A 63,502-nucleotide genomic window follows, 5' to 3' on the forward strand; every position below is an offset into this window, starting at 1 on the left:
CAATGCTCACCTCACAGTAGCCAGGAAGCAGAGAACAGCACTAGGACAAATGGCACACCCACAGTGACCTGCTTCCTCCAGTTAGGTCCGGCCCCCTCGGTTCCCACCACCTCCCAGTAGCCCATCAAGTTACGAATCCACAATGGACTAATCCATTATGCGGTAAGAACCATCATGATGACGTCCCCTTGAAAAGCCACACCTCTGAACACTACTGCACTGAGGACCAACCTTCAACACATGCGCTTTTGGGGGTCACTTCAGATCCAACCATAACGGTATCCTTATAGAAGAAATCCCAGAGAGCTGCCTTGCCCTCCCCGTCACATGAAGACACAGCTATCTGGTGCCATCTATGAACCAGAAAGTGAGCCCTCACCAGACACAGAACCTGCCAGCACCTTAGTCATGGACCTATGGGCCTCCGGGACTGTGGTTAATAAGTTGATCATTCTATGTTATTTTGTTTTAGCAGCCCAATGGGCTAAGACACATACACATGAATGATTCTTCCCTGGGCTCCAGACCCAAACACCCAAATATCCAACCACATACAGGTCCTCTCCACTTGCATTTCTCAGGGGTATTTAAGTCCCACGTATCCCACTGGGCTTATCACCTGTGCCACTCTCTAATTCTTGACCTCCTGCTGCTCCCCTCCCGTAAATGCCACAAATGACTCCAGCCACACAAAGCAGAACCTGGCATTCTCTCCTGATATCTGCTTCTCCTTCAGCCGTGCATCTGTCCTCTCCAGTTAGCTCCCCTGCCACCACCTGCTAACTGCAGACCGACTGTGTGCATGCTGCCCGCCCCGTCCAGTCCTCTCTGTACTGAAGTCAGCCTGATCGTCATAAAATGCAAACCTGGATCTATAGTCTCTTGCTAAAAATGCTTCAGTGAGTTCCCAGCGGTCTTTGGGAAAGACACCCAAAGTCCTTATAATAGTGGAGTAACAGGAATCCTATTTTGGAACACACACACAACCCACACACTTTTCTCTTTTGCCTTCCCCCAAAAGTAAATTTCTCCCTAGATGGCCAGAGGCAGCCATCTGCTCTGAGAACGATTCAGATTGTAAAGGGGAAAAAAAAGGCAAAGTGGGAGGAAGTGCTCAGATTCTTGACTTTTGCAGGGGAATTTTGCAGCATGCCACTAGATCTGCAAGAGAAGATTTTCTGAACTTCTTTATCCTCTCTTGAGGCTTAGCCCAGAATCAAATCTGGCTGCCTGGATCATGGGCTCCCCACTGCACCAAGGAGGCCCTTCTGTGCGCTACGTTCTAGGGCAGAAGACAGAACTGTCAGTTCACATCTCACAGCTTCTTGGGTTCCGTGTCCAGTAAGACCCAACTGAGTGCCATGAGCCCACAGGACACACAGGGACAGGAATCAGGATGCCAGGACACAGCAAGAGCCATAGCGGGTCCTCCAGGGCTCCACCGACCAGAGCGGAGCGGGGAAAGAACCTGGCTGTAGGCGCTCAAGCATCAGCCACAGCCCAATACCAGCAGTGCCCTTGCTGACCAGGAAGACAAGGGACACTCTGCCGGGACCAACGGCGCCAAGGGCAGTGTAGGTCACTGCAGAGGTTCATGTGTGTGTGCGTGTGGCACTGGGAATTGAATCCAAGGACATTCTACCACTGAGCTGCACCCCAACTCTACTTTGGGTTTTCTTTTTTTTTTTTTTTTTTTTTTTTGGTGGTACTGGGGTTCCTGGAAACCCTTTTACCTCCGGGCTACACTTCCAGACCTATTTTATATTTTATTTGGAAACAGGGTGTCTTAAGCCAGCAAGGCTGGCTTCAAACTTGTGTGATCCTCCTGTCTCCGCCTCCCAAGCACGGGTATTACAAGCATTATTTTATTTTGAAACAGAATCTCACTAAGTTGCTGAAGCTGGTCTCAAACCTGCAATCCTGACTCAGCCTCCCAAGTACTGGGATTCCAGGCGTGCAGCACCACACCCAGCTCACACTGAGCCAAGACGCTGAAAATTTTGCTCCTCCACAGACAGGGTCTCTGCAAAAGACGAGGGGGGTGGGAGGAGAAGGGGCAGGAGGAGAAAGGACATGTGGTGTGGGACACAGATTAAGGCACCAACTTATACCTACATAATATTTTTAAGTCAGAATCTTTGGCGACACCAGTGCTAGATAAATGATATGCGGGGAAGACCCTCTTGCCAGACATAACCACACCCAACCCACTGCATAGCATTGTGTCTGAAAGGCTAATTCATGATGTATTTCCCCTTGGGTCTTGAAATAATTTGTTTCTGGAAGGCCTTTATTAACATTAAAGTGGCTTAGGAAGGAAAATGGCTTAAGCTTCTATCATTTTGCATCATAGGACTATGATGGATAATTAAGGGCCTGGAAAATCAGACCCCAGATTATGGGTGGGAAAAGGCAGGGCAGGAGGAGGCTGAAACCCAGAGAGGCAGGCAGAGGCGAGCTCTGTCACCTGTAGCCTCATTCCCGTTGTTTTCCCTGGGGAGGCCGAAGAGGGAAGCTGCCTCTGCTCCAGGGAAGGGGCTTCGGTGACCTCAAGGGGGTATGAGCTCGGGCACAGCCTGCCTGACGTTCTCCTGATCAAGGACAACAAGTGGCACCTCAGGGGCTCTGTGGCATCGGGCACTTGTGGCAGTCTGGCCATTTCTGGATGCTAGTGATGGGGAGCGGCAGCAGACCAGGTCACGGGGGTCTGCAGCCCCCAGAGAGCACAGGACCCAGGCAGGTGGCGCCCAGCACTGAAGAGGCCTGGAGACGCGGGTAGAGAGAGATCAGTGAAGGAGAGAAGGAGGGAAGGAATGAAGAAAGAGAAAGGAGAGGGAGAGGGAGATAAAGAGAGACAGGGAGGGAGAGGAGAAAGGGAGGGAGAGAGGGAGAGGGAGAGGGAGAGGGAGAGGGAGAGAGAAGGAGAGGAGAGAGGAAGGAAGGGAGGGAGGGAGGGAGAGAGAGGGAGAGGAGAGAGGGAGGGAGAGGAGAGAGGAAGAGGGAGAGAGGGGGAGGGAGGAGCGTGTTAAGCATCTGGAAAATTACTGCAGTCTCATGTCTTTGACTGCTTTAAAGCCAAGATGACTCATCAGCTGGTTGCCAAGGCAACGGCTATTTTCCTCCCTCAGCTGATCAATCTCATCTGCACAAATGTCCCATGAAACTGTGAGCCATGAAGATAATAAACCCGAGTCACAGAACCTGCCAAGCGAGGTTTGCGTTTCCAGTGTGCCTGAGCCAGACCTTGGGCATATCTAGCCACCCCATTCAGCCAGCCCCCACCTGAGGCACACACACACACACACACACACACACACACACACACACACACAAGGGGGGGGGGCAGGCAGGGATGCAGGCTGCAGGCAATGGATTATGACCTGTGCCTTGTCCCTGTTACGACCCAGGGGCCATGGCCGCCCCACACCACTGTCTGCAGGGGGAGTGAGTCGTATGTAGTCATCCCTCAGTTCATTTCTCAGAACAGAAATGGATGCCCAGATGAGGGAACCGCCCAGGACAGCCAGACAAGGCCCTCTGAGCTGCGCCCTGCTCCTGGGGTCGGAGCTGAGCAGAGCTGGCCCCACCCTGCATCCCCCAAGGGCCACTCTGTGCCCTTGGCCTGCTTTAATTTCTCTTCTGGCCTTTGTCACTACATTTGATATACAAAATGTAAAATGTTTTCTGCACTAAAGCACATGCATCCTCAGGGGAGAAATTTTAGCTTTCAACTAACCCTGTGCCCTTGTCTCCTGACCTCCCTCATCATCCCACTCAGAAGTGCTCAGTCAAAGCCGGGCGTGATGGTGCACGCTTGTAATCCCAGTATTTGGGAGGCTGACACAGGAGGATCGTGGTTCACGGACAGCCTCAGCTACTTAGGCCCTTCGCAACTCAGTGAGACCCTGTTCAAAATAAAGAAATAAAAACTGGGCAGGGGGTGTAGCTCGGAGGTCAAATACCTCTGGGTTCCACCCCCAGACCCGCAAAAAAATAAAAATAAAAATAAAAAAGTCTGTTGAATGAGCCAGGCATGGTGGCGCACGCTTGTATCCCCGCGCTTGGGAGGCAGAGACAGGAGGACCACTCAGTTTCCAAGCCAACCTTGCTGGCTTAAGAGACCCTGTTTCCAAATAAAAAGTATAAAATAGGTCTGGGAGTGTAGCCTAGAGGTAGAAGGGCTTCCAGGAACCCCAGTACCACCAAAAATAAAAAGTTTGTTGAATGATGAATGTATGAATGGATGGATGATGGCAATGTTCTTTGATCACCTCTAAGGCCACCCTAAGAAAAGCTCAATCCAAGCCAGGCACAGTGGTACACGCCTATAATCCCAGTACTTGGGAGGCTGAGAGAAGGGTTCACAGGTTCAAGACCAGCCTCAGCAACCTAGTGAGACCTTGTTTCAAAAGACAAAATAAAAAGAGATGAGAGTATAGCTCGAAGGTAGAATGTCCCTGGGCTCAATTCCCAGCACCAAAAACAAAAACAAAACAACTCCACCAATGTGACCAGACCCTTCCTGAGGCCACTTCTACACGGTAGACATGGCGGTGCGTACAGTACGATGAATCCAAACATTGTCGAGATCTCTGTGTTCATTCTAGCTCCTCCACTGAGGGCTACAAGAACTTGGGAGGGGTCTTCTACCAAGAAGCATTGACATCTCACAGCCACGCACAAAGGGGGAAGAGCAGCCATGCCCACTTAGATGTCGCCACGACAGACAAAGGGTTTTGCCTGGGACAAGCCCCTCATCGTCAGGTTACAGACATCTTCTCACTTCATCCTCTTACCAGCCCAGGTGGAAATATTTTATCATTCCCGCTTTCCAGATGCTGACTGAGGAGGCTATGTAGCGGGCCATGTTGCACACACACAGTACGGCTGTCCGAGGTCTCCACTCCGGGGCTGGGGTCTTCTCCACCATCGCCAGCATCCACAGGTCCCTGTCTCCTTGTCGGTGGCATTTCTAACCCTTCCTTCTCTCCTTCAAGCAGCCCCGCGTGGCCACAGTAGCCTGAAGTGGCTTGGAGTCGCACTGCGCTCACCTGTCCTGTCGGTATTCCTGTATACTTTCTCTCACTTGGGATAACCCTTGGAGCTGTAAAGCAGCCCTGTCTGATATGGAGGCCAAACAGCATCATCTACATGTGTTGGATGTAGAATATGAGAAACCAAAAGGCTAGGTGCCCCCTGACACCACTCAGCTCATCAGACATGGGACTGGTACTTAGCACCGAGAAGCCCCACCATGCCAGCCTGGGCGTTCTCACAGTGCCACTGCCCCCAAGCCCTGAGCACACCCTAGCTGGGCTCTGGGTGCCCACCACTGTCCAGAGCCATCCCGGGAGCTGAAAGCTGGCCGGGCATGGATGGCCCATGTTAGATCACTGTACGAAGAGCCGGCCGGAGGGACCTGGGAGCTGTCCCCAGGATCAGCAGTAACAGGATAGCAACCTAAGATTCTGGAGGAAATCTGAATATCTGAGAAAGAATCCAAGTGCCATCGCTTACTTTAGAAGGCGGTGCCAGGTATGGAGTAAGACGAGAAGCCGTGCTGTCAGCAGGGAAAGAGGCTCGGGAAGGAGGCTCCTCCGCGGTCACAGGAATGGAGAACTTCAGAAGAAGCCGGTGCACAGTCAAGACTGCAGAGATGAGTGGGCATGGTGGTGCGCCGTGGAGTCCCAGGACTTGGAGGCCGAGGCGGGAGAGTCAGGTCTGCAGCTGGCCTCAGCGTGATGTGTGTGCGCATGCCTCTACCATCTTGTACCCATTGAGATGTCTGACTACGGTGCACATATAAAAATAAATAAGTAAACCACAACGAGATAACAAAAATAAATAAATAAAATAGGCTGGGGTGTAGCTCAGCAGTAGAATGCCCTGGGTTTCATTCCCAGCACCCCCCACTCATCTCATCCACTATTCCAGTTTTCCAGATGAGCAAAGCAAGGCCCCCACCGGGGACACAAGGTCCCCAGGTCATGTGGCTGGTGGCAAAGCCAGGCCCCCTCACTTCCGGCGCCCCCTCAACACAGTTTTAGGGATCCCAGGGCACCCTCGCTGTGCTTGGAGGAGGCGGCCCTGGAGACCAGCAAACCGTTCCGAGCCTGGGCATGCACCCAGGGTTGCAGTCCCTGAAGGGCAGGCCGGATGCCTCTTCTACCTGTATCTTCTCTGCTACCTCCCAGTTAGAACTTGGGACTCAGTTCTTAAATGGCCCGGAAGAGCTGGGTATGCCAGCACTAATAAACACTGCAGTTCAGTCGCAAGTGATTCTCCTCGGTGCCACAGTAAGTGCCTGTAACCTGTTTATCACTGTAAACAGGGAGAACGGAGCGCTTTCGGGGGCCCGAGGTGAGGGGACTCCTAGGCAGACAGGTACACAGGCGCAGCTGCCAAAGACCAGGGCCGAGCCCCTCTTGCTGCTAACTAACCCCCCCCTCCCAAGCTTGCTGGTCCCACCTGCAGGCACGGGACGCCCCCACCAGAGCACAGCGCAGCACAAAACTGCCTGAGGCTCCGGGGAGGTGGCATGAGTCAGCGTCCAAGCCGCCTTCTCCTCCTCTCCTGCAGCCTGAGCTGTGTGCTCGCTCCCCAGTGAATACCAAGCAGCTGATATTTAATAAGTGCTTATTATGCACTGAGCAATATATATATTCAGAATTTGGGGGCATGTAATGTCTCATTAAAACCTCAAAATAACCCCATGAGGCAGAAATTATTTTTTGCACTTCACAGATTAAAGGATGCTCAGAGAAATGAACTGACCAGAACTATTGTCCCCTTCCCCTCCCAACCTCCTCACGCCACCTGCTCACCAACCCCATCTACGCTGACCTCCAGCCAATCAGCATCTGCCAAGAGCCTCCGCCTCCCGCCCACCACCATCCACTCAAGAGCTCCTTGCCAACACGAAATCCTACCTTGCCCTCACATTCTGGATGTCCTCCAAGCACTCCCTATTGGGTCTGAATAAAGTTGAGGTTCCCCAAACAGGCACCTGGACATGTCCTGCCCACTGTGCGTCCCATCCCAGAGCTGCCGGGCAACATACAGGCTCCCTACACACACCCCCATCTTCCACCATGCCAGCCTGCTCTGCAGAATGCTGTCGCCTGGGCTCCACTCCTGGAAAACCCCTGTCCCCACTGGAAGACCCAGCTCAAATGCCAGCTGCTCTGTGAAGTCCTCCGCCTCCCCTCTCTGTCCTGCTGGTCCCAGCCTAACCTGGTTTGCGACCAGCCTGCGGCCACGTCAAACTGTGTGCAGTTAGCTGGGGACAGCCACCCCGGTCAGGCTGGGACTGTGACCCTCCCCCTGCGAGCCCCACACCTAGCTCAGGGACCACAATATGGTAGTTTATTGAACACACATTGCAAATGCAATGGACAGGGGGACCACTCACTCCTTGCTCCCATTAACTAGGCATCAACTGCTGTACCAACCACTGTGAGCCCCATGAGGAGGCAGAGTGAATGGGAGACAGAGCTCCCCATGGAGCCTTGTTCTGGGCAGAAGGCTTAGAGAATAAGGGCTTTTGTTGCTTTTTTTCTTGACTCCCTTCCCCAAAAACAAACTGAACTCCAAAGCCTGCAAAATACCACCTAATTCACCCCATCCAATCCAGACACAACTGCAATCTATTTAACCACCACACTGCTTACAAAAAAAAAAAAAAAAAACTCAATTATCAGGTCAAAAATCTCAGCTTACGCAAATAACCACAGTTAGATAAGCCTGCGACTTCTACTGGGATCCTAAGTCCATCGTGACTCTGCCTCATTAAGTTCTATGAATCCGATGCATTTCCCTGATTAATCCTGGATTAATTAACCAAACCAAGCAGGCAAGGAAGGATCCAGGCTCCGGGCTGGTGTTTTTCTGGAGCCGCACGCTCATAGAAGTTGACTGTTAGATCCAAATTGAAATCTTTGCTCCCTGCCTGCCCCAAGTCGTCTCAGTGTTGAAGAATATGTTGCTCAGTCCTCTAATGATTTTCTAAATACACAGGTCTTATTTCACCTATGACAATGACATTGGAAACATGTACTTCTACTGGGATCCTAAGTCCATCGTGACTCTGCCTCATTAAGTTCTATGAATCCGATGCATTTCCCTGATTAATCCTGGATTAATTAACCAAACCAAGCAGGCAAGGAAGGATCCAGGCTCCGGGCTGGTGTTTTTCTGGAGCCGCACGCTCATAGAAGTTGACTGTTAGATCCAAATTGAAATCTTTGCTCCCTGCCTGCCCCAAGTCGTCTCAGTGTTGAAGAATATGTTGCTCAGTCCTCTAATGATTTTCTAAATACACAGGTCTTATTTCACCTATGACAATGACATTGGAAACATGTTCTAGGCGAGGACTCCGGCTCTCAGGCCCCCACCAAACCCACCATCAGAATGCTTCCCTGAACAGAACAGTAACCCCAGAATTAGAGAGAAGAGCCGGGAGACAACCTGGAGGCCGTCTCCTCCGATACCCTCAAGATGCAGAGGGAGGAGAAGAGGCCCAGAGGGCATGCCTTGCCCATGGCCTTGAGGCTGAGTCAGGATTTCCAAAACGCTAGTAATGCTCGCAGCGACATATTAGCTACTATTTGTTTATTACCTTACATATCTGCTGGTTTGAGGCCAAATGCCAGTAAGTGCCAAGACTAGAGAGACGTACGTACGTTTGAGCTCAGGCTACAAAGCAGCCCAGGTGGAGGGAGCGGGTCGTAAGAGGAAGCCAGCTGACTCTGGCTGCTGCGCCCTCCAGGCAGCTGCCGGTCAGCACGCAGGAACCAGGGCAGGAGGCTGGTGCAGAGACAGACTTCAGACGTCCCACGCGTTTGTGGAAAAGTGTGGCGTTCAGGACTCGCCAAGAAGAAACTCCAGCAAACACAAGACTTTCGTGGGACCCCCTCACCTTAGTTTCTGTTCTGGCCTGGATTTGGAACATCCCCTGAAGCTCAAGTACTGAAAGAATAATCCTCAGGGGGGCACGGCTCAGAGGTCGGGCTTCAGAACAACGACTGGCTCATGGGGGCTCTGACCTTATCTTGGATCAATCCACTTGATGAACTTATCCACTGATGGCTGAATAAGCTAGTGAGAGCTGGAAACTAGTTGGAGAAAGGAGGTCTCTAGGGGTGTGCCCTAGAGAGGTTCATCTTTCCCCCGGCCCCCTTTCTCTCTCCCTCTCTGCTTCCCGCCTGTCACGAGCTGAGCAGCTCAGCTCTCCTCCTCCATGCCTGGCCGCCATGATGTTTCTGCCTCGCAGCCAACCATGGACTGAACCTCTGAAACCACGAGTCAACATAAAACCTTCCTCCTCTAGGTTGAGTGGGGGGCGTTTAGGCCACTGCAGGAAAAGCTAACCAAGTTCCAGATAGCCACAGGTTTAATGGATAAAACAATATGAATTTAGTGTCACGCCGTGCTATATGTTGGAGGTCTGACAAGGGTCGCCGTGAGCTCAGACCAAAGTGACAGCGGGCTGTCTGTTTTCACACAGCTCCAAGGAAAATCTGTTTCCTGGCCTTTTCCAGGTTGTGGAAGCTGTTGGCTTTCCCTGGCCCGGGCCTTGTGCTCCATCTTCAAAGCCAGCAGCTGGAGGCTGAGTCTTTTGGGATCCCCTGACCTCCTTCCTGCCTCCCTTTTTGTGATTACACTGGGACCACTCAGAAAACCCAAGATAATGCCCCCATTAGAGGTCACGACTTTGACTCCATCTGCAACATTAGCGCCCCTTTGCCACACGACCTTGTGTACATGACCTAACACGGTCACAGGTTCTGGATTTCAGGATGAGGGTGTCTGGGGGGCATTATTCAGCTAGTGTACCCTAAAGGGCCACCCCAAGAAGTACAGGTAAGAAATGATGGCTTCTCACTAAGCTCAAAGCCAGCTCTGCAGGGAACAGTGGCAAGCCCTTGCACAGTGCCTGCCAGAGCAGACGTGAATTCTCTCTGGAGGGAGTTAAGGTCATCCGCCCCCGGCAGGTCAGAGCCAGGCCCGCCTCATGCTGCCATGGCTCTGCCAGCCTCCACAGCTGCCGCCAGCTGGAGGAGGGACACTCGTGTCAGCTCAGATACCAGTTAAGGCACCTTCTTCTGACTGAGGCAAAGGCTTAGAGCGCGTTAATGTCTGCCCTGGACCAGGAGCGTCTTGAAGACTATTCTAAATAGTAGAAATGTAGATTTCTGGGAAATTTAGATTTCTGCCCTCTCTGGGCCTCTTTTCCTCCCTCTTCATCTTGAGGGTGTCAGAGGAGACGGCCTCCAGGTTGTCTCCCGGCTCTCACCCTCTCTAATTCTGGGGCCACCGTTCTGCTGAGGGAAGCACTGTGCTGGTGGGTTTGGTGGGGCCTGAGAGGCGGAGCCTCGCCTAGAACATGTTTCATCCGTTTGGACTGCCATCACCGGCAGTGTACTAAGCACTGTGCACGCAGGATGTCATTTCTTCCTTGAAGCCCCATGGAGCAGACACTGCTATTGTTTTATGAAGATGCCGAAGGTCGGGGTGGTCATCAAGATCACACAGCCAGGCGGCGGCCGAGCCTCTGGGGCAAGGTGGGACACCTTGGGGTCTGGCCGCTGCACGGTGACCCCATCCTCCTGCTCAGTGCTTACAACCTGCTTCTCAGATAAATTCTAAATGTGTGCCTTTAAACTTCTCGGCAGCTCCCGAAGAGCAAGGGAAGGAAGAAGGCAGGCACTGAAAGTGGATGGGTGGGGAGTTTCAGGCTTGGGAGGGGGCTCGCTCCCTTCTCCAGCATGCCAGCATTTACCGGTGCCCAGCTCTGCAGTATTTCCAGAACCCTAAAGCAGGACTGTGATTAATGAGCCACATGATTCAAAGAGGCTTTTCTTGCAGAACAGGGGCAAGGAAAGAGCCTGCTAGGAGGTAGACCAGCAGTCTCCTGTTTTCTAGAACACACAGGGTTTGTGCTAAAGGGAAGAATTCTTGTTCCCTGCTGGTCCTTTGTGTCATTCCAACCTCATCCTCCCCCTTGCCTACAGGTCCTGGGCGCTGGATAGTAGCCTCTCCTGATTAAGCTTTTTGGGGGGATGGCGAGATTCATTTTTAGCTCTTTTGTCATTAAAACAGAGAGCCCTGGAATCAGCACGTGTGCCCACAGCTTTCGGATCAGGTGACGTTGCCAGGGAAACGGCTGCTCTGGCTCTGACGTCACCGAGGGAGGATCCCTCCGCAGAAGCTCTCCACCCTGGCTCTGCCCCCCACCTGCACTGCACGCTGCTCTGTGCAGCATGGCTTTCTCAGGTTTATTGATTTCCTGACTTCTCTAGACGCTAAGAATCCACCCTCGTCAAACCCAAGAAGGGAGGAGGCTGCCTTTGTTAAAAAGTCCTTCTCTCCCTAGGAACCTTCCGTCAAAATCATCTAGAAGGAAGCAGGGAGGGAGGCCGGAATGGTCCCCCAAATTCCAGGTACAAAAATAGGGATGGGAGAGGGAAACTTGGGGAGGGGTCTGTGTCCTGTTCTAAAGCAGAAAGAGGCAAATCTGGCTGGTCATAATGATGCACACCCGTTATCCCGTACTTGGGAGCCTGAGACAGGAGAATCACAGGTTCAAGGTCAGCATCAGATACTTAGCAAGAGCCTCAAGAACCTAGGGAGACTTTGTTTCAAAATAAAAAAAAAGAGGGCTGGGACTCTAGCTCAAAGATAGAAGGACCCGGGGTTCAATCCCCAGCAGTAAAGAAAAGAAAAAGAAAAATAGGTAAATTGGATCAAAGAATCTCCCCGCCTGTCTGTCCCCACACGGAGCCTCAGTTAACAGGATCTCTGAGGGGCACCTACTGTGTGGCCCTGGGCCACATAAGGATGCTTTGACTAGAAAGGACCAGAAATGCAGCAGATGGTCACATATGGCTACATCACTTTCTGACACTGTAGCCCCTCAGCTAGGTCTGTTCTATGATGTTCCCTCAACCACAAAGTTGCCTAAGGAAGGATCTCTCTGAAGTGGCACATGACTATGCAAATTTCTCCCCTCAGAACAGAGCAGCCAGGGGCGGGGCTAACAATGCATTCTCCACCGGCTCCTGGGGTGGAGGCAGCTGACTGTGCAAAAATATTTAGCACCTGCCTTCCATGTTGGAAATCTAGTCCGCTGAAGCAGCCCACCAGCCAAGGACTACATTTCCCAGCAACCCTGTGCATCAGTCAGCTTTCTGTCACTGTAACAAAATATCTGAAACAATTAATGTTTTAAAGAGAAAAGGTTCGTTTAGCTCACAGTCTGGGAGGTACAAGTCCAAGAACGGGAAGTCCTACTGGTTGGGACCTTGGTAAGAGTACAGTGGCAGGAGTGAGTGTTGGAGCATGTGCTCTTACCTCAAGCCAAATATGGAAGAAACCGGCAGAGTTCAACAGTCTCCTTTATGGGTCCATCCCCTCTCTCATGACCTAAGGCCCTCTCACAGGCCACAGGACCTCCCAAGAGAACAACCTGGGGACCAAGCCTTTAAGACATGGACCTCTGGGGACCGTGTCCATATTTAAACCATAACACACTGTATTCAAGCCCACCTGGCCAGTTCCTACAATAAAGGGCTCGCTCGCTGTCCACTTCGCGTGGCTGAGCAAGAAGACGGAAGGAGTCTGGGTTCCTACATCACTGTTTTAGAGACAGGTCCTAGGTGCTGTTTGAGTCAGAAATAAGCTTCTCTTGGGCTAGAATTTTAGCGTGTGCCTGTTACAGCAGGCAATATTAACCTATATGGCCCTATCACCAGCAAGGTTAGGCCAATGAGACTGAGCCTGGCACTAAGGTTTTAGTTCTGAGGAGCCGGGACGGCTGGATCTAAAAGCAGAGGCCACCCACCAAATCTGAACACAAAACTTGCTCTCCTTGGAGCAAGATAGATACAGTCAAATCCCACAACGCTGCTGTGTTTGACCCAGGACACAGGGGAGGTGGAGGGGGAGTGGGCAGAGGGGGAGTTTGAAGAAAGAGGCTTGGCTGAGGCTGAGGCTGAGGCTGAGGCTGAGGCTGAGGGAGGCTGAGGCTGGTCACTGCTCAGCCGCAGGCTGTGTTTGTGTGCCCTGAGCTTACTACAAACCAGTAACATGGAGGCATTCTGAGGGAGAAGGGTGCTGGGAATTGAGCCCCCGGCCCTATTTTATATTTTATTTTAAAACCGGTTCTCACTGAGTTGTAGAGGACCTCGCTAAGTGATTGAGGCTAGCCACAAACCTGCAATCCTCCTGTCTCAGCCTCCCAAGTACTGGGATTATAAGCATGTGCCACCCTGCCCAGCTAAAATGTACTAATCTTGTGTTCCCAATCATTTCCTGCTACAATGAAGCTGATAATAGGTCATTTTCAGAGACAGAGCTTCCCTATGCCCCCACCTCTTTTCCCTCACCATCCTATCAGTTCCCATTCTACCACTAACCTACAGCTAATAAACAGAGACGCTCCAGGCCACCTAACCACGCGCAGGGAGGTGCGGGACACCGGCCCCTTTTATTAGCACTTATCTTCCTGCTCCATCGTGCTGTGCTATAAAAAGTGAACTGATCAAATGCAGGATTCGCTGTCGAGATGCAGGCGGAAAAAATCCTATACTTATAAAAAGACATCTGGGCACAGGGAGACAGAAAGAGAGCCAACCCAGGGAGCAAGAGCGCCGCTGAGAAGCTGCAGTTTAATCTTCTACTCGTGAGTAGAGTCATACAATAGAGCGCATTCGGAATAAATAAATACAGCCGGCTGTGGGGCACAGGCCTGTCACCCAAATGCTTGGGAGGCTGAGACAGCAGGACGGAAGGTTCAAGGACAGCCTCCACACACAGCAAGACTTCAGTGACCTAGAGAAACCCTGTCTCAAAAACCAAAACTAAAGGGTTGGAGCTAGAGCTTAGAGATAGAATGTCTCTGGGTTCAATCCCTAGTACCACAAAATAAATTTAATTAAAATAATTATACACCCCTATACATCTCCCTCCCCTGTGTCAGGCCTGTCAGCCATCTTCCTCAAAACACTTTATTGATATCTTCCAGTATCTAATTATGTTAAACTTGAAGCTGATTAAGCCACGCCAGAAATGTGCAGGCTCCATAATCAGAAAACCTTTCTCCAAGTCCCAGCTGGGTGCCGGGCCACACCCATGTGACCTCTTTCTGAAATCTCTCTGTAAATCACAAAGCCTTTGCCCGTAGTTTGGGGCTCTGTTTTATAGTCGACTGAAGTAACATTCATCTTAGCCCCTCCTCATTCTCCTGACCTTTAGCAAACAGAAATGTGGGTCAGGACACAGCCACCCTGAGGTTTAGGAAGGGCAGGCCCCCAGAAAGACACGGTCACCAGGAAGACCTTTACGCTGTAAGCAAAGGAACTCATTGAGGGCACTAGTTACTAACCAGCTCCCAGCAATCAAAGAGGCCTTCCAGAAGAAGGCCTTGCAGGTGGACTTAAACACCAGAAAGAGGAGCCCAAGACGCCCTTCTGTGGGGTATGGGTCTGCAGACAGGACAGCAGGCTGGATCTCTCCACCCTCTGCGCAGGGTGTAGAGGGCACAGGGCAGGGAGCTTGTTCTGTTCACTGTGAGCGGCAGGCAGACCCTGGGCGGTGAGGAGACCGACACAGAATGCGCAGGTGGCAGTCGGGGGTCTCAGTGACTGTGAACCCTCCACTGCCCTAGAAACGCAGGGCTACTTGGATGACAGAGAAGAAAAGCGGCATCTCCCTTGCTCCAATTATGCCCGCCTCTCTCTGGCCATCTGTACTATCGGGGTCTCTGGGGTCACCCAAACAGCTACCAAGCTGGAAAAATCTTCAGCAACTCGCACGGGAGGGCTGACCGTCGCAGTTGCATCAGGTTAGCTTCTTAAAGGACTTTGCCAGCAACCTAAAGATGGGCATGGTGGCGCACGGTTGTAATCCCAGTAATTGGGAGGCAGAGACAGGAGGATCCGGGTTCATGGCCAGCTTCAACTAAAGAGTGAAGCCCTCTGCAACTTAGTGAGACCCTGTTTCAAAATAAGGAATTTTAAAAATTGGGCTAGGGGTGTGGCTGGGAGGCAGAATGCCCCTGGGTTCAGTTCCCAGCACCACAAAAATAAATAAATAAATAAATAAAAATAGAAGCAGTGGTGTATGTGGGCAGGTGGAGGTGAAGTTGGTGGGTGGGCTTACTAGATTCTTAGGACCGTGGTCCCTGGAGATGGAGCTAGGATGCTGTGGACCCCTGGAGGCTGCTTCCTCTTTCTCACCCGTCTCCCATCCTCTTTCTCGGGGGAGGGGATGCAGGGGGCCATCTGCTCATCAGAAGGCCTCCTGCTCACCATCCGCCTTCCCAAAGCTCGGCCTCGCAAGCGCGTGGGGTCTCTTTCCTCCAGGCTGAACCTTCCGGGTTAGAGTCTCCACCTGCCCCATCCTGACACCCGCCAGGATCCATATACTATCTACAAGATACTCTGCAGGCTGCGCGGCGTGGATCAGAACCCGACACCACGCAGGACCATTGGCTCCAGAAGCGACAGACGCGTGTGCTAGGTGCGGGCCCAGGGGAACCGCGAGCAGGTCCCCTTGCCGCCCCCATAGAGAATCGGCATCCCCAAGGCGGGGCCAGCGTCTCCCAGGGTCCCGGAAACGCTGGGCGTGGAGGTTTCGTCGGGTGCCGACCCCACCCAGCCCCTGCCCGCGTGACAGCGCTCAGTTATCACCACGGCCACAGCAGCGCCGCTGACCAGCACTTTCTCTAAAAGGAAAATCCGCAGTGCCGCTTTTTCTCATCTCTGGGCGAGCGCTGCGGTCGGCGAGCGGGGTTTTACCGCCACCTGGTGTCCGACTGCGTGGACGGCGCGGGCGGGACGCGGCCTGGAACCTGCGGGGCCGCAGAGGGAGAGTTGGGGCGCCCGCTGCCTCTGCTTAAGCCAGGCCCACCGCGAACAAACTCAGACCCAAAGCTGAGGCCAAGGCCTGCCCTGACCGCATCCCAGGGCAGAGCGGTCGGCACCAGGCTCCTGGGGGATTCTCCTCCGCCTGAACCCTGCACCCGCACAAGATAGCCTCCCCCACCCCTGTGAGTAAATAGAGGAATGGGGAGGAGGCAGCGAGAGAAAACAGTGTGGCCTCTCTGGCTTCTTCATCTCTTACACCAAGATTGAGGGAAAGAAAGATCTCAAAAAACAATCCCTGCAACCTCCCAGCAGCGCCCACCATCCGGTGATGGGCCTGCCTTGCACCCAAGGGCGCAGAGGCCCGCACCCAGCTACACCCAAAGCAGGAGAGATCAGTGAAGCCGATGTAAAATAACATAAGTGCTCTGGTTGGCAAGACGCAGTGCACGTTCAAACCCCGGAGCACCTGTGTGCCCCAAACTGGGACATTCACCTCAGACCGCTTCAGGCCCTTAATAGTAGTGCTGTGAGCTTAGACGTCGGAAAGTTCAGGGGAAGAAGGTTTGCTTAATTCACTTTTCAGTTAACTGGGATTTAATGAGGAACTTGTCTCTCTCAGGAAAGTGGTTTCTGGTAGTAAAAACCGAGTGCTCATTAGAAAACTTGAGACGTGCTTCTTAGATTTTATATGGCACAGGCTGGAAAGGTTGGATAATGCACTATATGGCAGAGTTTCCGTCAAAAATAACCCATAGGTATATCTTAGATTAAGATCAGAGTCCCGGAAAGAGATTGCTTTTTAGGCTACCCGGAGATACGGGATGTGAAAACTTGGCTTAATAGTTGGTATAGGAAAACTTGGGCATCTTGCCAGCATGGTGGTGCACACCAGTAATTCCAGTACTTGGGAAGCTGAGACAGGAGGATCACAGGTTCAAGGCCAGCCTCAACAATTTATCAAGCTCTTGTTTCAAAATAAAAAAAAAGTTAAAGGGCTGGGGGCGTATCTTAGAGGTAGAACATACTCAGTTCAATAACCAATACCAAAATGATAATTTTTCTCAGCCAGGTGTGGTGACACACACCTGTCCCAGCACTTGGAAGGCTGAGACAGGAGGATCACAGGTTCATGGCCAGCTTCAGAAACTTTATGAGACCCTCCACAACCTAGTGAGACCCCATTTCCAAACACAAAATAGGGCTGGAGTGAAGCTCAGAGGTGGAATTCCCCTGGATTCAATCCCTAAAACCACAAAAAAAAAATGATAATTTAAAAAAAAAATAAAGGTGATCTGGCCTGCCCTCTCACAAACTTAGGAACCAAAGGTATGTAACGGTCAGACTTGTTTCAAAAGAGCGATCACCTTGAATTCACATGTCTTTTCCTCTCATTAGCCAACCGCCAACCTGATAACCACCCCTCAGACTCACTCGTGCCGTCTCTGGACCATTTCCTGGCTCTCTGCCGCTCTGGGCTCCAGCCTTCCATTTGCCATCGAGGTCCTGGGAGCAGAGGCCCTGGGCGGCCTTTCCCCGGGAGCACTGGTGTGTTCTATATTGAGCTGTCCTTTCCGCGCGCTGACAGGCATCCCAGCCTAGGAGAGCCTGGCCCAGCTCACCAGCTGACTCCCCCAGGTCCCAGCCAGCAAGTGCCGGTCCTCCCCGTGACTCGAGGAAGCCAAGACCATCCCACATTCCCCGGGCACCCAGGCTGAAGCAATTGCCCAGCGATCGGGAGGAAGCTCCTTAGCCGAGGGCAGGTCTGGGTGGAGCCTGTTCTCCAGCAGAGGGTCCACACCAGTACTTGCGCAGAAGACCCACCGGCGCCGTATTGAAACGTTCTACGCACCGGCACACTCACCAGGTGCATCATGTGGACGATCTCATTGGGTCCTCCTGCAGTGAAATCTTGAGGGCTTGCTCAGTGAGCGAGTGGGGCCGAGCCCCGGTCCATGGATGGCTCCTGTCTTTCTCCAGTAAAACCTGTTTCCTTCTCAGAAAGTCCACGAGAAGCTCTGCTTGTGCTGGGCATGGTGAGGCTGTGCTCTTTTAGCCCCTGTCTCTTCCAGAGGCTAGGATTCGTGGATGAGGGACACAGAGGCCAAAATGTCCCTCCAGAATTAGAGATGCAGGGACGAGCCTTACCCTGCAAGGCCCAGGCATGGATGAAGCCTCCCTGTGTGCCCTGAAGCCATCCCTCCATCCTCAGTGCTCATCGGGTCACACCTGGACCCTCCAGAGCTGGGGTACAGGTTCGCGATGTGTGCGCCTTTCTCTCTCCAGAGAAAAGTGAGAGAATGACTCCCTCAGCTCAGTATCCCCAGCACCTGTGCGCGGTGGAGCCAGTACCCAGGGCACATACCTTGCTGTGTCCCATCAAGCTGGCTGAGTGTTTAAAGGAGACGCAAACACGCAGGCCAGGTACGTTCCACCTTCATCTTCAGTTCCCAAGCAGCTCCTTCAGAGCTCAACACCGCGTGTTCAAGGGGAGTTCTTCCTCGGCTGACCAAGGCCACCCGCCCGTTGATCCAAGCCTTCCCCCGCTCCCGTGCCCTCAGGGCCTGCAGGCACACAGCACAGAAGAATCAAGAACCAAGACTTCTCCTCTTCCAAGCTACCTCCTCCTGGGAGATAAGGCTGCCAGTGACCTTCCTGTTTCTTTAAGGAGCTTCCTAGAAATCCATGCATCAGAATAATCATTCACACAGCCCCTTTCCTCAGGACTAGTAAACCACTCACTAAAATGTTTGCTCATCAAAACTCTTAGGTCCCACCAGGCGTGGTGGCACACACCTGTAAGCCCAGATTGAGAGGCTGAAACGGGAGGATCACAGGGTCAAGGCCCACCTCAGCAATGTAGCGAGACTCTCAACAACCTCGAATGCCTCCGGGTTTGATCCGCTAGACCACAGAAAGAAAAGAAAAAAACCTCAGGTCGCTGTACCTCCCAGCCCTAAACTGTTACATCGTGAGCTCTTCCCGATTCTCCTCAGTTACCACCGGCAGCCCCCTAAGCCACACCCTCAAATCACAGCTCCACCCTTGACCTCTCTCTTGGGAGACTTAACTAAGTGCTTCCCGAGGAGCCCTCTCTGACTGCCCTGAGAGGCTCAGCTTGGCTCCATGACGGTCCCCTCGGTGTCTCCTCACGGGATCGGCGGGTTTCTCTAGACGAGTTCATTATGGCGATACCTTGAGATGATGGAGGTTTTGGCCAGACCGTGACCGGGAAACAGCCCTGTCTCATGATAGGACTGAACCACGAAAAAGGAGTCAAGAACCACTAAGGACCAGAAGTCCCACAGCCTGGAACTCATTCTTCTCATCCCCAGGACTTTGTATTTGCAGTACAGCTGTGTCCCATCCTTATTTTAGCCATTTTCTGTGAAAACCTGTAGTGGAGCCGGGCGTGTTGGCACACAACTTGTAGTCCCCGCACTTGGGAGGCTGAGACAGGAGGATCGCGCAGGTTCGAAGCCAGACTTAGCTACTGAGTGAGGCTCTCAGCACTTAGTGAGACTGTTTCCAAGTAAAATATAAAATAGGTCTGGGAGTGTAGCCCAGAGGTAGAAAAGCCCCTGGGTTCCACCCCCAGTACCACCAAAAAAATAAGAAAAGAAAAAGAAAACCCGTAGTGAGGGATGAGTTCCTTTAGAAAACAGATAAACTTCTTTGGAACAGAGAAACTATCCTAAGAGAAAGAGAATGAAATTTCAGTGAACTACTTAAGCAAGCCTCCGAGAAGAGTTGGAGGTCAGAAGCCAAAAATTAAACTAATGTCTAAAGTGAGTCCGGGAATTGTCTGTGACTCAGTTCTTTAAATTTTTCCATTTTCTCCATTACTATGGAAAACTCAGAGTCAATGAAGACAGAACCAAGGAGAATATGTTATGAGGCTTGAAGGGAGACACAGGGAGATGAGCAGGGAAGATCCTGTCAGAAGCAATGGTGAGTGTATCTTTAGTGACCCTGAAGTTGTATTTAAATGCATTTTCTATATAGCTTATTTCTTCTACCTTCATCCACCTGTCTCCACTCTTTAGATCCACAAGTCACACCACAAAAGACACATTGTTCTGTAGCTCTGCTGAAATAACTGATGGCACTCAGCCAAGATTGAGAGGCCAGCTGTAAACCCATAATTCAGCTCAGTATTGGAACTCAACAAGATTGTCATTTCTATAGGGAAGAAATTGGAAAGAAAACGGAAGGTGTATCTTTTTTCTGTGCTCCACTCCATGGGGCACAGAACTGGGGAGATGCTTCTCTACCCTGGTGCCTTTAGAGTCAATTACACTGAAATATTTATGTGTGTTGCATTTCAAATACAAGGAGTCATATAAATGCTAAAGTCATAACATTATTAATTTATCAGACATTTATGGCATTCTGTCCCCAGGAATCACAGGTAGTTCTTAAACAACAAAGGACTTTTAAAATAATACAACACAAGATAACGAAGGGAGCAGAAGTGAGTGGGCATCAATAAAGAAGAGAAACATATTTTCCAAAGAGAAGAGGGTCCAGCTCAGGGTGGTGTGGGAAGACGGCGCCTTGCCTGTGTGATGGAGACTCGGCACGTTACCTGCTGGGGATGGGGTGCAGGTGAAGCCCCCCGCCCTCGGGAGCTTCATCAGAGAGAGAAATAAAACTGAGGTAACCACAAAGACAGGGACCTGCGGAAAACCGACACTGCCGATAAAAGTGTGAAGTTGGGGGCAAATCCACCAACATCACAAGAAGCTTTTCCAGCTTTGCCTGGGTCTAGAAGAGAGAGAAGTCCCCCTCAAGAGCTCAGAACCTCAGCCTGAGACTCAGGGTTCAGAGTTTCTTAGTTTAATACTTCACCTTGAGACTTAGGATTTAGGGTTGGCTCCAAAGTAGGAGGCAAGAAAACCCAAGGCAAAAAGTTAATATAAAATTGGTCCTGAGCTGGTATGGCAGATTGGAGTGCTGCTGCTGCTGCTGCTGTAGTAATAAAATGGCCACAAAACAGCTGGGTATGGTGGCACATGTCTGTAATCTCAGTATTCGGGAGGCTGAGACAGGAAAATCGTAAGCTTGAGGCCAGCCTCAGCAACTTAGACTCTGTTTAAAAAAAAAAATAGGGCTGGGGGTATATCTCAGAGGCAAAATGCCCCTGGGGTCAAGCTCCAGTACCACTCACACACACACAAAAAAAACCCACAGACACACACACACACACACACACACACACACACACAGGCAGAGAACTCTCTCCCACTCAGAAGTACAAATATACAAGTAATAAATCAGTCATGAAGCAAAGAAATAGAAGAAATAGACATAATAAGCTGCAGAATTAGACCCAAAGAACTTGAGCCAATGGGCAATACTCAGAACGCCTAAAATAAGTATGTTCAAAGCAATTTAAATTATCTTTTTAAAAACAGCAAGCCATTATAAAACTTGCAAATAGATCTTGTAGCTGCAAATAGCACAAAACCCACAACAACTGACAGACAAAATGGACTGCCCTGTCTCAGCTGAGCGTGGCGGTGCACACCTATAATCCTAGTACTTGGGAGGCTGAGACAGGAAGATCACAGGTTCACGGGCAGCCTCAGCTACTTAGTGAGGCCCTCTGCAACTCAGTGAGACCCTGTTTCAAAATAAAAATAGGGCTGGGGGCTGGGAGTGGAACTCAGAGGTAGAATGCCCCTAGGTTCCATCCCCAGTGCCACACACACACACACACACACACGCACGCACACACACAAAGTGTGAAGGGCCTACGGTTTGACCCTCCTCCCAAGCTCACGAGTCAGCCAGCCACACTTCCCACCTGCCTGCCAGTGACACGGGGTCCTGGGCAGTGGCGGGGACTGCTCTCCTCACAGCACAGCAGGCAGCACACGGCCCCCACGGCCCACGGAGGTGCCCCGAGAGCCCAGGCGGATGCTCTGTACACAAAGCTGTTTGTGTCATAGCTGGGGACCCCACACTTTTAAAATAGACTGCAAGAAAACGTAGCCCTTGCCTGGAGAAAGAAAAGCAAATTTTTTAAGACACCAGACAGTAAACAAAGCTGGCCTCTGTCCAGAGGGGGAACTCTACAGGCATCCTGGAAATGACTGTTCCAAACAACAGCTGTCAGTACTTTAGCTCACAAGACAGGCAGAGACGGGCGAGAGATGTCGAGACCCACAGGGAAGACAAGGGGGAAACGCATCGGAGCGCCTTGGCTGTACCTCTAATTCTTTTTGCTGCTGTTATTTTGGTACTAGAGATTGAACTCAGGGACATTCTACCTCTGAGCTTTACTCCCAGCCTTTTTTATTTTTATTTTTTAAGCAGGTTTCCCTAAATTGCTGAGGCTGGTCTCAAACCTGTGTCGCCGCTGCAGGCTTCCGTTGGAATGCTGAACGGGCAGCCGCCCCTCCCCCTCCCCGTGTCATGGAGCTGGGTGGGAGCTGGGTGGGAGCTGGGTGGGAGCTGGGTGGGAGCTGGGTGGGAGCTGGGTGGGCCTGCACCTCTTTCTTGCCAACTCTAATTCTTTTTTTTTTTTTTTTCTGTAGTACTGGGGTGGAACCCAGGGGCATTCTATCTCCAAGCTACACCTCCAGCCCTATTTTTTATTCTTTATTTTGAAACAAGGTTTCACTAGTTGCAGAGGGCCTTACTAAATAGCTAAGGCTGTCCTCAAACTGTGATCCTCCTGTCTCAGCCTCCCAAGAACCGGGATTACAATCGAGTGCCACCAGGCACTCGATTTTTTTTTTTTTTTTCCAGTACTGAGGATGGAACCCAAGGGCATTCTAACTTCAAGCTACATCCCCAGCCCTATTGTTTTATTTTTTATTTTGGAACAAGATCTCACTGAGTTGCAAACGGCCTCACTAAATAGCTGAGGCTGTCTGTGAACCATGATCCTCCTGTCTCAGCCTCCCAAATGCTGGGATTAAAAGCGTGCACCACCACGCCCGGCTCCAACCCCGATTCTTGATGAACCTCACAGTGCGAGCCATTCTCCAAGCCTGGGAATTGAAAACTTGAGAGAGGAAATCTAAGACCACATGCCATGTTCCCAGGCCTCTGGTCACAATCAGGCATTGAAGGAGCGACACCGTAGAGGGGGACAAGCGGACAGGGCTGTCTGTAGTGAACGGACATCCTAAACTTCTAGATGTACCAAGCAGCTGTTTCCTCTGTAAATACTTGTGTTGAGCAATCGCACCACCTACAGGATGAAAGGAAAAGTGCAGCAGTGGGGTTTTGGCATTTTGGGGGTTTTTGTTTTGTTTTGCTTTGCTTTCTGGTACTGGGGAAGGAACACAGGGGCATTCTTCCCCTAAGCTACACTCCCAGCCCTACTTTATTTTATTTTTTAGTTTGAAGCAGGGTCTCACTAAGTTGCTGAGGCTGGTCATGAACCTGTGATCATCCTGTCTAAACCTCCCAAGTACTGGGATTACAGGTGTACCCCACCAGGCCCAGCTTAGCAGTGGGAATTTAAGGCCCCAGAGGAGCCTGTTTACTTCTCTATACCTTCTCTGCTTATCTCTGGGCTATTTCTTTTCAGGAAACATTGCCCACAGCAGCAGAATCCTCGACCCCTGCTCATCTTCCCACAATATACATCCCAGTGGTCTGTGTGGACCAGCTCATGGGTACTGTCCTGGCTTTAACTGAAAAGCCTGCATCCCAGAGGTCCCTCGGCCCAGGCACAGGGTGCGTGCTCCCTGACTTTCCGCTCAGGGCGAGAGACCCAGGGCACACCTGCAGGGGTCATCCTGGCAGCAGGCGCCCCAGACTGTGCCTAGAAGAATGCCCAGGAAGCTTCTACTTACCACCTTCAGCCCCTAATTCAAGGTATTTTCAATTCCATTTTGTCTACCATAAATCTCAAGTTGATTTCCTCCTTTTGAGGGCACATTTTTAGTCAGTTTTTAAACTTCAAACTTGGAATTAATGAGCCTGTGTGCATCTACGGGGCCTGGGATTTTTGTTCTTCCTGTAATCAAAAGGATGCTCCGGAAGAAACCCCTGAACCAACCAACTTGTCCAGAAGGGCAGGGTCCAGATAAGCCTGGAGGACCCCAGTACCGATGTGGCAGGGGGCAGTTCCCTAAAGGGGAGCAGATAGGTAATCACAGAAGAAGGCTTGGATGCTGGACAGGCCTCACAGATGGCAACAAAATGAGTGTAGTGATGATGATGATGGTGAGGGTGATGGTGATGGTGATGGTGGTGATGATGGTGATAATGATGGTGGTGATGGTGGTGATGATGGTGATAATGATGGTGGTGGTGATGAGGATGATGGTGAGGGTGATGGTGATGGTAATGATGGTGATGGTGATGATGATGAGGGTGATGGTGGTGATGGTGGTGATGATGGTGATAATGATGGTGGTGGTGATGAGGATGATGGTGATGATGATGGTGGTGATAATGATGGTGATGGTGGTAGTGATGATGGTGATGATGATGGTGGTGGTGATGATGGTGATAATGATGGTGGTGATGATGATGATGATGATGATGATGGTGAGGGTGATGGTGATAGTGATGATGATGATGATGATGGTGATGGTAATGATGGTGATGGTGATGGTGATGATGATGAGGGTGATGGTGGTGATGGTGGTGATGATGGTGATAATGATGGTGGTGATGGTGGTGATGATGGTGATAATGATGGTGGTGGTGATGAGGATGATGATGAGGATGATGGTGAGGGTGATGGTGATGAGGATGATGATGATGGTGATGGTGATGATGATGAGGGTGATGGTGGTGATGATGGTGATAATGATGGTGGTGGTGATGGTGGTGATGATGGTGATAATGATGGTGGTGATGGTGGTGATGATGGTGATAATGATGGTGGTGTTGATGAGGATGATGGTGAGGGTGATGGTGATGGTAATGATGGTGATGGTGATGATGATGAGGGTGATGGTGGTGATGGTGGTGATGATGGTGATAATGATGGTGGTGGTGATGGTGGTGATGGTGATGGTGATGGTAATGATGGTAATGGTGATGATGATGGTAATGATGGTGGTGGTGATGATGATGGTGATGGTGGTGATGATGATGGTGATGCTGATGATAGTGATGACGATGACGATGATGGTGATAAAGATGATGGTGATGATGGTTATGGTGATGATGCAAAATCTTCTTATTTTCAGAGGCTCTTCCCTTAAACCTGCAATCCTCCTGTCTCAGCCTCCCAAGTACGGGGATTACAGACTTGTGCCACCACACATGGCATCCCTTAAGCCCCCTGTGGTACCACATATCCCTACCTAACTCTGTCCTGGAGGCTCATGCTTATGTTACCAACTTGGCCAAGAACCACAAGTGGCTGGGCAAGGTGGGAATGGGTAGAGAGAATATAAAGGAGATTGTCAAAATAAGTGCCACTCGAATGCCCCAGCTGGCACCCCCAATCCTGACAGACACAGGATTTCATAAGGCAGAATACGGAGCAGTTCATACTCTCCACAGATGTGGCATTGTAACTTGCTTATGTTCACTCAAACTTATTCTATCTTGGGCTAGAGTGGCAAACACCTACTGACCTTAAATATCTTTTACTGAAGTTTTATTTTATGGGAAGGCGGAATACTAGGGATTGAACCCAGGGACAACCTACCTCTAAGCTACACCCCCAGCCCTAACAGGGTCTCACTAAGTGGTGGAGAGCCTTGCGAAATTGCTGAGGCTGGCCATGAACTCACAAGCCTCCTGTCTCAGCCTCCCAAGTGCTGGGATTACAGGTGTGAGCCACCACAGCCAGCTTACTGATGGTGAGTCAGGTGGTGGAAACATCGTTCATATCCCCCCTCCATACTGTCCTACAGATCTAGGGGTGCCTCTGAGTGTCAGGAGGGGTCAGCAGTCCCCTGGAGGCATCTGGGGCCTGCCTGGGGGGTAAAGGTGGTGGCAAAACTCCCCAAGAGGGAGCTGGTGCAGTCCCACAAACCCAAAAATAAACCCAAGGGGAGCACATTCAAATAGACCAGGATTTAGGGGAAGTTAAGGTCTCTACACTCTGGCTAAAAGAACAGTACAGCTCTTTCTTCTTTTTCATTTTTACTTTTTATACACTTTTGTTGGTGTGCTGAAGTACATCAGTACAACTCCTCTTCAGGCAGGATTTTGGTTTCTCTTCAACTCCGCGTGATAGGCTGGGAACTCAAGCAGCGCCATCATTTATTTATTTACTTGTTTATTTATTTATTTAGTGTGTGTGTGTTACTGGGGATTGAACCCAGAGACATTCTACCTCTGAGCCACACCCCAGCCCTATTTTATTTTTATTTTGAAACAAGGTCTCACTCTGTTGATGAGAGTCTCACTACTTGCCTGAGGCGGCTGTCCTCACACCTGCAATCCTCCCGTCTCTGCCTCCCAAGTACTAGGATCACAGGCGTGTACCACCATGCCCTGCTCTCTTTGTTTTATAATGAGCTGGGAGAAGAAATACGTAAGCAAAGAAATGGTGTGTAGGTCCCAACGTTTGTCTAACCGTCAGAGAGTCAGTCATTTATTTATACATAATCACTTGTTCCTTCCACTCAGAAATAATTTCTGGACTATTTGGGAAGAACAGAAAGTAACTGGTTCTGGCAAAAGCAGTTAGAAACCCTGTACGCGGAACCCTTGTCTGGTTGTGTGGCTAAGAATCCTCACAGGTTCAAGCTGAGCCCCCTGCAGGAGTGAGGACTCAGTCAGCCCGTGCTCCGCTAAGGCTCCTGTTCTCCGCAGAGGGCGGCATCACCTTCCGCTGGCTGGGGCTGAAGCCCAGGGTGCCTCTCGTTGAGCTGTTGCTTGCTGGGCGCCTGGTCCGTGACTGACTCCCACCGTGCGTGCCGAGGCAGCCTCTGCCAGGCAATTCCAGGTCATGGTGGCCACTTGGGACCGCTTTCAAACTTACCAAAGCACCATCTAGCAGAGATGCTAATGTATTAATATCTTAATGGCTTCTGATGGCCTTGCAAAGAGACTGGGAAGCAGGAACAGTACTATTAGTGCCCAGAGCTGGAGCCTGGCAGCTCGAGGGGGACGCTGGGTCTCCCCAGGACACCCTATAGCCCTGGCAGCGTGTCCAGTGATCTGGGTGCAGAAGGTGGGACTGCTCCTAACCACAGCATATCATGGGGCTCCCACTGTGGACGGAGCCAAGGACCCCACAGGGCCACACGAGCTCCCCTCTGGCATGGGCTCAGCTGACAGGGCCACGGGGGAGCCTCTGAGCACTGATGGGCTCAGCATGGAACCGTGCCTTCCCTCAGTGACAGCCCGGATGGCCGCGGCTTCGTCCGCCCGGTGTGATGGCCCTGTGTCAGCCTGGAGGCCTGACACAGGTCAGCGCTCAGGTCTAGAAACCACCCCACCGCGTTGAGCGCACTGTGGCAGCCTGAAATGCGAGAGGAGACTGAGGATACGGTGGCCCGTGAGGGACAGCAATGACTTTGGCCAGGGCAGAGCTGGTACTCATCTGCAGTGAGGCTCCTGGAATACTTAGCACTGAACTCTGTTTCTCTATTCTCCACAAGATGTTCCAAACCCAGCCCTGCAACCACTGCCCAGAGCACGGTTTGAAATGCAGCTTCCTGAACTTCAGCCCAAAGATTCTGATCTAGGTGAGGACTGCCTGGGAATCTGCATTTCCTTTAGCTAGGAGGCCCTGGCGGCCCCAGCACACATCCCAGGAGCCATGTTGGGGATAACAGCTGTGGGACCCGTCTCCTTACATCATGATCAACCACAAGGAATGGGGAGGGCTTTGGATGAGGGCTCAGGGTAACCCCAGCGTGCGCCTGGTCCCCACACTGACAGGCTACCCTGTCGTGGGACACCATCCCTGAGTCCAGCCCCCCACCCCCGCCACCAGCTCCAGGCTGGCCTCCTGCACACACACACACACACACACACCAATGCAGCTCAGCAGTTTATTAGACACCTACAACGGTCAAGGCACAGCGTGGGACACACAGACAGGAAGGCAAGGCCCCCAGAGGTGAGCAGCCCCATGGGGAGGGGCTCTGCACTGGTGAGCTCCGGCCCAGCTCCCTGACTGAGTAGGCAGCCTTTCAACCTTCCAGGGAGGTGGGAGGTGAGCAGGACTCCCAGAGGGAGAGTGCAGGGCGGGCCAGGGAGAGACGGATTCTCAGAGGGAGCCAGGCGGGAGCCCGGAGCCCGTGGGGCCAGACAGCAGGGGGCCCTGAGAGTCAGACCCTGCCTCATTCTGTGGACTGGTGAGCCACTAAAGGCTTCAGAGCAAGGGAGGCTCACGCTGCCTCAGCAGCACAGGCTCAGCTCAATCGGGGATGTTAACGTGTGCACCCGAACCTCTGTTGACCTCAAAGCAGACTCGTCCTGCTCCGTGGCCACACATCCTTTCCAAGGTGCACAGCGCTAAGAAGCCGCAGCCCAGCAGGCTGGGGACACTTGGGGCTCCCTTCACAGCTGTGCGTGACCTCCAGAATGGCTGGAGAGCAAGGGGCAGGCACTCGTTGGCTACGCATGGCAAGGACAAGCTTGGAGAAACAGTGGAGGAACGCCAGCGGCAGAGGCCCTGTCATCCAAGGACCCCGGCCCCGAGGGCTTCCCGCGCCACCCCCAGCCCTGCAGCCCCAGGGAGGAGACCCTGCCCTCTGATGCCTGGGAATCAGGATGGGTTGCTAGGCGCTCTGCACATCAAAGATTCTCTGCTGACAGACTCTCTGGGAGCCTGCCTAACCATCCAGAGAGGGGGAATGGCGCCCACCTGCTGCTGGGCCGCTCCAGCCTGGGAAGGGACGCGAAGCCACTGCTGTCCAGGTAGACACAGCAATGCTGGTCAGGGAAGGCTCCCCCAGGACCTCCACACTGGCGGAGGCCGGCACCTGGGTGGGGAGCCCCGAGGTGGGTGAAGTCACCGCGGGGTTGCCCAGGAGGAAGGCTCCCGGGGTGCTGGCATGCGGCTCCGGGCCCGGCCCACCGGGGCTGCCTCCGTTGCTGATGGTCCACAGGCACGGGTAGGGGCTGCAGAGACAGAGAGAGGATGGCCACTGACCCAGGGAAAGGACGCTCCTGTGGTGCACACAGGAAGCCCAGAGAAGGCCAGCACTGGCGGCCACAGCTGTAATTCCAGCTTTGACCCAGATGGGTCCTGTTTGTGCAGAAAAGACAAGAGAGCAGAATAATATCTGTTGTTCAATTCTGACTCTGCCACTCATAAGCCATTTGATTGTGTGTGTGTGTGTGTGTGTGTGTGTGTGTGTGTGTGTGTGGTACTGGGGATGGAACCCAGGGGCACTCTACCTGAGCAACACCCCCAGCCCTATTTTTTATTCTTTATTTGGAAACAGGGTCTCACTGAGTTGCAGAGGGCCTCACTAAGTAGCTGAGGCTGTCCACGAACCCGGATCCTCCTGTCTCAGCCTCCCTAATGCTGGGATTACAAGCGTGCGTCACCATGCCTAGCTTTAAGCCATTTTATTTTCAACCTGGCATTAATTTTCTCTGCGGTCCCTGCACAGCCTGCATAGACTGGGGAGGCCTTTGAGCAGTATCATCTGTGCACATGACTCTCCCTGGCCACGAGGGGCAGTGTGTGTAATGACCAGGACGTCCTGTGGGAAGCCCTAGGTCCAACCCTAGCCCTGCCGCTTAACCAGCTCTGTGACCTCGGTCAGATGAGTTCATAGCTCCCAGCAGCCCCTTCTTCATCTTCAAAACTTGGAGTGACCAGCTGGGTGTGGTAGCACACACCTGTAATCCCAGTACTTGGGAAGCTGAAACAGGAGGAGTGCAGGTTCAAGGTCAGCCTCCCACAACTTAGCAAGACCCTCGGCAACTTAGAGAGACCCTGTTTCAAACTTAAAAATAAAATAGGACTGAGAGGTAGCTCAGAGATAGAATATTCTCAGGCTCAATCCCCAATACCACATGGGGGAAAAAAGTTTGGAGTGATCATTTTACTTAACTTAGAGATTGGTATAAAAGATTAAATAAGAAGTTTAAGATTAAATAAGAGGCTGAAACAGGAGGATCGCAGGTTTGTGGCCAGCCTCAGCAACTTGTGAGGCCTTCTGCGACTTAGTGAGACCCTGTTTCAAAATAAAGAATAAAAAATAGGACTAGGGTATAGCTCAGAGGTAGAATGCCCTTGGGTTCAATCCCTGGTACTGAAGAAGAAAAAAAAGACTGATGCCTGGACCCCATCCCCCAGAGATCCTGATTTGTCTGGTCTGGCCTGCAGCCCCAGGATCTGGAGAGTTTTTGAAGCCTCTCAGGTTGCATGGTCTCACTGAGTTGCAAAGGGCCTAAAGTAGCTGAGGCTGTCCGCAAACCGCCATCCTTTCTTGAACACACGAAAGCTCAGCGGCGTCAAGTCCCTTCCCAGGGCCACAGGCTAGGTAAAGCAGCTCCACCCCTGGCTTCCCGTGGCCCAGGTGGCACCGGGAGGCCTCCAGGGGACTGTGGAAGGGCCTCTCTGAGGCTGCGCCAGGATCTCCAGTGTACAGGCGAGTTCAAGGAGGTCCTCAGATCCTGGGTAAGGCAGGGAGAGAGGGTGGGGCGGCTCCCCTGTTGGAAGCACAGGGGCTCCCAGAGGACTCTGCTAGAGGGAAGCGAAGGCGCTGTCCATTTGCACCCTGTGGGCCTCCTTCATACTCTGTGTGACCATATAAAACATCATGGCTGGCGGCTCTCGGCTTCAAAGTGTAAATTTACACTCCTCCTTTTCAAGGCCCGCGCGCGCGCGTGTGTGTGTGTGTGTGTGTGTATGTGTGTGTGGCGCTGGGGATTGAACACAGGTTCATCCTATCTCCAAGTTACAGCCCCATACCAATTTTTTTATTTTTTTGTTTAAAAATAGAGTTTCAGCCGGGCGTGGTGGCGCACGCTTGTAATCCCCGCGCTTGGGAGGCGGAGACAGGAGGATCGCGCAGGTTAGAAGCCAGCCTCACTGGCTTAAGAGACCCTGTTTCCAAATAAAATATAAAATAGGTCTGGGAGTGTAGCCCGGAGGTAGAAGGGTTCCATCCCCAGTACCACCAAAAAAAAAAAAAAGTTTCGCTCAGTTGCTGAACCTGTAATCCTCCTGTTTCAGTCTCCCAAGTACCAGGATTACAGGCATGCGCCATCACACCTGGCTCTCTTTTTTTTTTATTATTTTTATTATTTTATTATTTTATTTATTCTTTTATTCTTTTATTTATTATTTTATTATTTTATTATTTTTATTCTCTTTTTTATTTTTTATTTTTATTTTTATTATTTTTATTATTTTTATAATAAAAATAATAATTATTTATTATTTTTATTTTATTATTTTTATTTATTTTATAAAAAATAAATAATTTTATTTTTTATTATTTTTATTCTTTGTTATAACTTCAGTTTAAAGTCTTTAAAGTATTTCTGACAGGTTTAAGACAAATAATCCCTGGCCCATAGTGTGTGTGTGTGTGTGTGTGTGTGTGTCTGTCTGTCTGTCTGTCTGTCTCTCTCTCTCTCTCTCTTACTTCTCTCTTTCTCTCTCTGAATTGGGATTGAACTCAAGGACAGGCTACCTCTGAGCTACCCCCCTAGCTCTTTTTTTGTTTTGTTTTGTTTTGAAACAGGGTCTCACCAGGTTGCTCAGAGTCTTGCTAAGTGACTGAGGCTGGTCTCTAACCTGTGATCTTCCTGTCTCAGCCTCCCAATGACAGTCATACTCCGCCATGCTTTGCACATTTTCTCTTCTAAATATAAAATTCCAAAGTTATAAATAAGAAAGCGCATGGAACTGGCCAGTGCTTCCCACATCCCTTTTTCCAGCTCCAAAATGTCCATCCTCACGTCACCGTGGCTTGCTGCCACTTAGGAGTCAGGACAACGGTGAGGACAGAAGCACTCTAGGATAAGATGCCCTTGAGCCCAGAGCCACGGTGAGCCCCCGGGAGCACCGAGAGCGAGCCGGCGCTGGCCTTACCTGGGCCCCGCGTTGAGTGGTCCGCTGGTGTGGGGTACAGACAGGATGCTGGCGTGGGGGGCGGAGGACAAGGGAGTCCAGCTGTCGGGTCCCGAGAACACTTGCAGATTGTTGCTGGTGCCTTCTATCAGATTCACTTTGGGGAAACAACAACAGTTCAACTGGTGGAGCATTAGACGGCGCGCAGAAAGGTGGCGACCGATGACATCACCCAGGGCTGTCACCGTGGCTTGTGCCACAGGGGCCGAGAGTCGGCTAGCACTTTCCGGGGAAAACAGAAGAGAGGAAGCAATTGGCTTTGCCGAATGCCAACCACGTGCTATGCGCGCTGCGTGGCTTATCCTCTTTACCACAGCTTCCCAGCTGTGCTTGGTAGAGGAGGCTCAGAGAGGCAGGGCCGCTTGCCTTTGTGCACAGAGCTCGCTCACTGGGCTGTGCTCTGTGCTCCCTCCAAGGACGGGACACAGCAGCACCCTCTCCAGCTGAGCCCAGGCCACCCGGCCCAAGTCCTTCTCCTCAAAGTCCCCAGGTAGATTTGCTTGGGGGTTCTGGGGATTAAACCCAGGGGCATTCTACCTCCAAGCCACACCCTCTGCATTTTTTATTTTTTATTTCAAAACAGGGTCTTGCCAAGCTGCTGAAGGTCTCACTAAGTTGCTGAGGCTGTCCTCCAATGTGCAATCCCCGCCGTCTCAGTGTCCCAAGTCCTAGGACTACAGGTGTGTGTGTGTGTGTGTGTGTGTGTGTGTGTGCCACCACACCTCCCCAAGTAGCCTTAAACAGCTCAGAAAGAGTGTCTTCTCACAGGAGGGAAAAGACTGCAGGGCCTCCCCTGGATGAGGAGTCTGAACAAGCGAGCACACAGGAGCAGAGGTGGGGCTGTGGCGAGCAGGCGGTGGGAGAGGAGACATAGGCCCGAGCCCCAGGGTGCGGGGTGCGGGGTGAGGGCCAGGCAATCCGCAGGCAGCACAGGACCATGGTTCGTAACGCCGCACTGTGTGCTGCACATTGACAAAGGCAGGAGGTTTGAGGGCTCTCACAGGCTCTACCAGAGGGGAGTGACAGTACGGGAACGGGCGAGTCGGTTTCCTTCACTGAGATCATCATTCCCCATGTATCTGCGTATCAGAACATCATGTCACACGCCACTTTCGGTCCTCGATATATATTTGTTGCATGAAAGCGGAGTGTCTTCTCTTTCTTGGAATCTTCATTTGCATAAATGGTGTGTATATATACAAAAGAGAGAGGAAGACGAAAAAGGAGCGAGGGAGAGTAAAGGAGGACAGGGGTTCCCGTGTGATCCCTGGTGCTCTGGACCAAATGTGTCCCCAAAGTCCATGTTACAGTCAGAACCTCAACGCAGCAGGGCTGAGGTGCTGCCTGAAGAACCCTCTCAGGTTTGGGAGGCTGAGACCGGAGGATGGCAGTTTGCAGGCAGCCTCGGCCACTTAGTGAGGCCCTTTGCAACTCAGTGAGACCCTGTTCCAAAAAAAAGACTAAAAAATAGGGCTGGGGTGTAGCTCAGAGGTAGAATGTCCCGGGCTCCCTCCCCAGTATCGCAAAAAGAAAAAGAACCCTTGCTGAGGACTGATGCTACCGTGGGAACGAGCATGGGATGGGTTCCTGGGGAGTTGCGGCAGGAAGATTTTCACCAAAAGCTGTGCCTTGGTCTTGGGCTGCGCTCTCGGGAGCTGTGAGCTCTTAAACTCTCTTCTTTACAATCTACTCCATCTCAGACCTTCTGCCGTGAGCAGCACGAAATGAGCAAGATGCCCGGCCGTGCCTCTTCTTTTCACTCCTCGGCTCGGCTCGGGGGTCTTCCCAGGTGCCTGTGCCTGCCCGGTGCCTGTGCCACCCTCCACCCCACGCCCCTCATCACCACGCCCACCTCGACGGTTTCTACTCCTTGGGCTCAGTTTAAATACGACCTGGTTGGTCGTTTTCCTTCATTCCCACATCACCTTGCCGTGCTGACGTTTTCTCAAACTTTACGGTGCCCATGAGCCCCTGGGAATCATGTGGACATGCCGGCTCTGGTCCTGAAGTAACGTCTGAGACGCTCTGGCTCTACCAAGTGCCCGGGATGCTGCAGGTCTGAGGACCACAGTAGAGCACTCGCTACGTTCTGCTGTGGTCATTTGCTCCTTTATTGTGTAACCTTGAGAGTGTTCAGGGAGGAAGCTATGTCTTGCCACCTTCCTAACCCCTGACTTGAAAGAATCTGGGCTTAGCAGGTGCTCGAAGAGGCGACTTGCGTGCGACCATGCAAAAAAACCAGGAAACAGCAAGACGCCGCCACTTCCGATATCATCAACCACGCCTTCTCCACTCTGGGTAGCAGCTGTTGAGGTCGCTAGCTGCCTGAGGGGCACGGGGGACAGGTAGCTATGTCCAGGAGAGACCTCCACTGCGGGGATCAAGGCGTCACTGCAGAAGGGGGGCTGGAAACTAAATCCCCCCACCATCCCTGGTGCCAGGAATGTGACCTACTCGTCTTGTCCAATGTTTTTCTTTCCATGTTAGAGTAGAATTGCCCTAGTGGCAAAGTATTATTCTTGTGTCTAAAACAGACTGGCACACAGTTGTTCCTCAAGAAATATTTGTTGCCTGAATACTTGAGTGAAAAACTAACCTTTGCTTTCATTTCTCTGAAGCAGACTAAGGCTGGAACGCACAGTGATACAGCTCCCCAGATCTTCCTCCTAGCCCCCCACACTGCACCCCATATTCCCTGGGCACAGGAAGCAGCCACGCAGAGACAATGAGCTGGGTATTCCAGACCGCACAACTTGATCCACCCTTTAGAGATATGCCTGAAACCGCTCAGGACACCAGCACCCTGGGACGGGGCTTTTACACCCACTCCAGGCCAGGAGGCTGCTTCATGAAATAATTACAAAACCGTTATAACTAGCCCACCAAATGTCAGTACGTAAGAGAAAACACACATTTTGTGTAATCCCAGTGCCTGGGAGGCTGAGACAGGGAAATCATAGGTTCAAGGTCAGTCTCAGTAACGTAATGAGGACCTCATTAACTTAGTGAGATCCTATTTCAAAATAGAAAAATTAAAGCTGGGCATGGTGGTGCACGCTTGTAATCCCAGTACTTGGGAGGTAGAGATAGGAGGACTACAGGTTCTCAGCCAGCCTCAGCTACTTAGGGAGGCCCTGTTTCAAAATAAAGAATGAAAATTAGGGATGGGGGTATAGGTTGCAAGTAGAATGCCCCTGGGTTCAATCCCCAGTACCACAAAAAAATTAAAAATTAAAAAATTAAAAGTAGGGCTGGGGTGTAGCTCAGAGGTAGAATGACACTGGGATCAATCCCCAGTACCACACAAAAAAATAAAGTAAAATAAAATAATAAGACAAACGAACAGTATCACTGTATACATTTGATGGAAGGGGTTCCATCTTTCAACACTTCTTCCTATGAGCTGTTTATCCATTTCTCAGCCCTCTCCCCACCCCCAACCCGCACCCCAAGGGTGTAATTAGCAGAACCACACACCTGAGGGAGCATGGTTTCTGTGCACATACGCCGACGGGTAGGGAGCCTGCCGGTGCCCTCGGAGGCCAGAATAGTGCTCGCAGCTGTGGTGGGAGTGGGGAGCAGGCAGAGACAAGGGAGGCCCGTACTGGTAGCTGGTGTTTCCTGCTGAGCACATGCCATCCGGGTTGGAAAAGATCCAGCCGCCCACTAGAACAGATCAGAGGCAGATACAAGGGCTGCCACAAGGGTCAGGTACTCTGCACCGCTGCTTCCTGTAAACAGCACTAAGCTGAGCCCGGCCCTGTGGAGATACCACCCCACCACCATGCCGCCGCCAAACCGCCGCTACACTGCCTATTGCAGTGCCCTTCCCATGGGTTGAGAGGAGAGGATGCTGTGTGGTCCCTTCTTAGAGAGCAGTGGTGCCTACTATAAAATTAACAAAAGCTAAGGACAGGGAAATCCAGAGTAGAGAAGCAAGACCAGAGAGTGCGGAGGCCAGAGACCGGGAGGCACTTCCGGGAGCCCCAGGCCTCACCCGCAGGAAGACCAGACTCTAAAAAGCCATATTTCCATTCTCATCTGCGACCTGAGCTTCACCGAAGCCCCGTCGGCCTGGGAACGCTGGCCTCCCTGGGCACTCTGGGCAGGACAGGGACCTGTGGGCCAGGCCGTGAGCAGCCACGAAGGTGCAAGTCTGCGCGCAGAGCGGGCCGCCCCATCTGGCCGCACACCCCCCACCCCACCACACAGCTCACGGTGAGAACAGGCCACGTGCTGGCTCTCGGGGACGGCCTCGGGAACGTCCTTCAGGTGATTTCTGGAAGAGCAAGGGAGGCATGGCTTCGGGTGCAAGCCCCCCAAACCCCCCGAAGCCCCTGCCCTTCCCACCCTCCCTCCTCCCGCCCCGTTTCTACGTGTGGCTGCTCCATGGGTGGGTCGCAACTCTGCCGCTGCCCCTGCTTAGTCTGACCTTATTGACAAGTGATCATTGCTCCTGCCTGAAAGATTCAGGAAATAATAATAATTGCTAAGTTTCACGTAAGAATCGGGAACACAGTTACGCAAGTGAGATGCTTGATCTCCAAGGACCCCGTGAGGGTGATGCTGCGCGCCCACCTTGCAGGTGGGCGTAGCTCTCGGGGAGGTAAATCAGCTCGTGTGAGACCAAACCGCCAGGACTCGGTCAGCACCGTCTGCTCCAAGATCTGATTTTTTTTTTTTTTTGTACTGGGTATAGAACCCAAGGGCACTCTACCTCCACACTACAGCCTCAGCCCTATTTTATTTGTTTATTAATTCATTCATTAATTTTTTGGTGGTACTGGGGTTCCTGGAAACACTTCTACCTCCGGGCTACACTCCCAGACCTATTTTATATTTTTATTTGGAAACAGGGTCTCTTAAGCCAGCGCGGCTGGCTTCGAACCTGTGCGATCCTCCTGTCTCCACCTCCCAAGCGCAGGGATTACAAGCGTGCGCCACCACGCTCGGCCTAATTAATTCATTAATTTTTTGAAACAGGGTCTCATTAAGTTGCTGAGGCTGGCCTTGAACCTGTGCTCTCCTGTCTCGCCTCCCAAGTATTGGGATTATAGGCGTGCGTCTCTGTACCTGACTCTGAATGTTTTGTTATACCATGCTACTATCGTTTTGAATCTAGATTCTTTCATCACACAGTAGCTTTTCCCTTTGCACTTTTGTTGCCTGGAAAAGCTCTAAGTATATCCTCTAAATCATTAAAACGTATTCAAATATTGAACAGGACGGACCTTTGTTATGCATCGTCAAAAACATCTGTCCACTAACCAAGACCCTTTAGAAAAGATTAGACAGGCTGGGCGTGGTGGCGCACGCTTGTAATCCCCGCGCTTGGGAGGCTGTGACAGGAGGATCGCAGGTTCAAAGTTAGTCTCAGTAACTTAGCGAGGCTCTCAGCAACTTAGCAAGACTCTGCTTCAAAAATAAATAAATAAGCCGGGCGTGGTGGCGCACGCTTGTAATCCCCGCGCTTGGGAGGCAGAGACAGGAGGATCGTGTTGGTTCAGAGCCAGCTGCGCTGGCTTAAGAGACCCTGTTTCCAAATAAAAAAGTATAAAATAGGTCTGGGGGTGTAGCCCGGAGGTAGAAGGGCTTCCAGGAACCCCAGTACCACTAAAAAAAAAAAAAAGATTAGACAGTTATAGAAATATGTGGAAAGACAGAAACTCAGGCAGTAGAGTCTGAACACGTCAGAGGTTGTAACATGTACGCTCTACGCTTGTTGATGGAGATGCAACGATTCCATCCACTGTCTGTTACTGTGTCCTCCAATGGAAAGGAAGTTGGGGCTGGCAGGTCACCAGCCCAGTGCAGGGTCACTCCTGCCCCAGAAGATTCCGCTCCTCTCCTCCCACCTGAGAAGGACGAACCTCCATCACTCACCTGTCCTAGGCTACGTGCAGTTTCCTAAAAACAACTTGTTAAAACTATATTATGTAGAAGTAACTGGGAAGACATCACAGTGAAATATTAAAAATCTAAAAGCCAACCAGGCATGGTGCCACATGCCTGTAATCCCAGGACTTGGGAGCCTGAGAAAGGAGGATCACAGATTCAAAACCAGTCTCAGCAACTGCGTGAGGCTCTCAACAACTTACGGAGCTCCTGTTTCAATTTTTTTTTTTCAGAAGTTGGATGTGGTGGTGCACACCTGTAATCCTAGTACTTGGGAGGCTGTGACAAGAGGATCACAGGTTTGAGGACAGCCTCAGCAAGTAGTGAGACTCTCATCAAGCCAGTGAGACCCTGTTTCAGAATAAAAATACAATAGGGCTTGGGGTATAGCTCAGAGGTAGAGTGCCCCTGGGCTCAATCCCAGTACCATACCACACATAAAAAAGAAAAAAGAAAAAAGAGATGGGAATGTAGCTTAGATATAGAATGCCGCTGGGTTCAATCCCTGGTACCACTACCACCAAAAGTAAGTAAATCAATAAATAGACTTTGGGGGGGGGGGGGTCTGGGGATGGAACCCAGGGGCATTCTACCTCCAAGCTACACCCCTGCCCTATTTTTTATTCTTTATTTTGAATAGAGTCTCACTAATTTGCAGAGGGCCTAAGTAGCTGAGGCTGTCCGCGAACTGCAATCCTCCGGTCTCAGTCTCCTGAATGCTGGGATTTCAAGCGTGTGCCACCACGCCCAGCAATAAATAGACATTTTTTTTTTGAGGGTCTGGGGATGGAACCCAGGGGCATTCCTCCGAGCTACACCCCTGCCCTACTTTTTATTCTTTATTTTGAAACCGCGTCTCACTGAGTTGCAAAGGGCCTCACTAAGTAGCTGAGGCTGTCCAGGAATCACGATCCTCCAGTCTCAGTCTCCTGAATGCTGGGATTACAAGCGTGTGCCACCACGCCCGGCAATAAACAGACATTTTAAAACATCTAAATTGTCTTTTTTAATGTGGTTGCATTACTTCTGAGAATCTATAGACAAACAGCCAGGAAATAGCTCCCACTAGAGGCCCGCATGGACCACTCCGCTAAGGAAGGGTTGCTGGGCTCTGCCGATTTCCTTGCACGCTGAGGCAAGTACTGGAGGCACACTCCTACCCCGGCCATGCCGGCGCCCCGCCCCGGGACCCCGGGCCCGGCGTGCAGCAGTCCACGGGCTCTGCTCACCTTTCCTTGGCATCCAGGAAGGCCTTGGCGAAGGGGTTGTACTTGATTTTGAGAGCTGTTATCTGGAATGAGCAGACAAGCAGCGTTGGCCTCAGGGGCGCGCGAGCCTTGTCCTGTCTGCGCCGTGTGATGAAGGCAGCCCCCTCTTTGCCGCGGCTCCCCCCCCCCCCGTGTCTCCGCGCACTCCTGAGCTGAATGGCAGAGGCCGTCGCAGTGTGGCACCGGTGAAAACGAGTGCTGCGAACAGGCGCAGCGCAGGCGATGGCTGAGGTGCTGAACCCAGAACTCGCCCTGTTACCCAGTCTCCTTCTATAGTCACGGCCAGCCTCGCCCCGTCCCTGAGGGCCGCGGAGATGGCGCAGTGCGACCCCACCCCTCTGGGAGACGCAGCCGAGCACCGGCCCTGTGGTGGTGGGTCTGGATGATGGTCCTGGCTGGGTTATGAACCCCTAAGATGACGTGACTTAGGTAAGGTGACTGGCTTAGGTAAGTGCAGGTTGAAGGGGAAGTCCTGCCCGAATGTGGGCGGCAGGGTTCTGACAGGTGCGGGGAGGTGTGGGACTCCATAAAAGGAGGAGAAAGCCGGCGCCGGGGTGTGCGGCTCTTCCTCTTGCCCCGGATATCAGCCTTCAGCTCTTTGACCTGGAGTTGTGCACGGGGCCGCACTGCTGTGGACTGGAGGCTGATTCCACACATCCCCTTTGGCCATCTGCACATCCTGTGAGCTCCGTTCCTCTGGCAGACCCTGACCAATACAAGTCCCCTCCCTCCTAACCTCTCCGCCTCCCTCCAAGCGCCCCTTCTCCTCGGAGCCCTCTGCCTTCAGTAGGGACAGAGAGCCCACACTTGCCTCTCACCTCCGCCCGGGTGGGGAGGGCCGGAGCACAGGGCTCACTACCCTACCTCCTGGCCCCGTCCGGCAGCCAGAACAACACCCGCATGTGGCAGTCCCCCACCAATGTTTGTTGGATAAATAAATATCAAAAAGAATATGTCAGCAAGAGCCCGAGACTTTCTGGTGGAAGGAAGAAAAGTAAAATAAAAGCAGAGCTCTCCTGGCCCAGCCCTGGAGGGATGAAATGAGAAGAGGGAGGAGAGGCACGGTCCTGTGCACGCGGGGCCCTCCTGGGCTGGGCCGGCGAGGCCGCTCCGGGTGAAGCAGGCAGCCCTGTGAAGAGCCTGGCCTCTCACCCTCCCCGCTCCCATAGCGCAGGGCGACGGTGGGCAGAGGGCGCCTGGGGCTCCACGGTGACCGGGCACGGGCGTGGCTGGGAGCATGGTGGCCAGGTCAGCAGAGCCAAGCCTCACCCTCGCCCTGCCGCAGTGCCCGAGGCCTGGGTACCCTTCGTCCAAACTGGCTGTAAAGCCCCCCCCCCCGTTCCTCAAGACCTTCCCAGAGGCATTTCACACGTGCGTGCGCACACTTACCTCCTCGTTCTGATAGGCGGTCACGGCTATGAACTGGGTCTCGGGGAAGGAACAGTTCATGACCATCCGGTGCGCGCCCCCCACACGCACGATGTGAACCTGGGGCTCGTACTTGTGCAGAGAATTCAGCATTATCTGTTGAGGTGGAGAGAGAGGTAAGGGGGGAGCCGAGCCCCGCTGTCTGTCACAGGGGCGCAGCCCAGCCCCTCCTAGGCACACACAGGTGGGCTCTCAGGTGACGTGGCCACCACACCTCTGAGGGAGGAGTGGGAGAGTGTGCCAGCAACGCCCAGGGGCACCTCTCAGGAGCTCACAGAGGTCCAGCCAGGGTCATGGGGAGGAGCTGCTCTGGCATCCATGTCTCTGTCCAAACTCTGGCCTCCAGACTCCTCCCTCCTTTCTCTTCGACACAGTAATAAGATTCCAGTCCATTAAAGCGTGTTCCAAGCCGGGCGTGGTGGCGCACGCTTGTCATCCCAGCATTCGGGAGGCTGAGACCGGAGGATCACGGTTCTTGAACAGCCTCAGCTACTTAGTGAGGCCCTCTGCAACTCAGTGAGACCCGGTTTCAAAATAAAGAGTAAAAAATAAGGCTGGGGTGTAGCTGGGAGGTAGAATGCCCTGGGTTCAATCCCCAGTACCAAAAAAAAAAAAAAAATGTTCCTTCTCATATGAAGAATCCTAGTAACTCAACATCGACAATGGCTGCTTTCTATAAGTGAATGACAGGTAAGGAACTCCGGCCCCCAGTGGTTAGAGAGAATCCAGCCTTCATGATTCAAGTGGAAGGTTATTCAAAATCTCAAGCTGTGAGATCTGGCAGGCAATGACAACTTCCTTTCCAGTGTCCTGTTTTAAGAAAGTACTACTGGAACCTTCTGGGTATCACAAACACTTGGGTAGTATTACCTGCCCTCTTATGACAGAATCACCAGCTCCTGCCCAACCAGAGTGAACAGAGAAAGACAGGCAAAAACCAAGCTAGCATGTGGGATGGGGAGGAGGGTGGGGCCTCCGCCTCTCAGCCACGCCTCCATCCCCAAGCGTGGTGTGTGCGTGCATGCGTGCATGCGTGTGCGTGTGCGTGTCACTAGGCCTTGAACTCAGAGGCATTCCTCCAAGCTACACCCCTGCCTTTTTTTTTCTTTTGTTTTAAAACAAGCTCTTACTAGGTAGTTGACAGTCTCACTACATTGCTAAGGCTGGCTTCAAACCAGCGATCCTCCTGTCTGAGCCTCCCTAGTACTAGGATTAATTGTAATTATTTCATTTGGGAGCAACTTTTTATTAAGGTATTTGTCAATTGCCAACATGCCATTTGCACAAAAAAAAAGAAGGGGAGAGAGAAAAACAAAACCGTGGTACCCGCAGGCATGATCCCAGGCTGCAACATAAAGTAACTAATAAGCGGAGCCGGGCCACACACCTGCAATCCTAGTACTTGAGAGGCTGAGACAGGAGGACTGCAGGTTCAGCCAGCCTGAGCAACTTAGTGAGACCCTGTTTCAAAATTAAAAATAAAAAGGGCTGGGGTGTGCTTGGAGGTACAGGGTACTGAAAAAAAGTCATAAAGTAACTACAAGCTTCCACAGGAGAACAAGATTCACAACCCCAACCACAGAAGCCCGGAAGAAAAGAGGCCCCCAAATCATGTTTACTCTAATTGGAGGCCCAAAATAAAAACCGTCCTTATTTAAGGTTTGTTTGGATTTACTTTTTTTTTTTCTGAAAAAAACAAAGCTGATTCAATATTCAATTGATAATTATCGTAATGCCCAAGCCGAGGAAGTAATTATTTCATTTAGGAGCAGCTTTTTATTAAGGTATTTGTCGATTGCCAACATGCCACTTACACCAAAAAAAGAGAGAGAGAAAAACAAACCCCTGGGACCCGGAAACATCTCCCTGGGGCTGGGTAAAAAGCCCCACAGGCAAGCTGAGACCACGCGAAGAGGCAGGTGATTAAGTAAACTAGCACACTCTCCCAACATCGCGAAGTCCATTAAAAACTGAAAGCACCAATTAAGAGCTGTTTATTCCTGTTTACGTTTGGACTCCAGGGAATAATTGGCTTCTGTGGGAGAAGAGGCTGGCGAGGGCCCCTCTAATTGCCTAAATGTACCCTTGATGTTTCTTGCTCGGTGCGGTGGGGAGGCCGGCCTACCTGCCCCCCTCCGGCAAGCTTGTTGGTCAGCTTCACTTTGCTGAAGGAGATGGGTGCTTTCATCCAGTGGGCCCCGAAGTTGGGGGAGTCGGGGTGGATGTAGACGCAGCTGTGGCTGGGCACCTCGGGCTTGCCGGCGGGCACCCACTCCCCGTTGACGTACTTCCAGCGGTGGCTGTCCGTTGGGACGAAGTCCAGCAGGAGGGAGTACATGGCGTTGGGGTCCAGTCCGGTGACGCTGATCTTCAGCACGGGGAACATCCGTCTGGAAGACAAGGCGGAAGCTAAACGACGCGTGCCTGTGATCCCGGTACGTGGGAGGCTGAGGCAGGAGGACTGCTGGTTAGAGACCAGCTGCAGCAACTTAGCAAGGCCGTGTTTCAAAGAAAAAAGGGCTGGGGGCGCAACTCAGAGGGAGGACACCCCGAGGCTCAATCTGCAATATCAAAAAGGAGACAAAAAGACAAGGCAGAAGCTTAGCCCCAGCAGAGATGTTAGCGTGCCGCCCGCCTGGTCCAGAGGTCTCTCAGCGCCGAGAAGGCCTTCCACACAGTGCCGGGAGAGTGGTCACAAGAGCAGGGACCACGTCCGCGGCCCCGATGCACCAGAGCCTCCGCATACGCCAGGGTGCTGATGAGTGTGACTCTGAAACGCTGACTCCATTTTAAAGTCTAGAAACCACTGGTGTGCTCACCAACCAGAGGGAGCTGGAGACGCACGCTCTCGCGGAGAGCTTTCTCCAAAGATTTCCCCACACGAAGGCCACACCCCGCCCGTCCCAGACCCTCAAAGAAATCAAATCCTGAATCGCACGGATGGCACTTATAGGAAAAACATGGTAAAGTGAGAGGGGGCTGGCTGTGCAGTTAGGCCAGTCCCTTCCTCTGGGCTTGAGGGAGAGTGGGTGTTCTGGAAATGAAACCCAAGGCCATTCTACCCCCACGCTGCACCCCAGCCCTATTTTTTTTTTTTTTTGGTGGTACTGGGGTTCCTGGAAGCCCTTCTACCTCCGGGCTACACTCCCAGACCTATTTTATATTTTTATTTGGAAACAGGGTCTCCTAAGCCAGCACGCGCGGCTGGCTTCAAACCTGCGGATCCTCCTGTCTCTGCCTCCCAAGCGCGGGGATGACGAGCGTGCGCCACCACGCCCGGCCTTTTTATTTTATTCTGTTTGCTTGTTGGCTTGGTCAGTTGCTAAGAGTCTCGCTAAGTTGCTGAGGCTGACCTTGAGCCTAAGACCCCCCTGCCTCAGCCTCCCAGTAGGGTGTGTGCCAGGCGCGTGGCTCTCTCGAAGCCTCTAATTCACTAAGGCATGCCCGCCGCGTGGGCAGAGTGCGGGCTTGCGCACACGCCAACTTCTGCAGCTGTGCGACTCTGAGCATTTTGTGGGCGTCTGCTCGCGAGCCCACTGGGACGTGCAGGTCTGGATGCGGGGCTCCTCCCCTCCCTCTGGAACGACACCAAGTTTCCCCTCGCAGGTATTTGGAGAGCGATCCGAACAGCTGTCCTCTCATACCCGCGCGTTTCTATCACCCAGAAAGGACCCGGAGCCACCCGCAGTCGCTTGCATCCCACCTGCACGTGGCCGCTACCGGCAGCAGGAGGGAGCAGAGCCGATGTCCTCAGCTGATGTGCTGAGGCCACGGCAGGATGGCAGGACGAGGCCGGGAGGGGCTGCCCCGAGGGCCGGGGGCAGTGCCAGCCCCCGGGCATCGGAGTGGAGCCAGGAGAATGAACTCACAGCTCTGGCAACAACTTGATCAGGCCCTCGGGGCGTGTTCAAGGAGAAAAGTGTGAGTTCAAACTGGGTGATTTTATATATGAGTTGGCCTACCAAGCATATGAATTAAATAAGCTTTCTAGGGGAAAAATATGTCAGACGGTGCACCTGGAATTTAGCCTGAGAACTGCCCCCGCCCTCCCTTCCCGAGGTCACCTGCACCATGGAGATCCCCCGTATGTTGTCTTCTTTACTTCTTCAATAGAAAGCTTTTCTCCATTGTTTCTTCTTGCTATCAGCTTGGCCTGTTCCCTTTTGCTATACATTTTAATGTTTGCAACTATTTTAATAGTACTGACCAAGTGTAGGCACTAGAAAGTCCCTGAGCGCACAGCGTCCTTTGCAAAGAACCATAAAAGTGCACGCAAATCATCCTAGGGGTCACATGGGGTCATTTTGGCCGCCAGACATCTGGCTCACTTAGGCATACAAAGAAATGGTCTCTGATTTTCGGTCCCATGCTTTTTCTAAAGTGCTAAAGTTTATTTTGCTTTATTTTATTTTATAAAAATAAGAGAGTGAGCCAGGCATGGTGGTACATGCTTGTCATCCCAGCATTTGGGAGGCTGAGACAGGAGGATCGCAGTTCGCGGACAGCCTCAGCTACTTAGTGAGGCCCTCCGCAACTCAGTGAGACCCTATTTCAAAATAGAGAATTAAAAATAGGGCTGGGAGCCGGGCGTGGTGGCGCACGCTTGTAATCCCCGAGCTTGGGAGGCAGAGACAGGAGGATCGCGCAGGTTAGAAGCCAGCCGCGCTGGCTTAAGAGACCCTGTTTCCAAATTTAAAAAGTATAAAATAGGTCTGGGAGTGTAACCCAGAGGTAGAAGGGCTTCCAGGAACCCCAGTACCACCAAATAAATAAATAAATAAATAAATAAATAAATAAATAAATAATAAAAATAGGGCTGGGAGTGTCGCTTGAAAGTAGAATGTCCCTGGGTTCCATCCCCAGGACTGCAATAAATAAATAAATAAATAAATAAATAAATAAATAAAGAGAGTGGCACATATAATTGTCATTTCATGCACTAAAGTTTAAAAGTACCCAAAGTTTTCTAAGTAAGAATATATAGCACATGTAAGGGTTTTTGTTTGTTTGTTTTGGGTTTTGTTTGTTTGTTTGTTTGTTTGTTTATGGGTCTGGAGATAGAACCCAGGGGCATTTGACCTCCAAGCTACATCCCCTGTCCTATTTATTTTTATTATTTATTTTGAAACAGGGTCTGAGTTGCAAAGAGCCTCACTAAGTAGCTGAGGCTAGCCGCAAACCACAATCCTCCGGTCTCAGCCTCCCGAATGCTGGGATTACAAGTATGCACCACCATGCCCGGCTACATGTAAGTTTTTAAAAAGAAAAATAGAAAGCTATGAAACATAAGCTGCACATTACCAACAGCCAGAGTAGTGGTGCAGTCAAGCCCAAGAGCGCAGCCAGAAGTGCTGGGACGTGGCCTAGCCTTCTGACCTAGAGCGAAGAGACGGCCCCATGCAAGGTGGGCGTTGGTGGTGGTGGTGGTGGGTGGTTTTTATGGCACTGGGGATCAAACCCTGGGCATTCTCTACACTTTCTAAAAAGTTAACATAGTTGGGCCACAGTAAAAAGCAAAGCCCCCTCCATGTTTTCCAAAAACTCAACACCTAACTGGAGATTTATTTGCTTATTTTAAAATCATTTAAATATGATTTTTAAGGGCCTGTTCCATGCCAGGAAATGTCTAGTGAGAGTTTATTGGCAAAAAAAAAAAAAAAATTATAGACCCAGTGGTTTTTTTTTTGTTTTTTTTTGTTTTGTTTTGTTTTGTTTTTTTAGGCGGGTCCAGGGATGGAACCCAGGGGCATTCGACCTTCGAGCTACACCTCCTGCCCTATTTTTTTTTTTTTTTATTCTTTATTTTGAAACCGGGTCTCACTGAGTTGCAGAGGGCCTCACTAAGTAGCTGAGGCTGTCCGCGAACCGTGCTCCTCAGGTCTCCGCCTCCCAAGCGCGAGAATTACAAGGGTGCCCACCGCGCCCAGCTCAGACCCAGCGTCTTGCTCATGAAGTTTACATTCTAAGGAAGAAGTCAGAAACTAAAATGTCAGTGAGGAGCCGGGCGCAGTGGCGCACGCTTGTAATCCCCGCACTTGGGAGGTGGAGACAGGAGGATCCTGCGGTTCAAAGCCAGTTGTGCTGGCTTAAGAGACCCTGTTTCCAAATAAAAAAGTATAAAATAGGCCTGGGAGTGTAGCCCGGAGGTAGAAGGGCTTCCAGGAACCCCAGTACCACCAAAAAAAAAAAAAAATGTCAATGAGTCATTATGGTATTTGTTGTTTGTTGTAGTGCTGGGGATTGAACCCAGAGCATTCTACCTCTGAGCTCCGTTTCCCGTCCTTGTTTTAAATTATTGTTTTAAAACAGGGCTCACTAGGTAACTGGGAGTCTCACTAGGTTTCTAAGAGGCTCACTAAGTTTCTGAGACTGGTCTGGAACATGCGATCCTAGTGTCTTACCTTCCCAAGTACTGGGATCACAGGCCTGTGCCAGCCGCCACACCCGCTGAGTCACTGCAGTTTTTAATGTATAAGATCAGATTGCAAGAGAGCTGCGAACTCTTTAGTCAGGAGCCCCGAGGGGTGATTACGAGGAGGCTGGCAGGTAAGGAGCCAGGTTAGCGGGTGGACGACGGCGGGGAGGTCAGAGGCCTGAGTAAGGACCTCAGTGAGGCTCACCCAGAGCGTCACAGGAGGTGCCGCACAGGTCAGGACAGCACAGGCCAGCAGCTCCGGCGAGCCTGGTCCACTGGGCGGCCGAGGGACGAGGAGGACGCGCTCACGTCTCCAGCCGCCGCCGCCAGGTCAAAGCATCCCCTTCTTGCGTTCAGCTCCGTCATTCTGGGTCCCACAGTCCAGGATAAAAGCCTTGTAATGGCATTTCCTCTTTCTTCCCGTGATCAGAGCCCTGCCTGAGGGCTTTATTCACTGGTGCATTAGTCTCACGCCATAATGTAGTTCCTGTGATCGTGACACACATGCGCACAGCTCCGGGAGAGCCCTGCTGCTGAGGACAGGATGCCGAGCACCTCTAGCCCGCAGAAAAACACAGGCACGCTGCCGTGAGAGCGAGGGCCGGCCGGTAGGCGGTGCTGGTGACGGTGCAGACAAACATCCCTCAGACCTTGCCGGCGGGAACATAAATGGTGCCGTCGACTTGGACACCAGTCTGTCAGCCCCTTGTCCAGTTAGATATGGAGGAACTACATCCCAGGTAGATACTCTTGAGTTGCAATTACAAAATTCAGAGGAAGCCGGGCGTGGTGGTGCACGCTTAATCCCAGCATTCGGGAGGCTGAGACAGGAGGATCGCAGGTTCACAGACAGCCTCGAGTACTTAGTAAGACCCTCCGCAACTTAGTGAGACCCTGTTTCAAAAATAAAGAATAAAGCCAGGCGTGGTGGCGCACGCTTGTCATCTCAGCATTCGGGAGGCTGAGACAGGAGGATCACGGGGTCACAGACAGCCTCAGCTACTTGTGAGGCCCTCTGCAACTCAGTGAGACCCTGTTTCAAAATAAAGAATAAAAAATAGGGCTGGAGGTGTGGCTCCAAGATAAATGCCCCTGGGTTCCATCCCCAAACCCGCAAAAAAAAAAAAAATTGAGCTGGATAGTGCACCCTCCCGGCAGAGGGCCACGGATCTGCCTGTGTCCAGCTCGGGAGGTGGCCGGGGCAGGGAGCTGGAGGAGCAGTGGGGCTCTGGACAGAGGAGAGGGATGAAGGGAGACACCGGAGAAGAGGATGGGAAGGAGCAAAGAAGACGGAGCGGCAAAGGTCCGACTCTGCCAAGAACGGGCAAGTGCTTAGTCTGAGGAACGAGTTTGAGAGGACTTGCAGACCGAGCGCTCCTGCTCTCAGCCACATCAGCCTCTTACAGGTCTGTCTCCCCTCTATCTGACGTACAGAGCCGGCCGTGGTGGCACATGCTTGTAATCACGGTGCTTGGGAGGCTGAGACAGGTTCAAGGCCAGCCTCAGCAACATGAGGCCCTTTGCACCTTAGTGAGATCCGGCTTCAACAAAATGAACTGTAAAATAGGAGCTGGGGGATGTAGCTCAGAGGTAGAATGCCCTTGGATCAAATCCCTAGTGCCACAAAAATAAATATAAATAGATAAATTACAGAGTTTTCAATCTCCTGGAAAGACTCTTGACCCTAAAGGGTTCAGAATCCTTTGGAAATTTTATGAAAAAGACGCCATTCGCAGGGTGGGTAACAACGGCGGCAGCCCATCCAGAAGTAACGGGAACCAACTGGGCCACGGCTAGACTCTCCTAAAAATTAATATGCAATCACTCTAAACATGAAAGAATTTAACTCTGGGGAAAAGGTTATTTAGGTAAAAAAAAAAAAAAGTTGAGAAGCCATTCTTAAATGGTAAAAGTACATCAGGATGTCAGTCATCATTTGATTGGATTTTGTAATCTTTCAGAAACTTTCCACTTATTCCTTATTGAAATAAATGTCATATTATAATCAGTGATTATACCCACTGTATTGAGGAAAAAAAACTATAAACTCAAAGTTTTACCCATAATCGATCAGACAAAATAAAATGTTTACAACTGCATCATCTCTCAGCTTTGAAAGAAGAAAAAAAGACTAAATCCAGTTAAGAATTTGGGACAATTCTTTGAAATGAAAAATATGTCGTCTGTTCAGTGTCTTTCCGCTGAGACCAAAAACAATGCGAAAATACAGATCCAGAGAATGAACAAATATGATCACAATTACAAATATTAAAAGCAACAAGCCTTCTATAAGACATAGTATAGGGTCCATTTGGAAAGAAAACTGTAAGTATGGATCGAGGTTGCGAGCCCTGCCACCAATACATATAGTCGCAATTTATTTATGTACCCTGATTTCTGGTGCAACTTCTCGTCCCAAAGCATTTTAATACCATGCAAGCTCCCAAGTTCATCATTCCCCCAGATGGACAAGGGATGATTTATTTTCTATCCTTTGTTTTATTTTATTTTTTAATCGAAAGCCGAGATCGGAAAGGAAGCTTTTTGCATAAGGCAAAAGCCTGCCCCAAGCTACCCGGCTGAGAACATTCCCCAGTGTTTGGTAGTCCTGTGCCCGGGCACGCCAAAACCTCGTGCGCATCGGCCGAGCGAGCACACTGAGCTTTCCTTTCAAAATATTTGCCTCTCCTCTTCTAAGGGAAAGCTTGTATTACCTCGACAGCCCCTTGGCAGATTAATGAACCCAAGAAATGCCAGCAAAGACCAGTTTCCATTAACCTCTAATTTATTGCAGTAAGGAAAGAGGAGTCACTTTCTCTGCTCAAGGCAACATAATAAGGTTTTACTCGCTGTTCCCCCAATGGCTCTCACACTAAAACAATCACACAACACAAATAAACACTCACCCGCACCTCCCCGCCCAGCGATGGAGAGAGGCGAGGAGAATAAATCTGCCTTTTGCTCCCGGTGTTCAACTAGTCAAAAATCTCCAGCAAGTTTGCTGTACTCCAGGGGAAACCATCCAGATGCCAAATAACATTGACTTTCACATTATCTCAAGAGAGTCGGAGCTCAAGTCTGCTCCAAAGAGCGCGGTCAGTCAAAAATTAACACTCTTTTCTGACATCGGAGTGCGTTTCCCCAACCCACAAGGCGCGCACCCTTTCTAGTAATTTCTCAGAATTTCTCCATGGAAGTGCATGTAAGAGTAGGAGGCTTCATCTTCCACGTCTCCGATGGTCTCTGGGAAATTAATTAAGTTGTCTAGGGAAGAGTGTTTAATCTGACCCGCGGCTGCCTCTGAATGAGAACCCTGGCTGGGGGCGGAGAGACTCACCTGCCGTTCTTGGTCACGATCATTTCGTTAGTGACTTCCTTGAATCTCTGCCAGAGGGGCGCGTCCTCCAGGATAATCTGGAGTTGCTTCTCTGTGGGGTCGCCTTTTTCTCTCCCCGCCTGAAGTTCGCTCTCCACCACGTTGAGCAGGCGGGAGACGGTGCGGTCGCTGCTCTTCTGGGTTCCCAGCTCAGTCATGGCCACAGGCCCCTCTCCAACTTGGCTGAGAGCTGTCACCACTCGGCCGCTTCTAGCGTCGTCTGTACTTCCTTCTTTCCTTTCTTCCTTCCTTCCCTATTTCCCTGCTTTTCAAACCCAGCTGGCCAGTCCTGGGCAGCCGGAACAAGACACCGTGGGGCTCTTGCCTAAGCTCTCAGTGACACCCCTGAAGGTCTCCAAATTATGCCACCAACCTGTTAAGCTTCGATTGGGGAGCAGGGTGGAGGGAGGGAGAGGTGGGAAGAAAAAGCCCCGTCCTAATTACTCATTGGATCAGGTGGGAGAGAGCCCGGCTTTCCCATTGGCTGCCAGGCACAGAGTAGACGTTTAAGAAGAGTACTCCATCCAAATTATCAGGCTTTTATCTTGTTGTACCTGAAGAGGTCTAATCGGCGTATTGAGGACCATTTTCCCGTTAATTAAAATTATTCCAGGCCCAGACTGCGACAATCAGGAAATCATGTTTGCGTATAAATCATGGCCCATGGCACCTAGAGGGAAAGAGGTACCGGGGAGACTCAACAAACTAATGCAGCCCAGGCTGCCCAGATCCTGACTCTCCCTCTGAGCCCTGCTTCAGCACCTTGGACAGATGCTGAGGTCCCAGAGAGATGGGGGAGAGATGGGCCACATGGCCCCAGAGTGCGAGGAGCAACAAGCTTGGTTACTGTGCTGAGAACCCGTGCAATCGATGTGCACACAAGAGTCGAGCACCTCTTTCTCCCGGGCACTCCTTCCGGTCCTCTCCTGCTGGAACCCGCACCGCCCCGACTCATCTCAAGGGCCCCGCCCATCTCCAACTAACACAACTCTGAGCCTTGCCCTCCTTCTTGGCACATCTTCCTCATTGCTAGCTAGAGGGAGGAAATAAAAAAGCAGTTAGCACCATATTTCTCTACGGATCACTCTGCCTCCCGTGAGTCAAACTTTTGACATTATTGTTTAGAGCAATTTTAATCCTTGGTCCACAAATCAAACTGGCTTCCCTTTGGGCCTGTTCTGGTCTTCTGGGTGAATCCTATGTTCCCTGGGAAGACACAAAGGCAGAGGCCACCTCTCAGTGCTGGGGCCAGGCTTTTCTTTCATTGCAATAGGAAGCAAGAAAATCAGGCTGGGTGTGATGGCGCACACCTGTAATCCCAGCATTTGGGAGACTGAGAAAGGAGGATCTGGGTTCATGGACAGCCTCATCTACTTAGTGAGGCTCTTTGCAACTCAGTGAGAACCTGTTTCAAAATAAAAAGTAGGGCTGGGGTTGTAGCTCAGAGGTAGAATGCCCCCGGTACCACAGAAAAAAAGAGAAAGAAAGAAAGAAAGAAAGAAAGAAAGAAAGAAAGAGAAAAGAAAGAGGGAGGGAGGAGGAAAGGAAGGAAGGATGGAAGGAAGGAGGAAGGAAGGAAGGAAACCAGAGCAAAGGGAGAAGAGAAGCAAGACCCGAGATAAAGCCGACAATGCCAAGCTTGGGCGAGAGCCGACTGCCCGCCTTGTGTTCACACCGCACCTCTGCAGCGTGAACTAAACAGAGATGGTGCCTTCCAGAAATGGCCACCTGAGGGGACAAGAGTGAGCAGCTCCTTGGTGATCACCAGCGACGACGCTGCTGTACGACAGGGAGACACGGTCGGCCCCCTCGCACGGCAGGACGGAGGAGCCTAGCCAGAGCAGTGAGGCGGAAAGGCTTCTCCTGGGTGGCAGTTCAGCTGAGACCCAGAGCCAGGCACAGTTCAATGGAAAGCTGGGGAGGCGCCAGGCGAGGACCACGGGGCAGGCATGGCTCGGGCCAGCTAGGGACCCAGGAGGCAGAAGGTGACATGCTGAGAGGGGGCGGGGCTGACCACGGGCCATGGGGACAGATTGGAATTTCGACATAAGAAACTGCTGCAGAGCACTGCACAAAGATAGCATGGTTTTCTTTATGTCTTTAAAAATCTGGCAGATTGTAGTGAATCAACCAGAAAAAGGTGAGGGCTGAAGTCAAGGGGTGGGAGTCTTGGCAGCTGTGGAAGTGTTCCCGGAGATGGCCAGGGTTTGGCCCAGGGTGGTGGAGCAGCCGCAGTGACGACTCTGGATGCATCTCAGAAGCAGACAGCAGGGAGCAGCATCAGGGTGCGGATCTGGGGGAGGGAGGGCAGGAGCCAAGGGCCCGGTGGGAGCCGCCTCAGTTCTATACAGTTCGTAGGAAAAGAGTGTGACCCAGATCCTGATTCCCAGACCTGCGAACACATCACCTCCCATGGTGAAAGGGGGCTTTGCGGCTGAGACGAAGTTAGGATCTCGAGGTGGGGGGTGGTCCTGGATTATTGGGGGGCCCATGTAACCCAACGGTCTCTGTAAGACACAGGCAGGAGGGTCCATGTCAGAGGGAGAAGCTGAAGTCAGAGGGGAGAGAAGAGGCTGCCCTGCTGGCTTTAAAGATGGAGGGAGGAGCCACAGGGCAAGGGATGCAGGCAGCCTCTGGGAGCTAGAAAATGCAAAACACACACACACACACACACACACACACACGCACGCACGCATGCACGCACTCACACACACACGCACGCGCGCACGGGGTTCTCCTGGAGAGCTTCCAGAAGGAGCACCTCAGCTTAGCCCAGCGGAGCTGGCTTTGGACTTCTGACCTCCAGAACTCTAGGAAAATTCCTACAGTCTAAAATTCTATCTTAAGGTAGGAGTGTGCAGTTGTTACAGGACCCACAGAAACTAACGTGAAGGCCATGCAGATCCAGGCGAGGTTCGGAACTGCAGCTCTGCCTCTGACCTGCCCACAAGCCAACCCCAGGAGGGAGATTTGCTTGTTTGTTTGTTTGTTTGTTTGTTTGTTTGTTTTGGTACAGGGAATTGATACCAGGTACATTCTACTTTCAAGCTACACCCCAGCCAAATTTTATTTTTTGTTTTGAAACAGGGTCTCGAAACTGGGCATAGTTGTGCAGACTTATAATCCCAGTACTTAGGAGGCTGAGACAGGAGGATCACAGGTTTGAAGACAGCCTCAACAAGTAGTAAGACAGCCAGGAGTAGAGCTCAGAGGTAGAATGCCCCTGGGTTCAATCCCTAATGCCACAAGAAGAAAGAAAAGAAAAGGAAGAAACAAGGTCTTGCTAGGCTGCGGAAATGTCGCTAAATGGCTGAGGCTGTCCTCAAGCCTGTGATCCTCCTGTCTCAGCCTTGTACCGGAATTACAGGCTTGTGCCACCATGCCTGACTAAACGGGGAATTTAACCTGGAATACATTATACTGTGTTCCTAAAATATTAACAGCCATTCACCTGCAAGAAATTCCTCCCCTATATCTGTATAAGGAGAACACTGTATGGCACAGTGAATGGTGTCCCCCCAGTAGTCCACAAACGCAAGTAAAACAGAGATCCCAAAGTTTGAATGATTTTATAGTCTGGGAGAGAGAAAAAGACACAGGCCAAGAAAATTCTAAAACTGGGCTAAGAAGGGAATGATATAGCTGGGAGTGGTGGTGCACGCTTGTAATCCCAGCATTTGGGAGGCCGAGACCGGAGGATCGCGGTTCGCGGACAGCCTCAGCTACTTAGTGAGGCCCTATGCAACTTAGTGAGACCCTGTTTCAAAATAAAGAATAAAAAATTGGGCAGGGGGTGTAGCTCAGAGGTCAAATGCCTCTGGGTTCCATCCCCAGACCCGCAAAAAAAAAAAAAAAAAAAAAAAAGAAGGGAATGATATTATTTTTCTTGTCCATTATGTACAAAACAGAGTGTGGCTACTTGCCTGGCTAGCACACACATCTCCTCCACAAGGGAGCCCGGGGTGGCCCTGAGGAGACAGGACACACGGGGTTGTATGGCAAACCCCAAGACAGAGGCTTCCAGCAGGAAGGAGCGGTCGGCATGCTCCCCACCATGAGCGTGTGGAAGGCGATGCCTCCGGTTTCCAAGCAGAGTCCTCTCTGGAGTCTATGCATATCAGGTGTGGTGGGCTGGACCACGTGGAAGTGCTGGTACTCAGTGGCTACTTTACCTGCAAACACAACAGTGTCATAGAGCTCAACCTCTTCACCGCATCTAAAACTAACGTCAGTCACATACTCTTTAATACATCATATACTATCTATTTTACTCAGATGATATGCTGTACAACTTTAAAAAACACAAGCGAAGCCGGGCGTGGTGGCGCACGCTTATAATCCCAGTACCTGGGAGGCTGAGACAGGAGGATCGCACAGGTTGGAAGCCAGCCTCAGCTACTTAGTGAGGCCGTTTCCAAATAAAATATAACATAGGTCTGGGAGTGTTACCCCTCTGAACTACACTCCCCGGTCCTATTTTTATTTTATGTTTTATTTTGAAATAGGGTCTCACGAGGCTTAGGTGGAGCATTCCAGGAAACAAGGAGAATTGGAAGCAAGTCCTCTCTTAGAATGATGGATTGGAGGCACTGGATGGGCTGGACAGTAGCTCTCTCCCCGCCCCGCGTGTCCAATTCCTACACTGAGACGCAGACTCTCGTTTCTATAAAAGTCTAGCCCCTCGGTTAATAGCTGAGTTCCCTATCCTGCTGCTTTCACCAAAAGCTCCAGCCAGCAGGGAGCAGGGGACCCCAGGCCCAGGCCTACGTGTCCCCTTTCGCTATGTATAAGCCATAATGTGGGCTCCACACTGCACAAGTGACCTGCGTCGCAGGCCGCTGTCTTCACTGCACTCTTGTTCATGCTAGAATCACTAAAATCCCCAAATGTCCTCCAGTTCTACAGCCGGACCCACCATGCACCGATGGGCAACTCCCTGGGGCGTTTCACCCCCGCTCACCAAGCACCACCGAGGGCTCGCCGCGGGAGGGCTGCCACGTCTGCTCTCAGCAGAGGCTCAGAGGGGAAACTGACAGGTGTCCTGCAGCACTAGGAAGGGAAGGGAAGGGAAACTGTCCAAGGAGACACAAAAAACAGAAAACCTGCCGTCCCCGGGGAGCCCGGCACACCTTCACAGCAGAGGCACGCAAGCTGAGTTTGGTTTGCTTTTGTTTTTTGGAACTGAGGATTGAACCCTGGGCATTCTTCCTCCAAGCTACACCCCAGCCCTTTTTATATTTTGTTTTGAAACAGAATCTTGCTAGGTTGCTGAGAGTTTTACTATGTTGTTGAGGCTGACCTCAAACCTGCGATTTTCCTGTCTCAGCCTCCAAAGTACTAAATTACAGGTGCGCACCAACTCCTCTGGCTGAATTTTGAAGTAGTAGAAAATCAGCCTGGACATGGGGAAGAACCATATTCCAGGAGAGAAAAAATTCCACATTGAGTGGTCAAATAAGAGCAAGTCAGCGAGTGACACATTAGAGTAGAAAGGAAAAGACTCGCCGGGCGTGGTGGGCACGCTTGTAATCCCCGAGCTTGGGAGGCTGAGACAGGAGGACCGCGCAAGTTCAAAGCCAGCCTCAGCTACTTAGTGAGGCTCTCAGCAACTTAGTGAGACCCTGTTTCCAAATAAAGTATAAAATAAGTCTGGGAGGATAGCCTGGAGGTAGAAAAGATCCTGGGTTCCACCCCCAGTATCACAAGGAAAGAAGAAAGAAAGAAAGAAAGAAAGAAAGAAAGAAAGAAAGAAAGAAAGAAAGAAAGAAAGAAAGAAAGAGAGAGAGAAAGAAAGAGAAAGAGAAAGAGAGAGGGAAGGAGGGAGGAAAGAAGGGAGGAAGGGAGGGAGGGAGGGAGGGAGGGAGGGAGGAACTGGGGCTTTGGGTGTTCAGTATTTCCCTCAAGGAAACAATTTTGGGGGCATAGGGACTTGAATTTATTACTGTAATAGTTATAACAGAGAAATGCTCCTAGCACAGGAAACTCAGGCCTTTAAGGATAGTCTTATTTCTTACAATGTAAAAGATAAGCCCAGAAAAGAGAGAAATGCTTCAAATTAAACTGCTAGCTGGGTGTGGTGGTGCATGCCTATAATCCCAGAGCTTGGGAGGCTGAGACAGAAAAACCACAGGCCTTAGCAACTTAGTGAAAACCTGTTGCAAAATAGAAAATAAAAAAATAGGATGGGGGCTATAGCTCAGAGTTAAAACACCCCTGGGCTTAGTCCTCATTACCCCCCCACACACACACACACCCCTGCTGCATGGTTTAACCAATAGACAACCTGGCCAATTGCACTTCAGGAAGAGCCTTCAGGAGGCCATGTGAGCCTTAGGAACTAGGCCCTGGGGCGTGGCTTTGAAGGGCAAGGGCATGGGGGTGCTTGCTGGGGCGTCCAGCTGGACAGAGCTGTGGATACTCAAGGCAAGCCTCCCCTTGGCCTGTATGACAGGACCATTGTCCACACGAGCAGAGAGAAGGTGAGAAGAAGAGAGCTGGGGCGGGGGGCTCGTGTTCAGCACAAGGAGAGGCATCCAGTCAGCTGAAAACTGCAGCCCGCCTCTCAGTCGCCAAGTGAATACTGGGGCTGGGAGCAGAGGACAGGAGAAGCCATGGCCTGACCTTGAGCCCCACTGAGGGATGAGGAGGGCTCACCCTCCTCTGCCTGGCCCGGCCTTCCACAGCACCAGCAGAGATGTGGCGCGCTACTAATTAAGGTGTGTGGTGTACCTGACACCTGATAGCACTGCCATGTCCTCTGGCACACAGCGACCCGTGTCTCCGACTCACAGGACAGAAATTAAAAGGCACGCAGCCTGAGCTCAGGGGCTCGGGCCCCCCTCGACTGTGTCCGGATCCCTAGGGGACACCGGGCGGAAACCGCGCCTGCACATTCCGTCCCCGCAGCCTGCAGAAACCCAACACCTCTGTCCAGCCAGGGCCACCAGGAAATTAACACTCACCCGGGTACAGGGACATAATTACACTGAACAAAAAGACACCTGCTCCACCTTTCTCCTTTAATCACCAACGTGCAGCCCCAGGGATTACCATCTTCGGAGTGATCTAGGGGGATTACTCTTTCATTAGTGTCTGGGGTCAGTTCCAACACAGTGTCAGGAGAGCCTCTTAAGATGCCCTCCCAGGCCAACAGCTAGCCCCTTCCCTGTCTGAAAGGTTAGATTTTGAAAGTCACAAGCAACTCCAATAACACCCCCTGAGGACCAAGCCTTCACCCCTGGGCTTTGCAGGATACTCAAGATCCAAATGGTAGCAGAGAAGCCCGAGGTTGCCCGCAGAGATTACAGGGAAAGATGCCTCTTCTCCCCAGCGCTTTTCAGCTTCGTCCTGGGCGTCCTAACTACTGCAAAACAACAAGAAAAAAAGGGCGGGGACACAGCTCAGTCCTAGACAGAGCGCTTGCCAGGCACCCCGCGCCTCCAGAGATAATGAGTGAAGGATGGGGCAAAGTTGGCAAGGAGAAGATGTCTTTGTTCACGTGTGACAGGGAAGCCTATGAATATGTATAAAACCTGAAAAGGCTTGAGCCTAGTGTGTGGCAGCACACGCTTGTAATCCCAGACTGGGAGGCTGAGACAGGAGGAGTACAGGTTCAAGGCCAGCCTCAGAGCCGGGCGTGGTGGTGCACACTTGTAATCTCAGCACTTGGGAGGCTGAGACAGGAGGATCTCAGGTTCGCAGACAGCCTCAGCTAATTAGTGAGGCCCTGTTTCAAAATAAAAAATAAAATTTAGGGCAGGGAGTCTAGCTTGAAGATAGAATGCCGCTGGTTGAATCCCAAGGGCCAAAGGGGGTAAAAAACCTCTTGGAACTAATAAGCAATTATATGAGGTTAATATACAGAAGTCAATTTCCTATATACTAGCAATGAACAGTTAAGTTTAAAATAAAAAAAGTAATTCAGACAATGTATACCTTAAATTGTATTAGAAAAGAAAAAAAGTAGCCGGGCGCGATGGCGCACGCTTAAAATCCCCGCGCTTGGGAGGCGGAGACAGGAGGATCGCGCAGGTTCAAAACCAGCCGCGCTGGCTCAGGAGACCCTGTTTCCAAATGAAAATGTAAAAAAAAAATAGGTCTGGGAGTGTAGCCCGGAGGTAGAAGGGCTTCCAGGAACCCCAGTACCACAAAAAAAAAAAAGAAAAGAAAAAAGAAAAGACAAGACAAGACATGACCAGCACCAGAGGCACCTCACGTCACGTCCCCTCACGTCACATCCCCTCACGTCACGTCCCCTCACATCATGTCCCCTCCAAATCACCACCTTCCTCTCCCTGCTGTAAATCTCCTAACCTTCAAGCAAATGACATCTTTGCTTTTTATTCTAATTTTACCACCTAAGAACATGTCTTTAAAGTTTTTACTTAAAAAAACCTCATATGTCAATAATACAATAATTTATCGGATGTGTTCGTTGGCCGTTCACATATCTTCGTTTGTTAAACGTGTTCAAATATTAACAGGACTATCTGTACTTGAAAAGACCAAATTTTTGTTTTTTTATAATGGGCTCTTATTGGTGCACTAGCCTCACATCATACTCTCAATCATGTTGACAGTGACATCCATCACAGCACTTTGTGCCCCCGCCTCCCCTCCCCCCTTCCTGATGCAGAGTACTGAGACTGACATGGTGGCTATTCCCATTCCTGAGCCTCAGTCTCCCCTCCCCTTCCCTTAGACCTGCTCTCTGACTCCACTGAGTTTCTCCTCCATTGTCTGGAGTCCTTCTGGTACCCCAATGCTCCCTCTGGTACCCCAGTGCTCCCTAGCTTCGGTATATTGGAGAAAACATATGGCCCTTCACTTTCTGTGACCAGCTGATCTCAGGTAACAATGTTCTCCAGGTCCTCCCATTTTCTTACAAATGACACATTTTGTTCTTGTATTGCTGAGTAGTGATCTTACAATCCATTCATCTGTTGCTGGACACCTAGGTTGCGTCCATAGTTTGGCTATTGTGAATTGTGCTGCTATGAACGTGGGTATGCATGTATTACCGCAGTCCTCTGATTTGGGCCCCTTTGGAAAGATATCCAGGAAGGATATAGCCCAGTCACACGGCAGATTCATTCCCAGTTTTCCGAGGAATCTCCACACTGATATCCGTAGTGGCTGCACTAATTTGCAATCCCATCAACAGTATAGAAAAGCTATTTCCTACCGGGCGTGGTGGCGCACGCTTGTAATCCCCGCGCTTGGGAGGCAGAGACAGGATGATCAGCAGATTCGAAGCCAGTCGTGCTGGCATAAGAGACCCTGTTTCAAAAATATAAAATACGTCTGGGAGTGTAGCCCAAAGGTAGAAGGGCTTCCAGGAACCCCAGTACCACCAAAAATAATAATAGTAATAATAATAATAATAATAATAATAATAATAATAATAATAATAAGCTATTTCCCCACATGCTCACCAACGCTGACTGTATTTTGACTTTTTGATAATTGCCATTCTACATTCTAAGTGGGATTAGATAGAATCTCAGGGTAGATGTTTTTTGTTTTGTCATACTGAGGATGAAATGCAAGGGCATTCTACCTGAGCTACACCCCCAGCCCTATTTTTTATTCTTTATTTTGAAACCGGATCTCATTTAAGTTATGGAGGCCTCAGTAAGTAGCTGAGGCTGTCCACAAACATGTGATCCTCCTGTCTCAGCCTCCCAAGTACTGGGATTACAAGTGTGCACCACCACACCTGGCTTTCTCAGTGTAGTTATGATTTACATCTCCTTTATTGCTAATGATGTTGAACATTTTTTCATGTATCTATTGGCCATTTGTATCTCTTCTTTTGTGAAGTGTCTGTTCAATACAGTTGTCCATTTCTTTCTTTCTTTCTTTCTTTCTTTCTTTCTTTCTTTCTTTCTTTCTTTTTTTTTTTTTGTAGTACTGGGGTTCCTGGAAGCCCTTCTACCTCCGGGCTACACTCCCAGACCTATTTTATATTTTTATTTGGAAACAAGGTCTCTGAAGTCAGCGCGGCTGGCTTCGAACCTGGGTGATCCTCCTGTCTCTGCCTCCCAAGGGCGGGGATTACAAGCGTGCGCCACCACGCCCAGCTCAGTTGTCCATTTCTTGATTGGGTTATTTGGCTTTTATTAGTGTAAAGTCTTATGTTCTTTGTATATTCTAGATACTAGTCCTCTATCAGAGGGACAGCTGGCAAAGATCTCCCCATTCCATAGGTCTTCTCTTTAGACTCTCGATGGTTTCGTTTGATGTGCAGAAACTTTTTAGCTTAATGTCATCCCATTTATTAATTCTTCTTTTAATGTCTTGAGCTTTGGGGATCTTGTTGAAGTTTCTACCTGTGCCTATATGTTGGAGTGCTGAACCTATGCCCTCTTCTCGTAGCTTTACCGTCTCTGGTCTAACTTCCAGGTCCTTGATCCATCTCGAGTTGACTCCTGTGCAGGGTGAGAGGTAAGGATTTAGTTCCATTTTTGTACAAATGGATAACCAGTTTCCAACCCCATTTGTTGAAGAGGCTATCCTGAAAAGACCAATTTTAAAACTCGAGACCTCCATCTGCACTGATCAAGGAAGAGGGATGACTCAAGTCACCGATGTGGTGTTGAAATACATTGACCTACACCAGCCTCTGTGCTCGACCAGTAAGTTTGGCCCAAAGCAGCCTCCATACAGTGAGCTATACACACCCTACTTTAACATATATCCAAATTCTAACCTAAGCATATACCCTTACACTCAAATAACTGAGTGTTAGCCAATCAGTAGTGGAGAGCTTCAGCCAACCACAGGCTGCCTACGGACAGGACTGTGACCATATAAGGCAAATGCTAGGGGCGCCCACCTCCTGTTTCTAAGCGTCTTCCAGTTCTCTGGCTATAAACATAACTGTCCCTGAAGTGGGGTGGTGCACTCGGGACCATCTTGGGTCTGAAATGCTACCAGTTCTAGAACCATTTTCTTGCTCAAGTAAATTTTGTTAAATTGAACTGGTTCCAGTTTTTAATGCCAATATCAGCAATGAAAAAAAGGAAATAAGTAAAATCTTACAGATGTTTAAAAAATAAGGAAATACTATGAACAAGTTTATGCCAATTAATTTGGCAAACTAAATCAGTTAGGTATGCAGAAATATTCCAAAATAAAGACAGAGGAAACTTCTACCTTTCAAAACCCTTCTAAACTGTCCTTAGACCCATGTTGAACCCCAGGACATCTGAAAAAAAAGGACTACATATCAATGTAAGGGGAAAAGTCTTTAAGTGCCGACAATGTCTGCTACACTAAGAATTCAGATTAAAGGCAAGGACCTGTCTCATCCCTGTGTGATGTTTATTCGATGTGCACTTAGTGATTCCTGAAAGAACAGACACAAATAAGAGGCAACATGGATTTACTAATGATAATAATGCCGCCATTTATTGAAGAGAAGAAAGCAAAAAAATGGCAGCTGTGACAGGAAAGGAGAGACCGCTTAGTTAACAGCAAGATCCTCTCTCTTTGAACAAGAAAACATTTATTGTATGAAATTGATTCTCAAAGTAAGAAAAGTGGTACTCAAGAATACACTTTTGGATATAAAAATTCATTTATGAAATTAGTAGCATTCAAAAGTAGTTGCACCTATACAATTATAAAATTGACTCATCTTTTAACAAAGTGTTTCAAAAGCTGGTCCTATTAGAACAGGAACAATGCACAAAGTTGTAAGGCATACAAACTCACGGCAGGCGCGCGTGTGCTTGTGTGTGCTTGTGTGCGTGTGCTGGGACCGCGCTCCCTTCAGCCTCCCCACAGCCTCTGAACGCCCTCATCCCCAACTTCACCGTGTGATTCACAAACGCCACACAAGATCCGTCCAGAGGGGCTTCCCGGGCCTCGTTGGGGGTGCTGAGTCAAGCCGGTCTGCGGGACAGACAAATGAGCACTTTCCACAGCAGAGACCACAGAGCCGATGGCACACGGATACAAGGTATGTGCGCGCTGTGTCCAGAACGGGCTGCTTCCTGTCGTGGCGCGGCCGGTGCCACCCGCACCTGGTCACCGGGGACACGCTGGAGGACGCCGGTCAGCGGCCAGCCCCTGTATCAGGAGCACCTGTCCTTTGGCTGTGGGCTCGCTCCGTGCGGGTTTGTTTGTGGTGGCTGTTTATTAAGGTGGCGATGCTGCTTGTGAATGCGTACATCATACTTGTTACGCCGCCGTGGACCGACGTTTCCCTCCAAATGGCAAAGCTCTCCGTCCGCTAGACTCACTCCTGCCTGGCCGCACACCGGCTTCTCTATGAAAACTATCTTGTACACTTCTAAGCCTCGGGTCTCACCAGCCCCTGCTCGCGGGGATGACTTCATCAGTTCACACTGACAGAGGGTCTACACCCACGGCCCCGAGACAGCAGCCTGACCGGCCAACGGCAAAGCCCAGGTATCGGGCCCTGGGACATCACCCATGCGTCCAGAAACACCCAGAGCAGAACTAAACGCCCGGGGCCGGCGAGCCGGGCCAGTTAAAGGCCCTGCACTTCCCTCCTCACTAAGGGGCACACGTGACGCGGCTCAGGCCGCCTCGGGTGTGAGTCCAGCTCAGCGCCACGTTCCCACCTGCACATTGCTAACGGCGCCCCTCCCTCCTGGCACACAGCGATGCCTCCTCCCCCGCAGTGGCAGGCAGGGCCAAGCGCAGGGGCTGCTGGCCGCCACCCTGCAACCCCAGCTCTCCGCTCCTGCTCCCCGCCAGGTTGCTTTCAACCTACGCTGCGCCGGGCACTGGATTTCAGCAGATCTCAAGTGGATTTCTTCCTCTCAAAGTCCAAGTGAAAACAAGTAACGAAACAACCAAAGGCTAAGTCCACCCAAAAACTAGGGGGTCTGGAAGATTCTGGAAGGCAAGGTCACCCCAAGGCTGCCACAAGCGTTTTGACGGGAGCTGTCTTGGCAAATGAGCCACAGGCCCCGAGAGATGGGGTCGCGGAGCCTTGTGCGAGAGTGACCAGCTGCCGAGATGCCGTCCTGCCTGGCACCTGCTTTGCCGGCTCCTGGGTGCGCACCCTTCCTGCTGAGACAGGCTGGGAAGGGCCGAGACGCGTCCCTCCCTCTGCGTCCCTCCACCGGGCCCGCTCAGCCCTGCAGCCCTCAGCAGAGGCCAGCCAGGAGCTCACAGAGCCCTACTCTAACTGCACACAGTAAGGACAGAGACGGCGCCTCTGCCTTGGTTGGGGTGCCACGGCAGGAGCCCGAGGGGACCAGCTGGCCGTGGGTAAAGAGCAACGGGGGGAACTAAGGT

General features: G+C 51.1%; 1 protein-coding gene across 1 annotated transcript; it reads right to left on the reverse strand.

Moving 5' to 3' along the window:
- Nucleotides 1-28,582: 28,582 nt before the first annotated feature.
- TBX19 (T-box transcription factor 19) lies at nt 28,583-50,385 on the reverse strand (the record flags this gene model as incomplete). Its single annotated transcript, XM_080699430.1, has 8 exons — nt 28,583-28,871; nt 31,807-31,942; nt 35,323-35,511; nt 36,063-36,124; nt 38,970-39,031; nt 40,398-40,532; nt 42,562-42,826; nt 50,189-50,385. The coding sequence occupies 8 exons, from the start codon at nt 50,383-50,385 to the stop codon at nt 28,583-28,585; spliced, it is 1,335 nt and encodes a 444-aa protein (XP_080555556.1).
- Between the last annotated feature and the right edge of the window lie 13,117 nt (nt 50,386-63,502).

This window comes from Muscardinus avellanarius (assembly GCF_963383645.1).
Source record: "Muscardinus avellanarius genome assembly, chromosome: 7".
NCBI classification, from domain to species: domain Eukaryota; kingdom Metazoa; phylum Chordata; class Mammalia; order Rodentia; family Gliridae; genus Muscardinus; species Muscardinus avellanarius.